General features: G+C 44.6%; 3 protein-coding genes across 3 annotated transcripts in view; all 3 read right to left on the bottom strand.

Moving 5' to 3' along the window:
- LOC121838441 (zinc finger protein OZF-like) overlaps window positions 1-619 on the bottom strand; it is a 6,136-nt gene extending 5,517 nt beyond the window's left edge. Inside the window, exon 1 of the mRNA XM_042294711.1 lies at window positions 547-619. Within this exon, the coding sequence (XP_042150645.1) occupies window positions 547-619 (73 nt within the window). The remainder of the gene's footprint in view (window positions 1-546) is intronic.
- A 42,378-nt stretch (window positions 620-42,997) lies between these two features.
- LOC115330465 (gastrula zinc finger protein XlCGF7.1) lies at window positions 42,998-48,153 on the bottom strand. The gene is given in 3 exon segments (XM_040221178.2): window positions 42,998-43,160; window positions 43,163-43,909; window positions 48,073-48,153. Coding segments are annotated over 3 exon segments (813 nt in total). The 5' UTR covers window positions 48,101-48,153; the 3' UTR covers window positions 42,998-43,122.
- Window positions 48,154-67,348: 19,195 nt separating this feature from the next.
- LOC120849070 (gastrula zinc finger protein XlCGF71.1-like) lies at window positions 67,349-71,809 on the bottom strand. Its single transcript, XM_040221180.1, has 2 exons — window positions 71,782-71,809; window positions 67,349-68,426 (listed from the first exon to the last, which is right to left on the bottom strand). The coding sequence occupies exons 1-2, from the start codon at window positions 71,807-71,809 to the stop codon at window positions 67,687-67,689; spliced, it is 768 nt and encodes a 255-aa protein (XP_040077114.1). The 3' UTR covers window positions 67,349-67,686.
- Window positions 71,810-72,089: the final 280 nt, after the last annotated feature.

Here is a 72,089-nt window from a genome sequence, read left to right as displayed (position 1 = left end):
AATTCTACAGGGGATGCTAAAAAACCACTACAATTGTGGGAAGAAATACAAAAACCATTTCTGTTCTTCAAAACTTAGTCACAAAACGTGACTACGATAGGATAAAGCTTGGCATCATTGCCAACGTCAATGCTTACATCAGTCACAACTAAAAACGGCACACTACTGAACTACTAACATCGCCAATCTCTTTTTCAGCACTTCCCTTCATTATCGCAACTGCCTTGGTTTGAGCACAAGCGTAGTTAGTAGCATCCCTTTGAATCGTGGGACATTTTCTAAAAGGTCACCGGCGCAATCAACCGCCGTGAACGGCCCGTTCTGTTCAACAAAAATGCCGTAAAAAGGCATTCTGCTCAGATAGTTTAGTGATCCATTGATCGGCTAAAGTACCCTCAAAGCTTCTCATTGGTTTCAACTAGTTTTGCAGAGTCCTCGTGCTTTTTCGTACTCGGATGACACAAAATGTCCCGGCTCAGTACGAACACAATGTTCGTACTGAGATGACACAGAGCATTGCCGCGGCACGAACTACAACATGCATACCTTTTGCCCTGATACATGGAAAGTCGGTCGAATAGCTGGGAATGAACACTTGAACATAGTTTTCCCCCACCATCTTGTTGTAAAGGTGGTTTTAAGGGATCATGCGAAAAAGTTCCGGCAAAACAATGCACGACTTGCGCGACAACCCAAATTGCCACTAGAAAGATTTCCTAAACAGAAAGGTATTTTAGATTTGGATAGGTGTTAGCAGCTATACCCTTTACAAAAAGTAGTAGCTTGCGCCCCCTAGCATAAAGTCAATGCATCAGTGTAGCCAACACCGAATTGCAAACTGGCAAGATGCAGCTTGAACAAAAAACAATTTACTATATATTTTTACACAGGATCAGAAATAATCGTAGAACTATTGTTGTCAATACGATAACCATAAGAAAGCGGGCACTTTACGATAAAATTGTAAAACTTGGCAGGTATGTCACCCCCACGGCTCGGTAAAATTTACAGAAAAGCATTGGCCTAAAAGGGGCAGAATCAGATTTTTTATGTTTTCAGGCTAAATGGCACAAGCTAATGCCCATTATAAATGGTACAGCCGTCAATGTCCATCTTTCCATCCATCCACATTTGTAACCAAACATGTAAACGTGGTATTCTTTTATAACTAAGTAAAGACAAAACTTCCTGGACCTAAGAGTACTTACGATTGGATCATACTTTGTGCATGTTTCAATGAGCAAGAATGAGCAGCATGTCTTGGAAGTTTTTCTTGATGGAGAATAAGAAAGGGTATGTCAAAAGAATGATACATCATATATCGATGAGTGTACCTAGATCAGGAGTCTCAAACACGCAACCCTCCACCCGCTGCGACGCAGCCCGCAGGGGAATCGGCTGGAAGCCCCCGTTCCCATGTACCGAGAGCTAAAAATGACAGGCCATGTTTCAATTCGTAGATTCACTTTCGCTCGAAACATAGTTCTGCAATTATAGTTTTAATATGCCTTGGTTTAATTTTTGCACTCCAGCATTTTACCATGTTAATCAACTATATGGCAATCTCTCTACGGTTCTCGCCTTCAGAAAATACCACCATTAAAATACAAGTAGTACAAGTTGGTCCTGAGGAAAGCAGAAACTGAAAAATGAATATATTTTATTTAAACATGCTAAGTTTCCTTAATTTCGGAGTGAATTGTTTTATTAAAAAATTCCAGCACGTTGACGGTGCGGTGTTATTCTAACTGGTTATCACAACAGGTAAGGGCCCAAAGTAGTCCTATAAACAAATCAAAGTTAAAGATGCCACTGGCAAAACTGTGAGTTTACAAAGAGCAGAAAGCGTAAAGTTCCTTCCTTATAAAAACTTTAAGCCCGGCACCCCCGCCCTTCCTTCCCCTTCTGCCTTACGTTGGCCTTCGACTCTTCGGGGGTGCGTTATCTGGCCCCCACACTCAAATGAATTTGAGACCCCTGACCTGGATCATATGAGGCACAAGACTAAACAGAGTTGTCCATCTGGCCTTTGTGCCAAAAATTATGAGTTATGTGTCCCAATGTGACAGTGCATTGGAAACCTGCCCTTTACATGAGAGACAATTAAGACAATTAACAAAGGTTAAGCAAATCAATTGAGGAATTTCTAATTATTTTGTAAATGAAAAATGAGTGGGTGCACCAGCTCATGTCGCTTTAACTGCCTGCGTGTCGTGGCTGTGAGTGTTCAAGCTGGTCAAAGGTTACCACCGGCTTCTATCACCGGGTTGATTGTTTGTCAAGCAACCTTGTGCCTTGATGTCATCTTCGTCTTTAAGGAGGTTTCTTGTTCATAGTGCCACTTCTTTTGCCATGTCTTTTTGCTCTGTTAGCCGTTCCAGCGGGCGATTTCTGGTTATGTTTTAGCAGCCGCAGTCTGCAAGTGCTCTTCAGCAATCACGCATCAAGATTATTGACTCTGTGCTTGGGTCTTGGGCACAGGGAAATCTAGTTTCAGGAGCAAGTGCTCCTTTTTGAATCCTCCTGACGCTGCCCGCCGAGACAGGCCTAGCCGCCTACAAACCTAATGAGCCATGATGGATTCCGCCGCATTCTTCCCCTGGCCCCAAAAACCACAAAACACCTGGCGCCACCAACTTCTAGGAAGTGCTCGGTTGTGCCTTTTTCTTTCCCCCTTCATCGTCCAGAGAATGAAGGTGGCAACGAGTACAATATATTTGAAAATGACATCACAAAACAACACAACCTTTTTGGGCGCACGAGTAAATATTTGAAGCATCACAGTATCACGAGGATCCAGGAGGCAGAACCACTTTAGGTATTAGGTATTCAGAGGTTCCAGCCCGAGTATTTCCGGCTATGTAGTCGCCATCCTTGCAGTCCTTGCAGAAACAGAAAGGGGTGATAGGTTCAGGCATTGTCTTGGTGATAATTTCAGCTCACAAGCAGACTTGGCCATATTTCTATATACAGTGAAACCCGTTTAGAACGAACCCACGTACAGCGAATTATTGACGATATCGAACTCGCGAAAAATTTAAATAAAAATGCATGTAAAAAGTATGCTTTATAACGAACAACATATTGGTTATATCGAACTTTTCACCCCAGGGAAGGCTTCCAAAAATGCGAAAACAATCGTCTTCTAGCCTGTCCCGTCCCCCCCCCCAAAAAAGAAGTAGGAAACACCAAAAATTCCAAAAGCTCAAGTTGCGAACAAAATTGAGGGAAGAGATGTGACTCAGAAGGGGAAAAAGCTAACAAAAAAAAAATACTCTGCACGCACGCACAGAAAGAAACAAAAACTTTCCATTCCAAAGCGTTTGACCACGAAGAGAAGCGACTCAGAAAGAGAGATAAAATAAAAAATAAAAAACTGCGCGGCATGCAAAAAAAAAACTTTTTAGCACGTTGTTACAAGGCGGAATGAAGAGATGAGAAAGAAAGAGTAGCTCTCGCCTTACAACGAACTAATCGTGAAATTTCGTTGTAAATGTTTTTTTTCTTCCTATATCGAACTACTTGCTATATCGAAGTGATCGTAGCGCTTCCTGCTGTTCGTTATAAACGGGTTTGACTGTAGTCGTCCTTCAAGAATAATGAAAAGCAACTGTGTGCTGTGAGGTTGTGCAACCTGTGAGCCACAAGGGTTTTGTTTTGCGACGTTTGTCTGCTTGCTCGCCACATCCTAAATACCAGACCACGTTGGCACGATAGTCTATGTCGTAAACCTCAGCGATCTCACCAAACCGCACTTGGCATTGTCCACAGTGAAGCGAATACCCCTTTCTGCCGGCTTTTTATATCTGCAGACCAGTCTTTAGATGACAAGGTGAGAGCAAAACAACAACAATTAGGTCAGGAGATAAATCTATAAAGTGGGCATCACTAGCCACACCAGTGGCACCACTAACTAGCACCTTCCAGGGCCTTCTTTTCCCCCTTCCCGTAAAGAGTCAACGAGGCTCACATGAAAGATGGGAATAGCTGCTTCGTTCCCTCAATAAAAGCCCCCAACTCGTCTCCCCGATCCTCCGTGCCTCTGGACAAAGTCTCAAGGTCGCCAGAAGATGATTGTAGGAGAGCTGCCCCTCCGTCCATCCCTCCCCTGTTCGCGCCACCAAGTTTCAAGACGTCACAGCCCAAGCGCCAAGGATTGGTTAGACCGGTTGTCTGTCACTTTGTCCTCACCCCTCTTGCATATATGTTTTTGCTTTCTCCGGCCAAACTCCAGCGACATTTTTTGAGAAAGAGCGGACATGAGGGTGGCGAATGAGTACCCCCTTAAAACTGCTGTAGAAAAAGGTTTTGCATTCACCAGAGTAAATGACGGGCTGTCTTCTTAGGTGTGCACGCTTGCACAGTTGTGTGGCAAAGCGCCTCACTTGTTTTAGCCACATTGATCTTGCCGATACCGACGCTTCTATCCAAGTATGACTCAACAGTTGCTGACGAGCGAATGCTCGTCAGCAACAGACACTCCACTTTTGCATTGAATATATGGCATCGAAGTTTGTCAGATCGCGACTTCTGCTAGAAAGAAAAGCAAAAATTTTCATAAATTCCTTAAATTCTCTGACACGGCCCGGCAAATTCAGGCAATTGAATAATTTGTTCTATCCAATTTTCACTAAGAATCATACCTGCCAACTCTTCTGAATTTTTCGTAAAATGTACGAATTGGGGCTAATTTTACGATTTTACGAATCTTGCTTCAAATCTTACGAAAAATATAATTTTAACTTTTTTTTTATTTTATTTTATTTTATTTTTTGTTGTTTTTGTAACTCCGTTGTTGGCGGTATCTTGCACCGCCACAAGAGGACGATAGGTACCTACCACAGCAGCGTCGTGGTTTTTACTATCCGTCTATCTGGTGGCCACGGATCGAAAACGAATCCAAAGCTCAAAGCCTTTGTTGGTGTGTACGGCAGTGCACGGGTGCACGTTGGTTCGGCGTGTTCAGACGTTGTTGGGCCTCGTTGCTTCGGCCAGTTTCAAGGCGAGAAGTACGGCGTCCGTGTTTGTTGCACGTGTAACGGTAGCATTCTCGTGGTCATTGTGGCTTCGCGGCGCAATGCCGAATTCCAAACCTCGAAAGAGATACTTTCAGGTGTTCCTGAAGTCCTACACGTTGAAATTTCCGTGCTTCGTGCCGCCCAAAAAGCGAGAGAAGTTTGGACTTCTGTAGCACGTGCACATGTGATGTAAGCGTTTCGCACGCTGGCCAGGCTGACATTAAGCTGCACATCGCTTCGCGTAACCCCCCCCCCCCTCCGCCGCCGCCGCCGCCGCCGCGGCTCCGGGACTTTTACGAATTTGAAAGTCCACAGGTTGGCAGGTATGCTAAGAATTGTTAACAAATTTAAAATCGCTCGCTGACAAGTGCATCACGCTTCTGCGTGATGCACTTTTGGTTTGCAAAATTAAACCTACAATGGTAGTAATTCATAGCAGGTGCATACCTCATTTTTTGGGACGCTGAGGTGTCACTGACTTACTGGATTTAAGACTTCAGTCGCGAGGGGGTCTCGCACGTTTCGCGCAGACAGGGTGAATAAGCAGATATTTCATTGAAACGACTCCGGAAGTCAGCCACCGCTTCTTCCTGCCAGTTATTTTGAGGAAATGTTTGTTTACTGGTTTATGACATTCAAAAAGGAATCAACTTTGAACTAATAAGAGACCAGCACTCACAGAACACTTTGGAACCTACAGGATACAGATGGTCGCTTTCACTGGAGTGCTTACTACACACGCGAGAAGTTGAATTTCGCTTTCCTCTTTTCAATTTGGTGAGACCTTCCTTTCTCAGTTTTATTTAGCCCGAATCATAATAAAAAATAAATCCTATTCGCTGTGGTAGATGCTGTAGTGGGGTAAAGCACTGGTTATTCTATTTTCATCATCCAACCTTTTGTACTGAAGTAGAGAACAGCACACCAACCATCCGAGCGCTTCGACACCTCAGTGCCAAAAGTGTTTGTAGCACAACTAGGTTGCCACAGTTTCAAGCTTTGGTAAAATGTCCTACTACAAATATCACTATACCAAATAAACACAATGCATAAAACAGGCTTTGCCCCGCGTTACCCAAACAGCACAGGAAGCGAGCTGATCAAAAGTCAAATTTGGGAGTTTTACGTGCCAAACCGACAGGCATCTAGCACGCCCCAGCGGAGGACTGAGGATTAATTTTGACCACGTGGGGACCTTTTGTCATGCAACCAAAAGCTCGGTTACCACGGCGCCTTCTCCGCAATAAGCCTCCGTCAGATTGCAGGCACGGCGGCCGGGATTTGAACCCGCCACATGGGGATCCGTAGGCCAGCGCTCTAGTCTCGGAGCCACCGAGGCAGCTAAGGAAGCGAGTTACTGAACCGAAGAATCCAAGATCTACGTGGTCTGTCCCGGTCTGTCCTACCTGTTACGTCACAAACGATGATGATGATAGCTACAGAAGCGCCCCATGTACTTCACGCATGCTGCCAATAGTAGTCCAACATTTAGCTTGCCCGAAATCAATTCACGGCTGCCATGAACCTCTCCTTAAATTCAAGTTTGCTGCTTGCCTCCCTCTCCTTGAACAAAAGCCCAATCACCTTGCACAGATTCATCTGCGATCTTAGCTTCCCGGTGGAGGATCTCCGAATAGTCACGGACCCCTAGGAGCCTGTGGAAAACTCTACAAGTGCTGCTCTAGAGTATGACCACCAGAAGCAGCAACGAAAGAAGCGGCACCAAGGACACGACTACAAAAGAGTTAAGGCCCGTTCACACTCTTGCAACCGAGAACGACCGATAGAGACCAGACCAGTTTTTAAGCCTCTTGCGATCTCTTGGGACAGCTCCGCTGCAGAGCACCCGGTCCTAAGAAGTCGCAAAAGGCTTAAAAACCCGTCTCATCTCTCTCGGTCGTACTCGGTTGCAAGAGTGTGAACGAGCCTTTACACAGAGCAGCGGCAGTCCAAGACAGGGTTATCTGCCAAACATTAACCACCTGACTCTGCAGGTAGGAAAAATTTCATTACCTAATTGGAGCACTCAACTCCCACTGCTGACTGTTGTTGCTGGTCGCTGATTGCACATTACAATTTCTGATTGAAGGGTCACTGAAATCTTGAGTAACAATAAAACCAACAACTTGTGCTTGCACTGCAAAAAACCTATACAGTGAAACCCGTTTAGAACGAACCCACGTACAGCGAATTATTGTAGATATCGAACTCACGGTAAATTTAAATACAAATCAATGTAAAAAGTACTTTTTATAACGAACAACATATTGGCTATATCAAACTTTTCCCCCCCGGCAATGCTTCCAAAAACGCGCCAACAATTGTCGTATAGCCTGTCCCTTCGCTCCACCTCCAAAAAAGTAGGAAAGGAAGAAATTTCCAAAAGATCAAGTGGCGAATAAAATTTAGCGAAGAGAAGCGAAGCGATTCAGAAGGGGAGAAAGCTTAAAAAATACAATTTGCATGCACGCACAGGAAAAAAAAACATCCTTGTCATCCCAAAGCAGTTGCCCACGAAGAGAAGCGACTCAGAAAAAAAGATAAGATAAAAAAAAAAAAAAAAACTTTGCACGCATGCAAAAAAAGCAACATTCCAGCGTGTCGTTACAAGGGGGAAGTGAAGAGAGGAGAAAGAAAGAGAAAAAGCTCTCGCCTTATTCGAACGCATCGGGGAAGTTCGTTGTAAATGTTTTTTTGCTATATCGAATTACTTGCTATATCGAACTGATCGTAGCGTTTCCTGCTGTTCGTAATAAACGGGTTTGACTGTAGAACAATAATGATGATGATTGGGGTTTTTTTGGCGCAAGAGCAACTTAGGCCATATTGTACCAAACAAAGGTTTTTCCAAGGGGCTTAAGGGTATAATCTATAAGAACTGCAAGCTACAGCTGGTGTAAAAGGCCAGTTTTATAGAGGAAACTTAAAACTCGATGGAATCGTACCAATGGTTGTTCACCAAGCAGAAAATATGAATGAAAGGGAAGGTGACCTCGAAAAAGTTCTGGGAAACATGATCGCCGCTTTTGGTTTAAAGACTTGCAATGCCACAGGATGTGCAAAACAGTCGTAGCTTTCTCACAGTTATCGCAAAGTTTGACATCCTCACCACAGAGCAGGTGCAAATGAGTCAAATGGGTATGACCGATTCTTAAGCGGCAAAGAAGAACTTTAGCCTGACGGTCTTTATGGAAGGAACTCTCCCACACCCCCAGTTGGGTCTTGATAACATGAAGAGGTAGTTCTCTTGTTTCATATCCCAATCCAACTGCCTTGACTTCTTAATTGAGTTCTGGATGATTGGTTTCACGTCTTGGTGTGGCAAGCCAAGAGGCAGTTTTGAGCACTCTTTTGCAGAGCCAGCCAGCAAGCAAGTCTGCTTTCTCATTGCCGGAAATACCCACGTGGCTCAGAACCCAGTAGAATTTGATCAGGTGTCCTTGCTGAAGTGCTCGGTTTAGCCGTACCCGAAGACATTGCACGAGAAGGTTCTTGCTGTCTGCTATGAACGAAACGGCCAGAAGAACGCTTTGGGAGTCGACAAACAGAATAGCTTTCATGATATTGTTCTCCAATAAGTACTCAACAGCCATTCAAATGCCGTACAGTTCAGCGGTAAAAATATTTGCAAAAGTGTAGAGTTGTCGTACTTTCCTGAAGGCAGTAGAATAAACCGCACATCCCACAAAAGTTTACTTGTTCGATCCATCAGTGTAAGAATGCGAGTAGTCCTCGTATTTCTGTTCCAAATCGGCAAACTCCTGCTGAAGAACAAGTGGAGAAATGGCTCTTTCTCTGTGCTTGGATAGTGACCAGTCACAAGAAATTGGCAGAATGTTCCAAGGCACAACTCCCTCATTGCTCCTCAGCAAAGCAGCCTCACTAAAGGGAAGGCGTAGCAATGTTGCCAAGCTTTGAACTCTGAAACTCAGGGGCGAACAATACTCAGCTCGTTTTCAAAGAGTCGGAAGGATGTAGAGGGTTGGAGGGCATCAAAAGAGGGTGGTGGTGGTGGCGGTGGTGGTGTTTACCTGACGTGAGGTTTTTCTCACTGACTGTGGAAAAGTTTCACGGGCTTGGGTTATTGCAGTTTTGATGAGAATGAATGCAGGGGAAAGGAGGGAAAACAGATGGTGATGAGAAATATAGGATGATGAAACACAAGCTAACAAATTGAAGTAAAATAGAGTCGGCAAGAAATCGGTCAAAAGTGAGAAAATGGGCACATCTAGAATGCGAGCATCACAAAATGTTCACAAAATTCCCACAGGAAACTTCACAAGAAAAACTATCACTGGCACACAAACACAAAAAGAGAAGTGGGCGGTCGTACTTTCTCACTCATCGCAGCCTTGCCAGAAGCCAACAGGCATCCAAGAAGCTGAACAGTCTTTCAGAGATGTGTGCATGTGGATGCTGGACCCTTGGGGAATAGCATATCCACGAGGGTGGGTGAAACACCGAGGCTCTTCAGTGAAGCTAGGACAGTTCTTTCTGTATTGTAGTGTACACATCATCAAAAGAGGGATGCTGAGGATAGCTGTATATCTTGTAAGCATAACAAAGACTAAAATATTGCCTTCGTCTTTCAGGGGACATTTGATGTGTATCAGCATACAGGCTAAGCTCAGGCGATGTTCGAAACGCACCCCATGGCGAGTCAGAGCCCGAGATGATGGACAGGGTCCAACATCTTTAGGGCAGACGGATGTGCCGGCACATAAACAATCGCGCCCTAGTCCAAGCGGGACCGCACCAAGAAGTTATAGAGTTGCAAAAAGGCACCATCTGTCAGACCCCCAGGTCGCATGCGACAACACTTTGAGAATGTTTGATGAACGTAGGCATTTATGTTTCAACTCTTTCAAGTGAGGTATAAAAATAAGCTTTTTATCAAATATTATTCCTAGAAACTTGTGGGCCTCCTTTACAGGTATAGCAACGTCATTCAAGTGCAGGACTGGATCTGGAGACAGGCCACGGCGAAGTGAGAAGGGAACACAGATTGTCTTTTCGGGGCAGAACCTAAAGCCATTTTGATCAGCCCACTTCCCATCTTATTGATTGTGAGCTGCAGTTGCCGATCACAGCTGGACAAGTTACAAGAGGAAAACAATATCTGCACATCGTCCACATACATCGAACAGGATACAGATGGTGGTATAACCTTAGCCAGACTATTAATCTTCACAGCACAGAGTGTAAGGCTCAATACTCCACCCTGAGAGACGCCATTTTCCTGGAGAAAAACCTCCGACAGGATGGAGCCCAAATGCACTTGGAAGGTCCAATCTGTCAAGGAACTTTGAATGCAGCAAAGCATGCGACCTCGGACACCATATGAGTTCAAGTCTCGAAGGATTCCATATCTCCAAGTCATGTCGTAAGCCTTTTGTAGGTCAAAGAAGACAGAGACACAGTGCTGGCGATAGACAAATGCTTCCCGTATAGAAGTTTTCAGGAAGACAAGGTGGTCTATCGTGGAATGACCCGATCGGAAGCCACACTGATTTCTATAAAACACACCCTTTGCCTCTAAAAAATGTAAAAGACGGCGATTAACATGTCTCTCGTAGGTTTTGCCCAAGCAGCTTGTCAATGCAATTGGGTGGTTGCTTGTCGGTAAAGAGGGATCTTTGCTAGGTTTCAGTAGAGGGATAATAAGTGCCTTTAATTTTCCGACGGTCAGGAAAACAAGCAGAATCCCACAGTAAATTAAAAAGGGTGAGTAAATTGTTTAAAGATTCAGGCGATAGTCTCCTTAGCATCTCGTATTGAATCCTATCTGGCCCAGCCGCAGATTCTTTTTTGACGCCAAGAACCAATTCAAGCTCACACCGTGTAAATGGCTTGTTATAAGGAACACTGAGCACCACAAAAAGAAATAGCTTGTTTTTCTGCTGTTGCTCTAATCCTCTTCAAGGATTCACTATAGTTGGCTGAGTCAGAGACTTCCTGGAAGTATTTACCAAGAATATCTGCTTGCACCTTAACGGATGTTGCCTGATGGAAAAAAAAGGTATCCTGAAAGACCGATAGTCTCCCCTGATTTTCATAAGACGATCCCACACTTCCTTTGATGAAACAAAAGTACTCAAAGATGTGACATATTTTTCCAAGAACTGCCTGTAGCTTGCCTTTGCGTTTAGCAAGCTTTGGCTCTTCTTTTCTTGAATTCAAGCAGATTCCGTGGAGTGGGATGTTGTCTAAAGATGCACCATGCCTTGTTTTGTGACTTGCGTGTTGTGGTGCAGTGATTCTTCCACCTTCTTAAGGAGTCGTCCAGAGGTCTGGGGAATACTGCGTGATGCGGCATCTATATAATCACTTCAGTAACGTACAGCGTGGCATCTTCAGGGCTCATGTTTGCAAGAACAGACGAATCAATAAAAGCCTCCAAACAAAAAAGAGACCAATCAGCCTTTTCCAATTTTCACCTTGGAAGTCGTGTCAGAATAGAAGGAATTGGCATCGTGCTTTCAAGGACAATAGGGAAACAATCACTCCCAAAGGGGTTATTTAAAACCTTTCACGAAAAGCATGGAAGTAACTGGTGATGCAATAGAAAGGTCGATAGATGTAAATGATTGGTGTGCAGCGCTAAAAAATGGTGGTTCTCTCCCATTAAGGGGGGACACTACCCAGAGAAAAAAAAATTCTGCAAAAAACATTGATTTTGAAAAATAACATATTTGCATCCATCTACATCCAGAGAGTATTCCCAGAAATTTTCACTAGTTTACACTGCATAGTTAATTTTTTATAAATTATTTTCTGTCTACCGAAGCTAAAGAAAAGGCGGGGGCTGGAGCACTTTGAATGCATTTTCCTCTGTTCCACTTTTTGGTATAAATTCTATTTTAGTCAATCTATCGTTTGATAATGGCAATACAGGAAAGGCTCGTTCTTCACTTTTCCTGACTGAAATTTAATAAGGAATGCGCCTATGGAGCTTGTTTGTCACTTTATGGATGTCTTTTATAAAAAATATTGACATTTTGTCGGAGACGCAGAAGACCAAAAACGTTGACCAATTTTGCAGAAGAGAAAATTGATAGAAATCAATTACTTTTTGCAAAAAAACTTTCCATAGGCACACCTCCTAGGCATTCTGCTACATATCTACTGAATAAAAATCTTGTATATTGCGATAGTTTTTCAACGATAGATTGACTAAACAATGTAGGGGTGTTGCTAATAAAAGCTGCTCTAATTTCCTTCCCACTTAACCGACAGACCTACAATTTTGTTATGCACCTTCTATCATGACCACCAGCCTACCCTGTAAATTTCATCAATTTTAAGCCAAGGGTTCAAAAGTTGACCCTCCCAGGGGGTGTCTCCCCTTAAAAGGACACAAAGCTGATGATTAAAAACGCTCTACGACACCTCCACGTGAATCCTGGTGAGCACTACCCAACAAAGGATGGTGGGCATTAAAATCGCCTAAAATTAAAAAAGGTTGAGGTAACTGTTTTACAAGTGACTCAAGTTCACTGATATGCAGTGGAGAGTCAGGTGGCAGATAAAGAGAAACTGCCGTAATCAAACGGTCAACAAGAAGGCGCACAGCTACAGTCTCTAAGGGCGTAGAAACGGGGACCTCCGAGCAAGCAACACCACTCTGCACCACAAGCGCCACTCCTCCCGACATATTAGGGGAGAGTCTATCTTTTCAAAAAAAACTTGGTGCTGATGTAAAATCTGTGTATGAGTGTTATTTAAATGTGTTTCTTGCAGACTGAGTGCAATGGGTCTCAACTCGTCCATAAAATAATTTACATCATCAATATTTCTGATTAGGCCACAGCAGTTCCAGAGCATAAAATGGAATTCGCTCATGGTTTAAAAAAAAAGTTAAAATGTGAATAAAGAAGAAACACTGGGAGACTCAAAAGTTCTAAAGCTTCCATATGTGGCAAAAATTAGTTTGCAATGTCATGTTGGGGGATAACAAGTTTTTTGTTTTTGTGTTTACTCTTAGCAGTCTGCCACTCCATGTCGTCTTGGTCAGACGCATGAGTGGAGACCTCCTCACACTCCTCCATGGCCTCAGTTTCCTGAGGCAAGGCTTCTTCTGAAGGTTTGTTCGGGTTTGGGGAACGAGGCGCCATGCCCCGCCCACGACCAGCCAAGGGGGCAGAGGAGGTGCTGGGCGAGGCGTCACCCAGGTCCACCCGTTCCTGCCCCTTAGGCACTGCAGGAGCGGCACGAAAGCCATGCCACTTCTCTGATGATGCTCTCTCCAGGGGAGTGTGGGCGAGAGTGTCGACCCTTCTCCCTCGAAAGAGACTGGAGAGGAGGGACGGTTGCGGCAGCTACCGGCCCATCCTGGGTCTGGGAAACGGCCTGAGAGGACAAGGGCTGTTGTTCCGTTGGAGTGCGAAGGTTCGCACTCTGGCTGGGAGGGTCCGTAGACCGCCCAGCCAGGATTGCATGCCCCGGCAGCTGAATTTTCAGCTGGGGTGTGGGGGACTGCTGCTGCTTCCCATAGTCCAGAAATGACGTTTGGGTCTGCCACTGCTACCATCAGTGGTGCAGGTCCCCGCTGCACCACCTGTGAGTAGCTGCCCTTGCGCAAAAATCTGAAGCGACGTCGTGCCTCTGGGTAGAAGAGGTTTTCCTCGACTTTAAGTGTGAGAATTTCCTTCTCCTCCTTCCACGTTCTGCAGGATCGAGAATATGCAGGGTGGGGTAACCACAGTTCACACAGTGTGCGTGGTTGGTGCAAGAGTTTGTGGGGTGGTCATTCTTGGCACATATTGTACAAGTGGCTTTTCCACGGCATTGCTGGAAACCATGGCCAAACCTCTGGCATTTGAAACACCTTCGAGGATTAGACAACGGAAAGACGATCCAATCAAATAAGAAATAGTGATTCATTATTTTCCCCTGATACCGATGACAATGATCTAATTGAAATTGTAAAACATTTAAAGACTAATAAAGCACCAGAGTTGGATCAAATTAAAGCTAGAGACATAAAATAGCACATCATTATAATGAAACCTGCATTACTACAGTTGTGCAATCGCATATTCTCTAGCGGCATCATCCCAAAAAAGTTTAAAACATCCGTCGTTTGGCCAATATACGGGGTGTCACAAAAAAAAAATTTACAAGGCTTTTTTTATTGCAAAAATAAACTAGGAATCGCCGAATGCTCATTCTCTGCCCAACGGTAGCTTTAGAGGTCACACCCAGATGCCAAAGTTTTAGCCCGGTTCGATACCTTATCCAAAAGTTAAGCGATTTTCTTAAAATTCCAATGTGCAATGGCGGCCGACGGAGTTTTCAAATACATGGCGCTCTATGGCACCAGAAACCGAAAACGGGCATAAATGCCCGTTTTCGATGGGAAATGGGCTCCATTTTCCCATTGAAATTTTCACAAAATTCCTCATAACTTTTGAATGAGGTATCGGACCGGGTTGAAACTTGGCGTCTGGTTGTGACCTCTAGTGCTACCTTTGGGAGGAGAATAAGCGTTTGGTGATGCCTAATTTATTTTTGCAGTAAAAAAATGCTGTAAATTTGTTTTGTGACACCCTGTACAAGAAAGGGGAAAAAAATAATGCCTAATTTATAGACCAGTATGCATCCTTTCGGTGGTAAATTATATAATGGAAAAATACATTAATAAGTACTTAAGCACTATATCGCAAAATATAGCCTATTAACTCGGACACAATATGGACTCAGGGAACATATAGGATCCAGTGACCCTCCAGAAGAATTTTTTGACTATGTAAATGAAAACATGGACACCGGAAATTATTTTCTAGCTACATTCACACAATTTACCAGGGCATTCGACACAATAAATAATAATATATTAATGGATAGACTATAAAGTACTTGGATTCGAGTGAAGACACATGATTTATTTCAAAGTTATCTTATTGATAGGTTTCAGATAGTATGTTTAGGCTCAAAAAATAGCAAGGAAATTAAGGTCAAACAAAGAGTACCACAAGGTAGTCTTGGTCCACTAATTTTTAATTTATATAGTAATGAGATAGCACAGGTTAGGTTAAAAACTAAGCTCTTTCAATTTGCAGATGACGCAGTAATCGTATATGCACAAAAAAAATTACGAAGTCGCAGCAATGACGATACAAGATGATATCTGTAACATACAATGGTGCCGTAAAAACCAAATAATCGTAAATGTTCCTAAAATGCAACTAATATGCTTTATAGATCCAAGAAAAAAATTCTAAATGAAATTAAAAAAAGAATGCATGATCAGAACTGCAAGAACTGCTCGTGTGTCCTGTTAAAATACGCTGATAATCTCAAAAACTTGGGTATGCATATAGACAAACATATTAAATGGGATATTCAAATAGACCAGGTTTGTAAAAAATTAAGGCTATTAATGGCACATATGTAGCATATCCAAGACCTAGCACCACGGTTCATACTTAAAATGATATACAATGCACTGGAGATATCCATACTTAAATATGGAATAACAGTTTATGGGAAACGTGCCAAATATTTACAACTAAAGCTAGAATCAATTGAAAAAAGATAGTTAGGAATATTGCTTACCAAAGCAAAGGAACTGATCTCTCGGACTATAAACATAAAGAACTAGGAATGTTTCATTTCAGATATTGAATGAAGTATGATAGTATTATAAAACATTTTTGCAACAAGAAACATAGCCTGGAGAATGTAAACAAAAGGACATTAAGACAGAATGAAAAATTTGTTGAACCATTTCTAAAGAATAAATAGGAAGAGGCCAGAAGGAAATATTAAGTACCTAAGCTTTATAATAAATTGCTGGATGAGCTACATAAAATAAAATCCCCCAGAATAAAAAAAACTAGCAAAAAGATGGATAATTAAAAAGGAAAAAAAGGACCCATAAGATGTAATAGGAATAGATAATGGAGTATCCCTGAAAATGCATAACATAAAAGGTTCTCTTTTCTCTTCATTTAGTACAATTACCTCGCAAGTTTCAAATTCTAGTATCATTTACGGTGTGTAAATGATACTAAAGTAAATAAAGATGGTTTTTGTATTGTATATATTTGTATTGAGCAGTCTAGATGCAGCCACTGTCCTGTTTATAAAAAAGGAGGGGGAAAAAAAAAGCTTACTTTGACTTGAGGACTGAATCAGTTCCATCTAAATCGCTGCCCAAGGTCAGGTTCGTAGGGAGTCTCGCAAGATCAAGAGGGACGCACGGGACCACTTGAGATGCTAGGAACCTGATGCAATGAGCAATGACAGTAATTAAGAACAAAGTGAGCACACAAGCTACTCAGACACCTACGAGAGTAATACACAAGAGACACCAAGGATTCGGTCATTTCAGGATAACTATGATGAATGGATGAGGAAAGGAAACGCCTCTGTGCCTAGTAATGGGCAGCCTGTGCTACCCAACTTGAGAGTATGAAGGTATATCAAAAGCCCACAAGGTGTTCCACTATTAATGCTAAATTTGTTTTGTATATTTGTTGAACCCCAGGGCCCTCGGATCATCTTATTCAGGAAAGCCGCCATGTTCCGTCTCCCACAAAAAGTTTCGAGTGTTGCTAAACGCGGGACATGCACCAGGAAAAACTATTTTTTTATTACCTTCCACAGTTTATAATGCTTTATCTCCTTTATATTAATATTTTGTTAGTTTGGTACAGCTTGTTTTTTATGTTCTAAATGCTCTGAACATGCAGCAAAAACAATCTGCTTGCACATAGGTGGGGTATGGCAATTGACTTAAAAGAGCCTAGTAAAAAACACCAATTAGCTCCTTTAAAACTGCTGCCTGTATTGAACAACAAAAATAATGTGTGCTAGAGCTATTCTATTTTAAAAATACTTGAAAACATTGAAAACACCGCTTTCATTTGGCTAACAAAGGTTTCTTAATGTTTTTATAAATATAAAATATATAGACCGACACGTGGGCTTGACGTCACGGAGCAGCGGTGATGCTGCGAACGCGCCGGAGTCGGGTGGTGTGGGCAAAAGGGCACGCGCTTTGCGTAGGCATCATAGCATTTCAGCATGCTGCAAAGCTGTGTAGCCATTAATTGCATGAAAGGTACAGCAAAAGTAGCGGAGTGAGTTTCCACAACTTCCCGGCTGACTCTGAAAGGTGCAGAAGGTGGATAACATCCAGAGATCAAAAATATTGGACACCTCGTGTAGACGACCGCTTGTGCGGAAAGCACTTCCTAGAAACTAAAGTGTGGCTTCCATTTCAATCTCCGTCCCGACGCTTGCTTATGTGCAGGGAAACCGTCGTCTGGTCGAGACCACCCAGATTTTGTTCCTACAGTGTTCGTGCACAAAGCTCCGGCCAAGCGCTTCTCGGTGCCTCGCTACCAGTGTTGCCGGCAGAGCGTTACTTTTTTCTGTAACGCAATAACATACTCGTTACTGTTCGAGACAGTAATGGGGAACATACTTACGCTACTTATTTCGGATGACGCGTACTAGTAGTTATATTACTCGTTACATATTCTTCCCAAGACCTGAAAAAAGTACTTTTTTTTTTCGTGCTTTCCCACTTTGTCTTACCTTTAGCCCAGACGCAGCCGATGCTACCAGCTGATGGAACCAATCGACAGCGTCAAAAACACACCATGATGGTGTCTCTACCTATATGGCTAGAACACATAAGCTGTCCTTATAGACCTTTCCAGCGGCAGTCTCGAACGAAACGATTTACAGCGGGCGTCCCTGGTTTTGAGAGGGTACATCAGTGTTGCCAGACTGCGCTGAGCTGTGGGTTTTCTAGTCAGTGGGCTGTGGCAGCCTGCGTAGGCGCAATTCCAGGCGCTGGTGGAGGCTGAAGTGCCGCATTTATTTATTATTTTTTATTTTGTGTTATATGGCGAATAGAATTTCTCAGGGTTTTTAAGAATGCATTCTACTATTTTTTGGGAACAAAAACAAAGAAATGAAAGCTGTTTTGGTGAGTCCGTGCGCGACAGAACAAATGCGACTGGAAAATTTGTTTGGTTTTATGTTGATCTTTTTACGGCACCGTACACTCAGCCGTGTCAATTTACAAAGGTCTTAGCCGTCGAAAATATTTGACCACACAGGATATCTGAACTGCATGAATATTCCCCGCCCAAATGAAATTCAACGAGTATCGTCAATCGAACAACATATACTGTACGTACCCCACGGTGCTGCGTTATCCGAACAGAACTTGAGAAAGGTCTCAAAAAACAAAGCATGTCCAATCTACAGTGTCGACGATCGACGATAGTCACTTCACGACAACCGGACGGAATCTGGTGTGTTTTGGGGAACATCTAGAAGAGAGCTGCTTTTTTGCACAGCTTCAAAGCAAATGAACGAACGTGTCTATTCCGTCCCCACACCCCGGACCCGACCCTATCGGCTAATTTTTTTCGAGAAGACCCGGAACATAGCCGGGAAGGCTTTTTGAAGATTATCTAAACGGAAATAATCCTCCAAGAACGTCGAACTGCCTGCGTCGTTCACTCTCTTCGTTCGGTTCCTGTGAAGGCCGAGCAGGCTACAAGCCCTGGTATATTCCCTGGTTCTCACAGTGGAAGACAACACACAAAGTGTAAGCATCCTAAACAGGCAAATAAAGTAAAAACTTCCAAGAAAAGCCGGCGTACTCCTAATGCCCAATGCAGGTGGGGAGTCACGCTGACCGGGTTTCCACAGCTCGGGCGGGTGCCCGATATTTCTGGCTGATAGGGGTCGCTCGACTCGCAAAATGGCGGCTGCCAGAATGCTCTTTTTGGAAAGGTCTATAGTAATGCTAAATTTGTTTCGTAAAGTCGTTGAACCGCGAAACTCTTGGATCCACCGATTTAGGAAAGCTGCCATGTTGCTCGTTCCATAAAACGTTGAGTGTTCCACCAGGGAAAACAACTTTTTTATTATTTAATATCATTGAATTAAACTTCCACAGCTTAAAATGCTTGATCTCCTTTATATAAGTCTAGTGCTACTTTCGACATAGCATGTTCCTTATGTTCTGGATGCTGTAAACATGTAGAAAATACATGTTCTTGCGGACATGTGGGGCATGGCAAAAGACTTAAAAGAGCGTAGTAAAATAAACAAATTTGCTCCTCTTAAACCACTGAGTGTAATGAACAAAAAAAATGCTGTGTCGTCAAGCTATTCTATTTTAAGATATTTCAAAACCGTGACAACACCATTTTCAAACGGCTAACAAATGTGTCTTAATGGTTCTATAAATATAAAAACAATGCATTCTAATCAAACCTAGACAATTGCAATCCATATATTTTAAAGCGTATACACCAACTCATGCTTACAAACAAACCGGAGCGCCCCTAGCGGACGCCACCGGCGCCGCGCATGCGCGGTGGACGGTGGGCAAGAAGCCCGCCGTTGCCCATAAACAAACCATTGCATTGCGTTGTTTTCGGCGTCGGTGGGAGTCCCCGTGCTCTTTTTCGCGTTGGAATTGTTGATTTTACGTCCTCCTAACAATGTCTGACTACTTGAGCGGCTTCAGCAAAATTAACGAGGCAAAACTTTGCGTGAATAATGTAACTTGCGGCGATTCATTTCACGTGGACGCCGCAGAATGGGCGCAAAAGCATGACTCCCACGTTGAGATTCTGCTTGCCTTTTTCAGTTGCGACGTCGCCCGGGCTGCAAAAGCATGGACCCTAGCTGAGATGGTAGACGTCGATACTGAAAACCGCAAGTAGAATCGGGCATTAAAAATCAGTGATGGCCACTGGTAACAATGATCAACATCTTGTATCTACTGTTTACACTTAGCCTACTTACCCCAACTAACCCTCAAAGGTGTTTTGAAGCCTGCACTTAGTTCTTATCGCAATTACTGGGTCAATGTTTGGTTTACAGGCTGTTGTTGTTTGAACGCGCTGACGACAAAACGCAGACAAGTTTGAAAGAGCAGACGACAGTTCAAACGCATGTGAAATGGAGTGCGGGCAAGAAGCACCGCGTCCCGCGTCCACAAACCTTTGGAATGTCACGTTGTCGACGTCTGTGTGAGTCTGCATACTCTTTTTCGCATTGGAATTGTCGAATCTACGTACCCATAGCAATGTCTTACCACTTTAATCGCCTGAGCGAAACTATCACGGCTCGTTACACCCCGCTAAACTTTGCGTGAATAATTTGACGTGCGGCGATTCATTCGCGTGAACGCCACAAAATGGACACCAAAACCACGATGAGAATCTTCTAGATATTTTCGGTCGCGACGTCGCTCGTGCTGCAAAAGTGTAGAAGGTAGCAGAGATGATCGACGTCGATACTGAAATTCGGAAGCGGAAACAGACCAAGCGTAACGAGTCGGTGATGGCCACTGGTACCAATGATCAACATCTTGTATCTACTCTTTACACCGAGCCTACTTTAGTCGTTTGAGGCCTGCAATTATTTCTTATTGCAATCACCGGCTCGAAGTTTGGTCTACGGGCCGCTTTTGTTTGAACGAGCAGAAGACAAAAAGCAGACAAGTTCGAAAGAGCAGACGAAAGTTTGAACGATCAGGCGGCCGTGTGAATTTGAAGACGCACTGAACCCGCGGGGGGCCCGGACAACTTGGCGGTTTTCTCTCGTTCATGTTGGAACAAAACAAATACATCTGGCGAGTTGCCCGCACAAGCAATCGTAGTTCGACAGCGTCTGGTTTACCCTTTTCACGGCTACTATCCACGTACTCCTGACGAACGGAGCGGGCAGAAACACATGAAAACTGATCTCAAACCTTTCTAGACTTTTCGCACAGCCCCCGTCGCAGCATTTTGACGAGAACGCAGATTTTTTGTCTGGTTTCTCCAAAAAGAACACAAGAATGCATGTCTCGCACGGCGACTTCTGCCCACCGCCCCAGACCGGAAGTGCGTTCGACGCGCCACCACCACGGCGTGACGTAGGAGAGTTGAGTTGGTGTATACATGTCAAATTTGGCTGTATATCACAATATTCACAAAAATACTTGTGTGCTTTTGTGAAAATGCTACACAGAAAAAAATGTTTGAATGTTACCATAGATGCACAGCGACACTCTTCCACAGTGGGAAAAATAATTTTGTCAATAATTTTTGTGAGAGATTGAAGCTACAGAAGACTGTGATGGAGCGGGGACGCAATGGCAACGATGACCATTCAAAGAACTGCGCACACAAAAGTGGCTCAGATTTATGCACTTCTGGGTTGTCTGTTTTTCAAAGTGTTTATTTCACTACTTTCGGGATCATACCCAGTTCTTATTATTTTTATATTAAAATATGAAGATTCAAAGAACATTAAACGCAATAAAACCTAAAATTAAATTTTTTGCTAAAGATTGGCATTTTTCGACCCCCACCTTCCCTTAACCTAACACTTTATGTCCCTGGAAAGGGACAAGAAGAAAAGCGATGTTGGGCACCTAGAAGCCTTTTTCACGGCTAAAACCCATAAGGAGGGTTCACCTTTAGGACCATTGCACGGAAAGAGGGGCATGGCAGCAGTTGGTGAGCCGACACCTCCTGAAGCAATTAACTACCCTGCAACATAGTGACCCATTTTTAATACGAAACTCAGAGGCGGTGGTTGAGTACTTGAATTCCGGTACCCACGAGAATGCGGCTGCATTCTCTATCAAAATAGATGATTAGTTTTACTCTGTTTCCCATGAGGGCCTCTTCGCATTGGTGCGTATCGACAGCTGTGTGGTCAAGTTCCAGAATACTAGCGGTGGGGGAGTTGATGGTTTCTTGGAACTGCTCAGGCTCTACTTTCAGTCGACTTTCATTCTGTTTGAAGGAGAGCATAATTCTAAAAAAGAAACAATCTGTATAAGCGCATGCGTAGCTCAACTGCATTGCAACATTTTTCTGGCGAAGATTGACCAAACCATAAGCGAGAATTTGGATGCGATCAGTGCCAGTAAGGTATTTTGATTTGTTGATGATTGCTGGCTGGTGACCAAAATGCCTGAGGGCACTTCGAATGATAGCATTGTCAATTCAGTATAGGATGTTTTCACGCGGTACTCTGGGCGACTAAAGTTTACGCACAAACACCAAGACGGCATACTCTTCCCGTTTCTCGACCTAAAATTGAAGATCACTGAGCACCATGTGTGTTGGCTCTATCACTGTTGCACTATGAAAGGACTCTTGCATCTTGATTCTTCTCAGTTGAAGAAAGTTAAGGGGGGCATCGCATCATCATGTCTGCAGGTGGCCCTAGAGAAGTCTTCCACCATCAGGGATGGACATGGTATTTGACCTTTTGTAGCATGTTCTGTAGCAGGTAAAATATTGCTTTGGAGCAGCCACTGATGCTTTTGGAGCAGATGCCAACATCTTTTAGCACATCACTTGGGAATGAAAAAGTGATTGCATCTCTAAACGAATTCCTTTATGATAGTGATCAAGAGTTCCTCTTTGATACTCGAGCATACTACTTTGCACCGTTTGTGATAAGAATAGAAAGGGTGTGAAAGGAACAGTCTTCTTAAATAAGGCTCTAGTCAGAGAAGGTTTCATTTACAATGAGTATTAAAAATGGTTGAAAAGATAATTACAATGCAATACCCCATTGGGATAGAACCTCTCTCCCTTTCCCATTGTACTGGGTAGTTTCCTTAGCCTGTAGATACGACTAAAATTCCAGCAAGAACCAGCATATCCCGCTAACACTTCTACCAATATAAATACGTCAGAATTCGATGAACCTACCACACTCAAGACTTCAATATCATAAACTGCAAAAACTACCACCCAAAAATATTATAAAAGTATACACCTGCACTTTAGCGGTGTAGAAAGCAGTTATGTCAAACTTTGCTGATCTTTCGCTCGACAGCTGCACAGAAATTACCGTGACTACCATATTTATTCAAATATATATAAACCCGTGTTTTTTTCACTCTTTCTTGCTCAATTGTTGTTTTTTTTATCACAGATAATTTTGAAGTTGGGACCAAAAAGGCTGACTTGTAATAATTCTCAGCATAATTTGCGCGCCTATCGCTCTAAGCCAGACGCTTCCCCAGGTCAGCCACTGCTCCCAAGCCTTCGGTGCAAGGCTGTGAAGCATGACACGTGCACGCCGGTGAGATGCAGTGAAGGTTGATGCAAACAACACAAGTGTCACGGTACTTTGCATCCACAGAACGAAGGTATGTGGCAGACATGATTATCAAGTGATCTCATCAGGAGTGCAAGACCTTGGTCGTCTTATCACTGTAGCCACGATTGGCAGTCTTATCTTTCAAAGTTTTCTCGATACTTTTAGTTCCTGACGTCAAAGAACAGTGTCTAGAAATTTAGACGACGTCGGCAATCAACCAGCCAGCGCATAAACCAGCCAGAGCGGTTGATGCCCAGCATCGACGACTCTGACCGGTTGATCCGCAGCATCAAAGCGCGACATCATGGCATTCGTCATCTCCTTGTTTGTGTTCTTTCATCGGCTAAACCAATGTTTTCAATCCTTCGACTGTGCTCTGACCCAAGACGAAACAAACTATATGGTGCGAGTTGAAACGCTGTGGAATTAATTATTGTACAATTTTCCTTTCCTTCTACTTTCTGATTAGGATATAATACTAAATATAATATTGAATAAAAAAAAAAGAATCTTGCTTTATGTTTATTTTGACACAGGTGTGGCGTAATCCTTAGCAAAAATGGCATTCTGGCACAAGATGTAGACTTTCCTTCATAGAGCAGTTTGTCACAGAACGTCCCTTAATCCACCATACTCTACACAAGAGCTTTAATAATAATAATATACTTTATCTTCTGTTAGTGTCCAAAAACAACCACAAAGGCCTACTTATTGGTACACTATAAACAAAATAAACATCACATCAAAGATGCATCTGCCTGTTGAGGCAAGAGCTAAAATTAAAAAAAAACACAATGCTCGAAACATAAATAAAATTTCACACTCTATAAATGCTTCACCATTTTTAAAAACGTATCTGCATAGATGTCGAGATCAGGAAAAGAACGCTCGTTATAAAGGTGCTGGATTCTAGACATTGGCAAGGCATGGTATGGTGTATTTGGGTAAAATTGCAAAAGAAATCTACGAGCACGAAAAGGTACATGAAAGTTCACAGATGATAAGAGTGAAATACTATCAACTCTACCACAGATGACTTTATGCAAAAACGACAAATCACGAATGGTACGCCAATTACTTAGCTCTCGTAAGTTAAGATATTTAAGTAGTGATTCGTAACTATAATAACAACAACGATTAAAATATCTATCGTACACAATTCGAACCAGACGCTCCTGAACTCTTTCAATTTCGTTGCAGTGATTCACAGAAAAGGAGTTCCACACCATGGAACTGAATTAAAATTCTTGATCGAACCAAGGAACAAAACAAATGAACCAAACATCTGTAACTTGAAAACTCCCGCGTCATACGTGAAATCAGCCCCAGTACACCTAGGGAAGTACCCACCATTGAAGTGACCTGTTCATTGAATGAAAGACAGCTATCAACGATAACGCCAAGGTCATGCATGGTGGTCACACGCTGAATTATTGTCGCATTCGGAGCGTATACTTAAAAACAATCGGGTCGCGCTTTCTAAACAAAGAAATAACTTTTGTTTTTTGTGTGTTAAGGAGCAATAGATTAGATGAGCACCACACTGACACACGGTCAATATCCTGTTTTAGTAATAAACAATCGTCTAAGCCACGCACCGAGAAATAAATCTTGATGTCGTCAGCGAACAGTAGAATTTTAGCACTCTTGACAGCGGAAACAATATAATTTATAAAAATTAGAAAAAGGAGAGGGCCCAAGTTTGAGCCCTGTCGAATGCCTGACGTTGAGATGAAATGATCCGATAAAATATTCGAAATCCGAACCGTGTTTGTATGCGAAGAAAGGTATGATTCAAACCAAGCAAGATACAAAGGACATAAACCATATAACCGCAGTTTCGACAATAGCAAAACATGATTCACCGTATCAAATGCCTTCGACATATGAAAGTACACAGTATCAACTTGCCCCTGGTCAAAAACGACTGCAGACGAGTAATTGAAGAATGTGCATAGGTTGGTCTCAACTGATCTCCCCTGAAGGAATCCATGCTGCGCAGGATTGATTTTTTGGCGGAAATAAAAAGAAAGTCGCCTTTGCACAACAATTTCAAAAACCTTCGAAAACCCACACAGTAGAGACGCAGGCCTGTAGTTGTTCACGAGGCAAGCATCTCCCGCCTTGAATATTGGATTGCATCTTTCCACTGCTTCAGGAAAATACCAGACTGAAACGATAAATTGAATATGTGCCGTAAAATAGGAGTCAGAATGTCTGCACAACCCTTGATAATCAAACACGGGACTCAGTCAGCACCCAAGGACCGTTTAGGTTTGAGGCCCCCAATCGCTTGCAAAACTTCGTCATCAGTTATAACGCAGAAAGGAAGGCTATCATGAGTGTCCATAGTCGAATCACTATGTTGTACCAAAGGTGAATGCAAGGAAAAACATGAACTGAAGTGGCCTGCAAAAATATCTGCAACCTTCCGACTTGAGGAATAGTAAACGGAATTGTCATGCAAAGTAATTCCTCTATTTTTTTTATTTTTTTTTCACGTAAATGCTTTTTTGTAAACTTCCAAAATTCTTCGGGCTCACGGGTCAGACTGCGTTCAACAGATTCCAAATGAATCGCTTTGTCACACGCGTACAGCTTCTTTACCAAGGCACGGTAAATAGTGAACTTATTATACGAAACCTCTAGTCCCGATTTCTTATACTGTTTATGAAATCGCTGCTTTTTTTGTACATACAATTTTAATTCGGAAGAAAACCAAGGAGGATATTTTGATGTGTGAACTTTTTTCGGAATGTCTAGGTCTAACGGATGACGAATAACCGAAGTAAGGTTTTGAACTGCTGACTGAACGCAAGGTTCTTGCACAATCGTCGTCCTGTCATAATGTGCAAGGTATCCATACAGACTCAGATAACCACCCTTGCGAAAATTGAAGACTGAAGACGTGTTCTTAGTATTAATAAGTGGGGACAACCGGCAAGAGGCATTAAATGGTGGGTGGAACTGATCAACACTCACTAATGGCTGAAGAGCCGACGAGACACAGTATGTAGGTGAGCTAGACAGGAAAAGGTCAAGCACATTTCCCGCATTATTTTTAAGGTTATTTAACTGGTGAAGACCATTGAAGTTTATAAAATCAAGTAAAAAGTAGCCTCTCCTCATCGTTTCTGAATTACCACCAGTGACGAGACCAAAAGCCCCAGTCTACACCCGGAATATTAAAATCACCCGATATATGCAATCTAAACTTACTAAAGTCAATTTTGGCCCGGATTTCGTTAAAATGGTTAATAAAAGACGTATGCTCGTACAATGGGGGAAATAACAATTTCCAATAAACAAATTAAAACCATCCTTTGTCTGCAGCTCCACCCAAGCACATTCATCATATAGCTCCAGGTCGTACCTTCTGTGTGAGTTTATGCAACCGGCAATCGTAACTAGCACTCCGCCTCCATGCTTCTGTCCGGTTTTCACGTAGTTTCTGTCACGCCGATGCACATTGTAGGTTGCCGGAAAGTATTCAGTATTGACAAGGCTATCATTTAGCCACGTCTCAGTTAAACATATAATATCAGGAGCACTGTGCAAAACAGTAACCATGAATTCATCAGACTTTGTACGGAGTCCGTGCGTGTTCTGGTAATAGATGTTAATCATGTTAGGGATGCGGGACGGCTGACATAATGGTACGATTTTCATGTAGCCTCCCAAAAAGATCATGGGAAATGCAGCCCTCTGGCCAGGCATCAGGCGTGTTTAGCACGTCAAACAGATCCGGCGACATACCAAGGTGGAAAGACGCATAACTCGGAAATCTAGGCTTTAGCTTTGTGTAGGTGATCTTCTTACCTCCTAGAAAAGGCTCGACGAGTGCCTCAATGTTCTCCACAGAGGTGTCGGGTGACAAGCAGAAAACAAACAGAGCCTTGTCATAGAGTGGTCAAAGCACAGACACTACGCTTGAGGACTTCGCCGTTCCCACCGAGACCTTGGTCCTATGCCGCGGCTTTATTATGGTAAAGCCATCACCAGATTCAGGGCCTTGGTACACCGGATTAGTACCTGTGACATCGACACCACTAGCGAAGTTTACGGGACCTGCGCATGCTTTCGGAACCAAATGGCTTGCTCACGGTTGTGGATCTGGTCCCTCTCGAAGTGGATGAACTGTTAGTCCACGCATCAGTAGCGGCGACGGTCTTCTGCAATGTTGAAGAGCAGGCGGCGGCTGACGCGTAGCTTCCATTAGGTCGCCTCCCCTCTTGCAGACGTTGCACGGACGGACTCAGGGCCGCGTTTTTATTCAGTTGAGAAATCTGGACGCGAAGGGCGCAATTTTTGGACTTCAAATCGTCCTGCAGTGCAACTTGCTGACGTAGAGTGACGACTTCAGAGCGAATGGCGTTGTTCGCTGCCATCAGGCACTTAGTTTCGGCCATTAAATCGTCCAGTTTTCTTGCCATTTGCTGAAGAATCTTGACGAGAGACGGTGTCATGCCCTGAAGGTCAAACTCACCATTTTCTGCACAGCCTTTGTTGCTGTCATCAGGAGCTGTAACCATAGCTGTCGCGCCTCCTCTGCCATGAGCTGCCACGGCGTCGTCGCTGTCGATACCACGTTTTGTGCAAGACGTGCACTTGTATGCGCTAATTCCATCTACCATGAGTAGATCATAGTCCGCTTCAACGACATTCACGCACTTACAGTGGAAACGCTTTTTACAGCTGCCAGAACAGCAGATAAACTGCTGTTCTGGCAGCAGTTTATCTGACCAAGGTTACAAAACTGCTGCTGTTCAGCAGCAGTTTTGTAACCCTGGTCGGAGGACACGGAAGTGTGTGCCTCCTGATAGCACTCAACTGGCAGTGAGAGGAAGAGCCTTGACTTATATAAACATCTCCCTCTCTCCCCCTGCCGGCAGGCCCTCAGCCAATCCCGAAGGAGAGTGGGCGGAAATGATGTGCGTAAGGCGTGAGGGAATGTCGGCAGGGTTGTGCGCAGTGGGGAGCCACTTGGCCCGAAGGTTTTTTTTTATTACAAGGCAAGACATGGCAAGGCACAGGGTCCAAGGAAGGGCACGGAAGTGGCCGCGGGTAATGGCCTGGCGAAGGGCCAGGTTGTCAGTGAAGATCAAAGTCGGGGTGGTGGCAATGAGGGCAGCCAGAGTCCAGGCGATGGCCTCTCGAAGGTAGATGTGGCCGTCCGGGAGAGTCAGGATGGCGAGGGCTGCTGAAGGGGTCACCACTCCGAAGCCACAGTTCGACGCATCAGCACACATGACCGATACAGGAGGGGTGGGGGTAAGGGGAAGGGTATGGGGCATGGTGTTCCATAGACGGTCGAAGGTGGAGATCCACTGGAGAGGGGGGGGGGGGTAGAGGAAAGGGCAGCCTCAAAGAGTGGTCGAAGGGCACTGTAGCCAGTTCTATATAAGGAAAAGTAAAATGCCCAAATGCCTGCAAGGCAACAGTACTGGGAGAGACTACACGGGTTGCGCAGGAGGGCAAGGGTACTAGACAAAGACTGGATGCGCTGAGGCGTGTGCGATATGGTAGATGCGGCGGTGTCAAGGGCGAATCCCAAGAAACGTATGTATTGCGAGGGCGTTAACACAGTGTCCTTGGGATTAAAAACAAAGCCGCAATCTAAGAGTTGTTGGACGAAAAGATCAGTGTGGCGCTGAAGGAACGAGGGATCTGGGTGTGCGAGTAGAAAGTTATCTATGTACGCCCACGCCCAGATCCCGTGTGAGCGAAGTGTTCGTGCAATGGCGGTTGCCAGTGCTTGCATTAAAAATGGTGTGGGCCGGAGGCCAAAAGGAAGACGTGTAAATGCGTAGTAGACTCCGTCCAAGCAGAAGGTAGTGAGGCGTTGGACGGATGGGTGAAGGGTAATGTGGTAAAAGGCCTCCGCCAGGTCCACCTTGGTAAAGTAAGCATGAGGTGGAAGGGGGACCTGGAGGAGGACTTTAGGGAGAGGGTCTAGTTGGAAGAGGGGGGCATGGAGGTGAAGGGTAAGGTGGCTGGCGTCTAGAATAAATCTAGATTCCGTGGAGGATTTAGGGGCCAGTTGTATGGGGCTCAAGAAGGGACCGCGACGAGTGACTCGAAGGAGTCCGGAAGCAAGCATTGAAGAAACTGCTTCTTGTAAGACCGGCAGTTGGTCTGTGGGAGGGGGTCGGTTGTTTACTACTGAACGAGCGTTACAGGACACTCTAAGGTTGCTGTAGTCGGCTGGGGGGTAGAATTGGAAGACCGGCGCGGTACGGTCCCAATCTACCAAGGGAGGAGGTGCACTAGAGCGGACGTGGTGCCACTGAGGGCTGGGAAGAAGGGGAAGGCGGGAATCTTCCTCAAGGGGTTCATCGTCCCCGTCTGAGGGCGCATCTGAACCTGGTTGATCCTGCAGCCATTTGAGGATGTGACCTGCCGCGAGTGCCCACGTATCCTCCTCCTCTTCCGTAGAAGAGGAGGAAGTGGACAAGGGAGAGTGAGCGGGAGATGTTTCAGAGGAGAGGGAAGGTGGGGATAGGGGAATGTCGGTGCACCGTAGAGCTTGCAGCAAAAGGTCAGGGGGTTTGACTACATCTTGAACGACTGCTACATCGTCCTGACCGTCAACAGAAATGACTACAGGCTGTGGGTCGTGCAAGACCAATTCTAAGGGATGCAAAAGTTCTTGGGTTAGAGTAGGAGGAACAGGTAGAGGGACCTCACTCACCACTGCTGAGGGTGGTGGGGAAGGAGGTAGTTCCGCGTAGTGTGCAGAGTCCCACAAGGGCAGGCGATGGAGAAGGTGGCTGGGTGGGGCATCCGCGGCACGACAAAGGGGCGGAAACAGGTCACTCTGGAGGGTCGGAGACGTCGCAGGTGCGGGGCACTGTGGCGCGTCCTCTGTTGCCGCAGGTAGTGGGACGGGACTGGCGGTCCGATGCTGGAGGGGCGGCTGGTGGTGGGGGGAGCGGTGCTCCCAAAAGGTAGGAGGCGCTGGGGTCTGCGTAGCCCTGGAGGGCAACTTGCCAGCCGGTGAGCGCGACGTGATACAGTAGCCTGACTCGGTCGAAGATCTTGAGCTTTGCTGATGGACGGAGGGGGGGATCGCTGTCCCATACCTGAAGAAAGAGCTCAAGGGTCTGTAGCTCCACGACGTCCCGGGTACCGAAGTAGCGGGACTGGCGGCTGGCCCTGTCGACATAGAGCAGAGCATTCCTGAAGTCTCGGCGGGTGGGGGGTCTCGGGTTGTGAACAAACGCTGTCCACGGCTTCCTGTCGCTGGGCGACTGGGACGGAGATGACGGGGGTAGTTGCGATGATCCCGACGGGGGGCGTCGTCGTTACTGTCGGAGCTGGGGTCGGAATCATCGGGGAGACGGGCACAGTAGCGGCCTAACGGCCGCTACCGTGCCCGTCTCCGATAGGGGAATCCCTGGAAGAACAAGTCTTCCTCGTCGTCCTCGTCTTCGCTGGTCTGGACGGGGACAGGCTGGGCAGGCGGGGGCATACGAGCACGTCGGGCCTGGGGGATCTCCGGGAAGGCAGCCCTAAGGGCGGTGGTGAGGGCGGTGACAAGCTCCGCTGACTGCGGTGGAGGGTTGGTGGGGGTGCGGGTGGCCAACGGGTTAGATGGTGGGGCAGGAATCGAGGAGAACGGTACCCGACACTGAGGGCCAGGCGGCGTAGTTGCTGGCTGAGGGCTTCCATTTATGGGTGCGCCGCCACGGGTAGGCGGTCTGGCTGAGTGCGATCTTAAGGATCTATCGGTCCGCTTCGGGGGCATTGGAAACGGTCGCACGGCAAGACTTGGGGTCTCGATGCAGCGGTAACCTTGGTCGGAGGACACGGAGGTGTGTGCCTCCTGACAGCTCTCAAAACGGAGCGGAGCAGCTACCACACGCATCCTTGCTGCCGCCCATTCCGATGACGAATGGGCGGCCGTTCAACCTGCCTTTGGGAGGCAGTTGAACGGCTTGGCACATTGGGCTTCCCAGCTTCAGTTTTGTTGGCGGAAATGAGGAAGATAAAGACGGGACTCCAACCATATAGGGAACGACCAAATAAGAGACCAGAAATAATCTCTTATATACACAAGATCTCTAATCATATGAAAAAGATAGCAGGGCGCTACCATTTGTGTTGTCTTTCGGACACCTAGTAAGACGTTGCAACTATGCACCACAGTGCCTGACAGAGGTGGGAGATTCAACAAATGTGCGGTACATCACAGGAATAAGTATATTCAGTGCTTCTGACCACCATTAACTACCATCGTAAACCGGAGACACGGAAAAATAAAAAAACGGACAAAACAACAACAAGTCTGCAGTTCAAGGTGAGTTGTTTTATACAGTGCAGAGTAGAAAATGAGTAGTGAGTGCCCGTGCTTAGTTTTCGTGATCGGCTCCGAAAATAATACCCCCAAGCTGTTGCGTGAAGAGCTGCCTCACAACAACAACAAGTTGAGACTTGTTGTTGTTTTGTCCGTTTTTTTATTTTTCCGTGTCTCCGGTTTACGATGGAAGTTCTTCACCAGGTCGCCTGTGCTTTTACCCTTTCACCATTAACTATTTTGCCACAGAGTCTATATATTTTTAATAAAGCCCAAAAACGCAACTGCTCGGAACCGAAACCTAAACCAGCGCACTGAGAGAGTGAGTGGCAGAAGTCACGTGGTACACCTGACCGTGCGCTTTGTTTTAACCCGTTTTTTTGTTGTTTTTCTTGGCAGAGCGCAGCAGACGACGTGTTGCGGGAACCGTTTGCCGTACGATTCCTTTGCAGTTATGTTTGTTCCGCTCGCTGTTCTGCAGTTCAAGGTGAGTTGTTTTATACAGTGCAGAGTAGAAAATGAGTAGTGAGTGCCCGTGCTTAGCTTTCGTGATCGGCTCCGAAAATAATACCCCCAAGCTGTTGCGTGAAGAGCTGCCTCACATGTTCTGCATCCAAAAGTGGCATTGTGCTGCAGAGTCTGCACAAGTTTCCAAAAGATCAACGGAATCAAAATAAATGGCTGGCTCCAATTCCTGTAAAACATTACAGGCGCTGGGGGTACGGGATGGCCGCCACTCACGTGTTGCAGCTAAAGGAGTCCGCGATAGTACATTGTTAAAATAAAGGCAATAACACTGCGTTCTTACTTTCTCTGGGAGTCACTGCTTCGTGCGTGAAAACGAATGCAACGGTTGCTGAGCCTTCACCAAAAGACATAACAGTATTATTGTAAATATGCATGTTTTTCGATTTGAGTCACTTGACATTAGCTTTGCATGAAAGTCTGCGTCCGATATTCACAACTTCTCGTTTTTAACCTTTAAAATGCCGGTTTCTGATGTTAGGACACACACGGATGTTTAGGGAGATGGGAAGAGTTAGGAATATGGGATGTGCAACGTCGAGCATGATAGTTCTGTCTAGTTTTATGCAGACACATGAAAACCGCAAAATAATGCTATTTATATAAAAAGCAATATTATGTTGTTTTGGCATAGACTACTTATGAGCCGAAAACAGGATTTTTAATTGCGATGAGTGCTTTAAAGAAATTGTCAGGGAATGTTTCAGCTACCTCGTACCACTGGAAAGGTCAAATGAAAATTACGTTATTAAGGATGTACCTCATCTTTTGTCACATGCGCAGTGGACTGCGTAAATTACTGGTCGATCTTCTGTTCTTGAGGCAGAAAATATTGAATACCACACTCGCAAAGGCTCACAAATGCACAATTACCGTGTTGTCCACTCTACACTTCGCCGTAACCGCTGGTTGTACTGCACTGTGCGATGGTAGCCGCACGACGTTCTTTTACAATCTATGGGCCATGGCCCCGTCGCGTTCTCGCGTGTGTGCAGACATTTACCGAATTTTTGCCGAACTTTCCTTCAAAAATTTTGAAATTCTTGCCGTGACCACGGAGAAGACAGTGAGCGCAACTCAAAGACGCCAGTTCTCGATCGGCGGTTTTCGGGCGGAAAGAAATTCTGTGCTGGGTAGTCGGGCTCTCATATGTCACGTACAACTAAAAACCTCGGCGAGCATAAATACCCTGTCAGTGTCCCTTTAAATGTTTAGTTGGAGTCTCGTCCTGTTTATTCCTCCCTTTGTCTATTTTTTGCGCGCTGCTATCAGTTTGTAATCGTTACCCCAACTCGTCTGCATCGCTACATTGCTCCATTACTCCTTTACCTGCGAGTCTTCTTTTAATTTTATTTGGTCCGTGTATTGCCGAGGACACTCAGGCGAAGAGCCGTTTTTACGACTTCAGATGACGCTACTCGTGCGAGAAAATTCTAGGAAAATTCGACGTGGAAGCAGTCTCACATAAAGCGACGGCCGTGAGCAGGGCCTTGCGGAACCTAACGATTCAGTCTTGGGAACAGTACCTGTTTCTTGAGTAGAGAAGCCTTTGAACGTGAAATCAACTTCACGTTTCACGGTCGCCGTTTCGTGCGATGCGGTTGTTGTTGCTGAAAAAAATGTCAAACAAGCGGTGGATCAAGGAACACGGCTGAAGCTGAAACGTTTGAATCGGGCGGCGTCTCGCGCCCTCTGCGTTACCTTACAAGCGTCTTTCTTTTTTTTTTTTTTTTTTTTTTTTTTTTTACTATATGGTTATATATTTGGCGTTTTTATAAAAATTATATTTAAAAACAGAAACTAAGGCAGTCCTCGAGCCCGGGGAACCGGCCATCACGGTGCCAAGTGTGGAATCAGTGCAATCAGGGGTAGGGGTGTCGCGAACCGGCCGCGGTTCGAGTTCGACCAGGTTCGACTTTTTCGAACTTTTAGTAAAAAATTCGACGAACCTTGTATTGAGGTTCGACTCATGTGCGCATGCGCGACAGGCTGGCCAGTTGGCTTCGGATTGGATGGTAATGGCTAAGAGATGAATTAAGTGCAGCGCTGATTGGCTATTTCAGTTAATACAGAACTAAAAAGTAAGTTATTAACTTCTTCAGTGATTAGAATTAGTTTCTTTTAATTACAGCTGTTCACAAAATAAAATAACCCTTTGCGTAAAAAAAACATTTTACAAACCTAGACATGCTTGTATCAAAGGCTGGCCACACTGTCCACAAAGTCGAACCGGTCGAATCTGGTGAAAAGTTCGAAGGTTCGTCGAACCGGTTCGACCCAGTCGAACCCCGAAAGTTCGACCAAAAAATCTGGTTCGACAAAAGTTTGCGACACCCCTAATCAGGGGTACCGTAAGTTGAAAAGCGAAACCAAAACAGCGGACGACAGACGCGCGTTGTATGGGGCTGCAGCCCGCCGAGGAAATTGAAGGGCGTTGCGGGGGCAGTGCGACATCAAGTCCAGCGTCAAAGGGACACTTTGCAGAAACCCTCCGCCTTAAGGAAGACCCTGCTTCCATCATGACGGCAGTAACAAAGACCAGGCAACACGGTGGGTTCACGCAATGCAGCGACTGGGGAAGGTAGGTTCTTTTGGAGGAATCGCCCTTTAAATGACTCAAAGAAGCAGGTACCTTTATTTAACACTGTAAAAGTGCAATTGCTTCAGATAGCGCATTTCTCTTGATCAGTGAACGATGTTTAGCTTCGGTATATTTCAGTCCCAATTCTGTGTTCCACAGCAGGTGTGTAAAAACAAGCAACGATTCTAAGGAAAAATAACAACCGAAAGGAATATAGTGTGTTCAAGGTACGCCAGAATTCCGGCGAAGCTTATATATCAGGGGTGGCCAAGCTGCGGCTCGCGAGCCGCATGCGGCTCTTCGCATGTTAAAGTGCGGCTCGCGGCTCCCTCCCCTACCCCCCCCCCCCTCCCTTCCCCGCCACCCTCCCGGTCACACGAGAACTAATGCAACGCGCGTTTTAAATCGCAAGGCGGGTTGCGGTTTGGTAGTCGTGTGCTACCTTGCGTACAAATGGACTGCTTTTGACTATGATAAGTTGAAAGAAGTTGAAAGAAGTTTCCTGGTTTTGTTTGCGGCTCTTAGGCAGGGTCAGCTTGGCCCCCCCTGTTATATATTGTTAATATGCCAGTCCTAACACTATATGAAAATGCATCTTTACGAGCCATTGAACACATTCAAAACGTAAAGAATAAAGTATATGAACCATGAAAGGTCTCTCTTTTCTTTTTTAGAGCGCAGCTCTTAGGGGCCCGTTTCCAGCCTGAGCGGCGTTGCCGTCGGCGTCGCCGTGGGCGTCGGCGTAACCGGGGAGGGTCACGTGACCCCCCCCCCTGAGGTCACGTGATCCCCAAGGTCACGTGACCCCCGGAAGTCACGTGACTTCTGGGGGTCATGTGACCCACCCAGGTCACGTGACACCCCTAGGTCACGTGACCCCCTAAGGTCACGTGACCCCCCTAAGGTCACGTGACCCCATTGACCCGAGGTCACGTGACCTCAAGGAGTCACTTATCCCTCAGTACGCTTCCATCTTCCTCCTCAAGAGCTGCGCTCTAACCGGCGTTACAGGGAATTGTAAACAGCTTCCATTTTTCTTTCCTTTCTATGCTCGGGAGTTATTATTACGCACTTGTTCTCAAAGATTTCGAGCATGCGGGTGACGTTTCGAACATAAAACAAGCATCTTAGCACAGAGCAGAAAGAAAGCAGCACTTATCGAAAATCTGACTACGTATTACGTGGCCTACAGTTTATTTCGACCATTTACCACAGGGAGCTCGTCTCCCTTGGTTTTCCAGATGTCATTCCTTGGTTTGACACGTACGTCCCCCATGCAGGAAAGCATCGACGAAGTGTTCGTACGGTTCGTACCAACAGTGTCCGACAGTGCACATAAATATATTTATGAAGCAGTTTTAGCACCATTTTTAAAGCACTGAATTCAAAAGAAAAACACTGTAACTGACCAATTATTTCATCTGCCTGACTGAGAAATGTTTCAAGCTACCTAGTACGTAGGATTTATTCGGGATATTTGCTTTTATAGCCGAGCGCAGTGAGAAAATGCACTCACTTTTCCCCACAGAAATGCATTACCGGAAGTCAATTTCGGACTGGTTGCCGTCTGCTTTTAATTTGAGACAGCACACTCGCGCCGGCTGGACCTTTAGCGTCCATTATCATAACTCGATTAACTCGATGATCAGAGCTCGGTCTGCTCGGTGTTCCGACGTCCCCACCCATTCTCGTGTCCTCCTCTGCCTCCGTTTCTTGGCACTACTTGGCACACAGGTCGAGAACGCTTTGGAGTCTCATGGACCTTGAGCGTGCAACCGTTACGAAATAACGCCGGAAGACATGGAGTGCGTGCTGGAGGCAGGGTGTTCGAAAGACACGCGCCAACGTTCTCGTTTTGTCAGCGATCCTACGTCTTCTTTGGCTTCAGCAAATCCAGGGTGGGCCCAACGCCTCTCAACTCGGCGCAATTTGCAAACAACCGGGACTCTGCATCTGACTGTACGTGCATCTGTTGTCATTTCCCAGATGCCCTGTAACCATGTACTAGCTGTCGTGTTCCTTAAGCTCAGAAAGTGGGCAAAAAACACTGCAACTTCTACAACGACATCCAATCTATAAATTCTGGAGAGGAGAGCCAGGAGCCACAACTACAGCCCAAGGAACAAGTGTCTGGTACAAAAAAATATTGTGGTAAAAAGAGTGAAAGATAGTGACGGCTGAAAAGAAGCAACTGTCGTTAAACTATGTGCAATCACAAACACGCCTGTGCTGAGGAGTATCAGCCCAATAAAATCAGTTCATAGTTCTAGACTCCCATATCTCTTTTCCATACCATTTGAGAATGCAGGTCAATGTCTTCACATGCATCAAACAACCTTACTGAAAATATGTCACCTCACATAGGCGCCGACTACGAGGGGCATGGGGGTCCTCCCCCCCCCCCCTCTCTCTCGAGCTCTTCGGAAAAGCAAGTACCATAGCCTCGGGAACCTCTGGGTGCACCTCATTAATCTCATCTGTGCGCCCTGGTGCCTGCACATATCGATAGTTTGCGCCCAGTGGATAAATAAAAATTTATCCACTCACCAGCTCTGGTCATTAAGTAACCAGAGCTGGTGAGTGGATAAATTTTTTTAACTAATCGCACAGTCATGTTCGAAGACCCTACATAGTGTTGGCAAATGCAATAAAGTCTAGTGCTGAAAATTCTTTCAAAAGCCATTGAAAGTAGTTGCAAATGACGACAGTGGCACATCTAGTGGACCTGCAGCCTACGCAGTAGACGACCTAATACGTTTTGTAAGCCCTATTTTGCTTTCCCAAACGTTGAAACAATTCATTACGGTCAGTGCGCTTGAACCACGGAATTCACTGATCACAACTGCAATGACAGCTAAATTATAGGGTCACAAAGGCAGACATTTGTTTAGGTATCATGCCGTCAGCATTTTTGGCCTACGTTATCCAGGGGATTACACAAGTTTGGGATGTTTCCTTGCAGTGTAAAAAAAAATTAAGCGCTTTAAACAACAGTTTAGAAGCTTTCTCTTGATGTTTTCGGCACAAAGCAATAATCTTGTCACAATATCTTGACTGAATGCAAATATTGTCGGTTGTCAGAAGCTGTACAGTGGCTCATGCCAGTAGCTTAATTAACGAAAGCCGAAGTAATGAGAAAAATGCGCCTGCAAACAGTTCGCAAGCATTACAGAAGCGGCATTTTTGGGGGGTCAATTTTAGGCAAAAATAAAAATAAATAGCAAGAAAATTGCAGGATAGAAAGTATGCAGGAAAAGACTGCCTCGGTGACGGCAATCGTTGGAGTGGTCTTGTAAAACAAAATAAACAGAAAAAGGAGCTCTGGCACTGCTAACTGGGCTTGCCCATTACACTGTATTTGTTTGTTTGTTTTTTTCGGTCGAGGCTCTGCTCCTGGCCGTGTTAGAACTTGAACGAACGAGCACGTAGCTTGCACAGCACTGTCAGCTTATGGGTGAAGGGAGTGGGGAAAGCAACTTTCGTTCGAGTTTTGAGCGACGGGCTAATCTTCTATGGGGGAGAATGGCTGTGTCCGGGTACACAAACGAGGGTCCGAGCAAGAGGGGACTCGCTCCTTTCAGTCTTCTTGAACTGTCGGGTACGATGCCCGATTTGTAAGTTGAGGAGGAAAGATAAACAGGAGAAAGTTAAACAATTGTTTCATGACCCCTTTAACTGCTACAGCGAGATCCTAGCATCAAGCAGGATGGCAAAGTGGGAACTTTCTAAAGAGCTACTCTGCCTGTGGCACATTTGATTCAGCTAAGGTTATGCAATGGCAGACGAAAAAGTTAACAACATTGAGGGAACTTGACTACAGACCTTTATTTCTGAGAAACAGTGAAACAAAAGTCTGATTACTTATTTATTATCCACAGATTTTGTTCACGCCAAACAACATAAAAGTAAAAAGAAAAAAAAATCATCGCAATAAAGATAGGCTTTGAAATAAATTACACTATGCAAAATAAACACACCTCTAGCCACAATTCAAAGGACCCTGTAACCAAAGAAAATTCATGGCCGAGTTAGTATTCACTGAGATTTGCTTCCCCGACCCTCCTCATTCTAATAAAAAAAATATAAGAATGTTAACCATCAGTGAAGCAAAGAAACGAAGTACTAGCCTGTGTTACACAAAAACAAGCAAAAGGAATTTTCCAGCATGCAAGGACACCTCAGGTCTGAAAATTCTGATGCAGACAGCCAGGCAACAGGTAGACAACTGCCAGGAACATGAAGACGGAACAAGAGAGTACTGGGAACACCTAACACAATGGAAAGTGACATCTCCAAGCATGTGTCATATAAATACATGATTGAGAAGATGCGAGAACAAGGAAAAAAGGCGAAAACACTTAAAGTATAAGCATGCTTGTCAGTTCCAAATTTTCCAAAACTTTCGTCAATGCAGCCCTGAAGGGGATTACACTGTTTTCGAAATGGGCACAGTGCTAATTTATAGCAAAACCTGCTGGGTTGTGTGAAGGATATTCAAATAGCAATGTCCCAACCGGTAGCAGGAAGTGTTGTGGTGAACACACACAAACTCAGCAATCAGTCCCCCACTGAGGAAACTGCTAGAATGAGGTCTTAGCACGGTACAGGACGTAAAAAGAAAAATCTTGGAAAAAGTTAAGTCATACTACTTAATGGGGGACACTACCCAGAAAAAGAAACTTCTGAAAAAAAGTAGATTTTGAAAAATGCCATGTTTACATCCACCAACACCTAGAGAGTATTCTCAGAATGTTTTATTTGTTTGCACTGCATAGTTATTTTTTTATAAATTATTTTCGGTCCATCGATGCTAAAGTAAAAGTAGAGATTCAAGCACTTTGAGCGTGTTTTTCTTCGTTCCAATTTTTAGCATAAATTTCACATTAGGAAAACTATTGTTAGGTGATTAGACAAAAGGAAAGGCTTATTTGTGTTTTTCACAACTGGAAATTAATGGGCATTACATATTGGGTATTACATTAGTTTCCTAACAATAGTTTTCCTAAACAATGTCAGCATGTTTCTAATAAAAACAACTATAATTTCTTTCACATTTCATGTACACAGATGAAAGTTTGCCTTGCATTTTGTCTCACCACTACCAGCATATGTACTGTAATTTTTATTCATAATAAGCCAAAGGTTCAAAAGTTGACCCTTTTCGGTAGTGTCCGCCCTTAAGGTACGTTCACACACTTGCGTTTGACTATGACCGAGACAAGACTGGCTTTTAAGCACTTGTGACTGCTTACGATTGGCTGCACAACAATGCAGAAAGTCGTAAGCTCTCACTAGAGCCTTAATAACCTGTTTTTAGCCTCTCTGGTCGTAAGCAGTCACAAGGGTGTGAACAAGCCGTTACATTAGTATCGAATTCCACAGCAGCTGAAAGAAACAATGTAAAAATTTAAACTGCCAACCATTTTTTTTAATAAGCAAGATTAAATTCTGATTGCACATTAACCTTTGTTACTTTTGTATCTTCCTCATAGATAGGAGTAGTATCAAGAGAAAACGTTAAAACATTTTTACAAACATATTAGCCCTTGTCTCAAGGAGAACACCTCGAGCTAATTCTAGGGGGCTTGGAACAAGAGCTAGAGCATGACCCAATGTACATGCAGTTGTAGAACACAAGAGTAGTTGCTCTGAAAAATATTAAACAATGTTTCCTAATCATTGACCCAGCCTCTAGATCACAGCTGGTGAAGAATCATTTACTACGCACCAATACATTTGTGTGATGACAAACGGTGGCGTTTGGACCAGAGGCTCCACACCAAGGCCAAATAGTTTGGCTCTGTGTGCACACCCTAGGTGGCTAACCAAGCTGGAATCCCGATTCAAGTTTCTGGGATATTGCTGGCATTTGTAAGGCCCACTTCGTTCAGGCATTACACAAATGCCTTTATGGCTTGTTAACCTCGTGTGTTAGCAGGTGCCCGATGAGGCAAGACCATTAAAACAATGACCTGGGATGCTGCTGGAATTTGTCAGGCTTATTGCGCATAAGGGCTTCAGTGTGGCATGCTTATATATTAATCTGAGCAAAGCCTTTGGGACCTATGCTGCGCTCGGTTATGTGTATACTTCCATTGGGTACAGATCCAAGAGGTGTCATACTCCGTTCGAGGCGGAGGAGGAAAGGAGAAAGGAGGAGGATTAGAGAAAGAGAGAGGGGAGTGATTGAGGAGGGAACTGGGGGAAGACCCCCGCAAAAACAAAAGAGGGGACTTTTGTCTCTCTTTGTCGCAAAAACAAAAGAGAGGACTTGCAGTCGGGGAGGTTCCCCGGCGATTTGTTGTGGGCACTTTGTAGTGGGTACTTTGTTGTGGCGTTCTAGCAGATTTAGTTTCTGGATGTTCAACTAAACGCCGGTCGCTTACTGTTACAGATAATTAATGAGGTTAATATTTTTAATACCCTCGACTAGCTCTACCTGCCGCAAAAGGCGAGGGGCTGCACCGGGAGGATCGTGGATGCCAGCTGGCAAAATAAGGACTGCTGCAACGCTGCAGACACACCTTAAGTGGCCGAGATGGATGTCGATGGACGGCCCCATCTGCTGCAATGATCCCTTCCTCAGAGTCCTTGATATCATCGCTAAGCACTACGCAATGCCTTAGAGCCCTCGGGGGATGCGATTTAAGATTTAACTAACAAAATCATTCTGTGTTGATTTCTGAAGTGATCGAACTGAGAACTTATTTTTACTCTTAGGAGCACAGGGGCAAGAAGCACGCACTCTTCACATTGGGCTTATTTCTTAGGTCTTCAACAACATACTAGGTAAATTGTTTTGATTTCGCATAGCTCATATTTTAACATTTTGAATTTGGATTGTTTTGTTATTTTATTTCACAATGTGAATTATAGTTTTTTTGGGGATTGGGTCGATCCTGGGTAAAAATTTGTTTCCCAAACTTATTTGAAAGGGACTGTTCCTATTCTGCTTCTAAATCGCCACGGTCTGCCGTGGCGATTATCTGTAACCATAAACGACCAGCGTTTAGTCAAACATGCAGAAAAAGAGTTTCTAAATATGCTAGAACGCTCTAAGCACGGGAAAAGAAGATATCACATTCCAATTTGTCTGCTTCCCCACAACAAACTGCCGGGGGACCTCCCCGACTGCAGGTCCCCCCCTATTTTTTCTCAACAAATTTTCGGGGGCAGTTCCTCTGTTTCCTTCTCCTCTCTCTCTCTCTCTCTCTAATCCTCCTCTCCATCCTTCTTTCTTCCTGTCTCATGTCCCTGTACTTTCTTCTTTCCTCCTCCTCGTTGAGCAGAGTACGACACCTCCAGGATCTGTACCCTTCGATTGAAATGACATCAAGTTCTGCATGAGTTAAATGATTACACATGGGGCAGGCTCAACTTTTGGGTCAACTGCAAGGCATTCCGCATGTGTGCATCTGGTTCTGGCACATAAACTTCTACACTGAGTAAAGCTTTTGGGCCATTGTTTGCAATTGTATGGTTTTTAAACACTGTGTTTGATAATGGTGGGAAAAGACTGGCATTATGAGGAAAGGCTTGTATTTAAATGGCTATGGAGATATGTGTCGTGTTTGTCCTCCTTGTCACCACTCTCCAGGGTTAAAATGTCTATATTCAACCAGCTCGCCTGCACCCTTGCTTTAGCTTTTCACCTGCGTGCGTTTAATTATGGCTTCTCAGATAGCAATTTCAAGCAAAGGCTTCAGGGTACTGCTTGCACTTAAATGGCTTTTCTCCAGTGTGTTTGATTATGCTTTCTCAGATAGGAATCCTAAACAAAGGCTTCGAGGCACTTCTTGCACTTAAACGGGTTTTCACCAATGAGCAAAGGATTAAAGCTTCATAGATGGGAATTTCAAGCAGACTTGGGGTCACTGCTTGCATTCAAATGACCTTATACCAGTGTGCCAATGATGCATTTGTAGATAGGAATTTTGAGCAAAGGCTTGGAGGCACTCCTTGCACTTAAATGGCCTTTCACCAGTTCGCATTCAATGACGGCTTTGGAGATGGGAATTTAAAGCAAAGGCTTTTGGGGCAATCACACAATTACATGGCTTTTCACCAGTGTGTTCCATTATAGCTTCTCACCAGTGTGCATTCGATTATGGCTTTGTAGAAGATAATTTTGAGCAAAGGCTTGGGGGCACAGCTTACACTTAAATGGCTTTTCACCAGTGTGAAAACGATTATGGCTTCGTAGATAGGAAATTCGAGCAAAGGCTCGGGGGCACTCCTTGCACTTAAATGGCTTTTCACCAGAATGCAAATGATTATGGCTTCGTAGATCGGAATTTCGAGCAAAGGCTCGGGGGCACTGCTTGCACTTAAATGGCTTCTCGCCAGTGTGCGTTCGATTATGATATATCAGATTGGAATTTTGAGCAAAGGCTCGGGGGCACAGTTTGCACTGAAATGGCTTTTCACCAGTGTGCATTCGAATATGCTCTCTCAAATAGGAATTTTGAGTAAAGGCTTGGGGGCACTGCTTGCATTTAAATGGCTTTTCACCAGTGTGTGTTCGATGATGGCTTCGCAGATGGGAATTTCGAGCAAAGGCTTGGGGGCACTCCATGCACTTAAATGGCTTTTTCCCAGTGTGCAACTGATTATGGCTTCGTAGATCGGAATTTCGGGCAAAGGCTAGGGGACACTGTTTGCACTTAAATGGCTTTTCACCTGTGTGCAATTGATTATGGTTTCGTAGATCAGAATTTCGAGCAAAGGCTCGGGGGCACTCCTTGCATTTAAATGGCTTTTTATCAGTGTGCGTTAGATTATGGCTTTGTAGATGGGAATTTTGAGCAAAGGCTTGGGGACACTGCTTGCACTTAAATGGCTTTTCACTAGTGTGCATTTGATTGTGCTTTCTCAGATAGGAATTTTGAGCAAAGGCTTCAGGGCACTGCTTGCACTTAAATGGCTTTACATCAATGTGTGTTCGATGATGCTTTCTCAGACAGCAACTTTGAGCAAAGGCTTGAGGGCACTGCTGGCACTTAAATGGCTTTTCACCAGTGTGCCTTCGATTATGGCTTTGCAGATGAGAATTTCGAGCAAAGGCTTGGGGACACTGCTTGCACTTAAATGGCTTTTCACCAGTGTGTGTTCGATGATGACAGGTCAGATGGGAATTATAAGCAAACTCTTGGGGACAAAGCTTACACTTAAATGGCTTTTCACTGTTGCGCTTTTGAGTGTTGCGAGGCACTTGGGCCTTAGAGCCAGACTTGAGAGGATGCTGGCACTTGGATTCTTCATCACCATGGGCAGCCAGGTGGTTCACAATTCCATGCTGATCTCTGGTAACATAGGTGCAGGAACAGCATCTGAACCAGATGTCCTCGGTGACTTTCAGTGGGCAGCTGGTCTCCCCCAACAATGTGGCTTCATCACCTAGAAGACCATACCGTAAACAATTAATTTTTTGCAGGCTCAATATTTCGCGATTTAGGTCAAAGCTGAAGTTTTGAAATAATTCACGGGTTCTCATTTTTGCAACATGGTGGGATTGTAACATAGATTCTAATGTATTAACATTTTTCCGGAATTGTTCACAGGGCGTATTCTTCGCAAATTGTAGGCGATTCGCTAAAATTAGGTCCTCACAAAAATTAAGATGTTTAGAGTATCTATTCACACACAAGGAAAGCCCAACTAAGATAGCCACTTAGTTCGGAAAAGAGTATACATTAATGCAGTTCGCTGCAGCTATAGTTAAATATTTTGCTGCACTCTGAAATTTGATTCACAGAACCACTCAAATGCAACTGGCACCATTCAAGGGGCAGTGCAACAATATTCAATTGGGATGTTTTTCCCTTTTTACGAGCTTACTGGCACTAGTGGGACTCAAGGATACTCGCACGCAACGCTACTGACCAAGAAACTCCTTTGTTGCGCTGTAATTTCGAGGACAAAACTGAGTGTAACTGGGCAGTAGCAGTATCGCCCAGTGACGATATTTGAATGCGGCTCATAGATTGGACCCGAGCATGGCGTGGACACTTGATTTGGGCTCATGATAACCAATATCTCGAGAAGCATTCGGGTAGTGTCCTGTGTCCAATCGCTGCAATGACGACAACAGCCGAACCATAACAATGTCTGGAACTCAGCATGTGTCCTGTGCCTTGCCAACCCCAGAGCATGGCGTGATCAACATTGGTGGCATATAATCGGCTCCAGATCATGTGGCCACTTGTTCTGGCTGCGAGTTGAGAGGGTGAACTCTGCTCGTTTTTCTTTATTTTTTTCTGCAACTTCGATTGCGTGTGGTCAAAAACGAACGGGCATTTCATAGGTCAGTAACGTCAGGGACCCGTTCTAAGCGGTATTTGCGCAAAATACAAAAACCATTGCATCACCCCTTTAAGGCAAGCCCCTAATCTTGAAAAACCAAAATCTTTAAAAAAACTCACTTTTTATTATTGTTATTTATAAATTATATTTTACATATCTTCCCACTTTGAAAAGTTTTTGCTTTTTCAAAAAAAAATTTCATTTTTCATCAAAAAATGTTTTTACTACAGTGCCTTTCAATTAAAAATCTGGATCTGAATACTTTTTTGGGGCTGGATACCTATTTATTCTGAAAGTATAACAAAACAATATCGCTGGAGGTTGTAATTATGTCGTTTTCTAAGTGGCAATAACTTTGATTATGGCAGTTCAGATGGAAAGTCTTCCATGAAGTTATCAGTAAAAGAATTTCAACATGTGGTGCAGTCATGTCCCGCTAATATGGATGCCCCGCTATATAGACAATTTTGGGGGACCAATTCCTCCCTATGCAACTCTGCCTCATGAATATTAACAGTCGGAGTACAGGCTAAGGACAGCTAGTTCTGGGAACAAACTTGGTAAATACATGCAAGTCTGTCTTATTATTATGCACACAAGAGGGTTCACTAATAAAAAAAGAGCTTAGTTAAGACCTTTGGGTTACAGAGTTCACCAAGTTTCCCTACTTTCGGCTGCTTTGGCAGTCCGAAGAATAAACACATAAAAGGCTAAATTTGAAGATACAGATAAAATCTGCACTATGTTTAGAGAGGAGACAAAAGAATTGAACATGTGATTCTAACGTATAAGGAGTTTAGTGCTGCCCTTCCCAAAGAAGTGACAGACGTATCGGAGCCTAATTTGGCTGGAGAAGCTGGCAGTTTGGATTACAGTAAAGTAGATCCAACGGAGAGGTTAGAATGCTGGTAAAAATTATCTGGGAAAAAGCGATTGAAGAACAGCTACCATAAAATACCAAGTGAGCGCTCATTACACTTACCCTGAAAACGGGAATAATCTTGAAATGGGTGCTTGTTCGGTTAAATCAGGCGCTCAGTGTATAATTCACAGTATTCCCAAGTTTGGAACATGTTAATAGTGGGCACTTGAAGAAAATAGGCACTTCATCGGTATTTTACAGTAAATAGCACAGCTGGGGGCTGCAAAAAAATTGGTACTCCCTTCCTAGTGGCTCTGCCCCAAGGTCTTTGTATCTGTCACCTCAGATATTGACCAACAAGTCACAGTCCTCCGTACCCGTCATTGGCACACAGAGAGCACACTTTTTGAATTGTCGAAACAGTTATTTTCTTAATCGAAAGTTTTCTGCATCGCAGGCTTCTTTTTCAATTTCAACTACCACATACTTCTTTCAGCTTCCTTCACTGCACTCTTAACTGACTTTGTCCTCTTCATTCTTTCCTAGCATTAGCCCAGTACCTGGTAAGAGCTCACTTCCTCTTGACTCCACATCTCTCGTGTAGTGGCGACGAGATGTTTTGGTGGCGGCACCTCGCATTTGTCCTCTTGTGAAGCAGCTGGTAGTATGCGAGTAGACGACACGCTATCTCAAAGGACGGAGTGAGTTAGCCTGCATCTATGCCGATTAAAAATGGCTTATTTATAAAAGAAATGTGTATGACATTTTTGTGATCTTTCTAAGGAATAACAATGCCTCGAAGTCGCTTGTTATTTTTAAAAAACTTCAAAATGTTCGAAAACAAGCCCAGAGCTTCACATTACAGCTTGCGTGGCATGCGTCAGGGCTCATCACAGCCTTTCCGATTCTTGTTTTTTCTGGATCTATGAAGGCTACTGTAGAAAAAGGCTTTGCATTCACCAGAGTAAATAATGTTCCGTCTTCTTCGCTGTGCATGCATGCACAGTTGTGTTGCAAAGTGCCGCACACTTGTATTCGCTACATTGAGGTTGCTGATACCGATACTTCTATCCAAGTGTAACTCGACAGTTGATGGCAAGCAAATGCTCGTCAGCAAGAGACACTTTGCTCCGCTTGCATCAAATGTGGCAAAGAAGTTTGTCACATCGTGACTTCTGCTTGAAAGAAAAGCAAAAATTTTCACAATCCTTAAATTCTCTGAAAAGGCCCAGCAAATTCAGGGGATTGATTAGTCTGTTCTATCCAATTTTCACTAATAATTGTTTACAAATCTAAAATCGCTCACTGAGAAGTGCATCACGCATTATGTGCATTTGGGTCCGCAAAATTAAATATACAAGGGTAGTAATTCATAGCAGGTGTATACGTCATTTTTTGGGACGCTGAAGTGTCACCCACTTACTAGATGTAAGACTTAGATCGCAAGGAGGTCTCGCACGTTTCGTGTCGACCAGGTGAGCAAGCAGGGATTTAACTGAAACGAGTCCGGAAGCCAGCAGCCACTTGTTCCTGCCAGTTATTTCGATGAAATGAGTGTTTACTGGTTAACGAAATTCTAAAAAATCAACTAGGAACTAATAAGAAATTAGCACTCACACAACACATTGAAACCAACAGGATACAAAGAGTCACTTTCGTTGGAGTGTTTTCCTATTTACAATGCCCATGACAGATTCCTTCCTCAGTTTTTTTTCGGAATCATAATAAAAGTATAGCCTATTCGCTGTGCTAGACGTTGAGGTGAGGTAAAGTGCTGGATAGCCTATTTTCATCATCCAGCTTCTTGTTTTGAGGTAAAGAACACCACACCACCAATCGAGCGCTCAGACACCTCAGCGCCAAGCGTTTGTTAGCACGACTACGCATGCCACGGTTTCAAACTTTGGTACAATGTCTTACTATAAATATCACTATACCAAATAAACACATGGCACAGGCTTTGCTGTGCATTACCCAAACAGCGCATGAAGCGAGCTGAAGAATCCAAGTTCCATGTGGTCTGTCCCAGACTGTCCTACCCAAACCATCACAAACGATGATGATAGCTAGAGAAGTGCACCCTGTAGTTGACGCACGCCGCCAATAGGAGCCCAACATTTAGCTTGCCCAAAGATAATTCGCCGCTCCTATGAACCTCCCCTCAAATTCAATTTCGTTGCTTGCCTCCCTCTCCTTGAAGAAAAATCCAATCACCCTGCACATTATGATCTGGGCTCTTAGCTCCCCTGGTGGAGGATCTCCGAACCAGCGCAGACCCCTAGGAGTCTGTGGACAGTCGTACAAGAAGCGCTGCTCTAGAGTATGACAGCCTGTAGTGTAGACACCGTCACTGTCCTCTGTTTATAAAAGAGATGGAAACAAACGAAAAACTCACCACGACTTGAGGACCAAATTGGTTCCATTCGAATCGCTGCCCAAAGTCAGGTTTCTAAGGAGTCTCGTAAGGTCAAGGGGGCGCACGGGACCACTTAGATCCTAGGAGCCAAATGCAATGAGCGATGACAGTAATTAAGAACAAAGTGAGCACACCCTCCAAGCACATGAAGTCGACGGCAGCAAGCGACCAAGGCGATGAGCGACATCTACAAATCCGAAAACCGAGCAATGCAACGAGGGACAGTAAGATGTCCCTGTCGTCGCCACTGACTCTCATCGCTGTCGCCGTTCTCGTTGCTCACTATACTCCGTTTCAAACATAGCGTGCAATGTAGTCAAAGCTAGCGCGCCGGTTTGCACAGCCGACCGCGACTACGTTCGCTCCACAAAATAGTGCGGCCCCTGAAAAAAACAAAAAGTAGAAAAGTGTACATCTTTGGAGCTAATAACTAATAGTGGCGTTATGATTTCGAGGGAACACCGATTCTTTTTCAATAAAAAGGAAAAGATAATGTAAACTACTCCAAATTATTTTCCGTTTTTGTTCGTGCGGCACTCGCACTCGCTTCGGGTTTTCGGGTTGTGCGGCTGCCCCTGCCTCGCCGGTTTCGTGAAGATGGCGTCTTACGCGGGAAGCTTTCTTTTCCTGCTCGGATATTTTCGAAGATTCGTTGTGTAAAGATCTCGCAGAAGTGCAAGCAGGTGATCGCCAACGTGTACGCGAGTTCAAGAACGTGTTTCCCGGAGACGTCGGTCCGTGAGGTCCTGGAGACGGTCAGTAACGACACCGGAGTGTCTGGCAAGGTGGCGTCCCCGAAGCGAAGACCTCGCAACGTGAAAGTTCCGAGCACGCGGACAGTGTTGTGAACTGCCACCTGTTATTTCTGGTGTTAAAATCGGCCTTATGGCTTCAAAGTGAAACAAGCCTCAAGAAGGAACTGTGTCGGTGATGAATCGTGCCTACGGCTCCGTCTGCTTGCGGGACCTTACTGCAGGCGGTGCCCGTGATTGCATTCCGAAGTGTCTGGGTTCTTCTGCCTGCGGGACCGTAACCATGGTCGGCTCCGTCTGCCTGAGGCAGCTTAACCTTGGTCGGCTAAGTAAACGACGCACATGCCCGTGCCTGTATTCCGAGGCCCCTGCTTTCCTCGAAAAGGAAACAACACTCGATCCTGATCTCGAGTGCCGTGTGTTGTGTACGCGTCTATTGTGAATCACTCCCGGTTCATGGGGGCGCCGGCACCAGAGCACCGAGATACTGCCGTCTGGATGACTTCTTCCATACACCGGCGAGTATTCTGACTCTGAAGGAAACTTCCATGAAGTCACATCACGTGAGGGAATGCCAAGCCGTCTGAACAATGGCAGTGCGGTCCCCTAATCACAATATTCGTTATATAAAGGACCGTCCACCACACTCTCAAGGTACTCTCTGATTTTCACGCTACCATGTAAATAAACGGCTTTAAATAGAGACGCCCTGGATCTCGACCGTTCTTCCGTTTTGACGAGGCCGGCGCAAGTTCGAGCGGAACACCAGCCCCTGGTCTACCTTCTTATAAATAAAAATCTACAAGAAAAGAGGAATTGAAATATGCACTTCCGCAATACGCACAATCTTGCACAAAAAATCGGTCGAGAAGACAAAAAAAAAAAAAAAAAACCTTTGCGCTTTAAGTGGATTCGAACCACCGCCACCGAGATGTCGGCAAGGCCGGCATCGCCAGAGCAGCGCCTTGTACCGCTCGTCCACGAAATCTCGCGGAGTAACACAATTTTGTGTGTTTTTTCATGCGCACTACTTCAGTAGCTTTCCCAGCGTTGCACGCGATGTTTGAAACGGAGTATATGTCACTTACATGCGATTTAACCTTTACAGTTAGAAGGTATCTCAACCAATCTGTTCCTTTTTGCATTACCAGTACGGTAAAAAGACTAACAGTTAAAGGAGTTAGGAATTGCACCTCCGTAGAGGGAGTCCCATTCCATTTACCTCAGCAAAGATTCGTCAACAACATTTGCCTTGTTTTTTTCAATGATATTTGTAAAATGAAATGTCGTAAAAATCGCCAAATATTACAGAAAAAAAATGTTAAGGACAAAAGAAAAAGTATACCCAAATTCTGCATCAAACCTGGGCAAGCTGCATATGAAGCAGATACCTTTCCACTATTGGCAATTTGTTTTATACGACACCTAGTAAGAGTTTCAGGTCGTGCTAGGGATGAGCTCATACCGCGGCGCCCCAAGCGGCTAACTTTAGAGCTGCATGGATGGGGACAACAAATAACAATGACTCAGCGCTCGGCTGATTTAACCGAACGCCGCGTCAGTGTTTGACTGCAGTTTGTGTTCTCCGGCAGCCCGAAGGGGAGGAGGGGCTCTTTTGTTACCACTCCAGCCTGCATGAACAATGCAACACGCACAGTGCATATGCCCGGCTCAGCACAAAAGCCCAAGTGGGTCAAGCTCGCATTTTCTGACGACTGCTTTCAAGCAAGATCCGGCACTAACAATAGAAGTCACTTCGTTTATTGTTTGTATTGTTAAGACGCGAACATGCCCACAAGGCCTCTATGTCTGCAGGCCTTGTGTTGGGTGAACAAGAAGTGTGGGAGGGACAGCAAACGGATCAGAGCAGCCCCTATAGTTCAATATCCTCGCCAAGAGCTACTTATCATCCGAGATCCCGAAGCATGCGTGCAAACGCTTCTCCAGCCGTTCCATTCGACTCTCTCCCCAGCTGTACGAGCGTAATTGCACTAACTCCTTCCCTCGCCGCGAGGTGGCAATGTCCTCCTAGTCATCACAGAGCGAGCCGTGCTTCACAACTATATTCATAAAAGGCTCAGGCCGGGTACGGGCCTTGCATTCAAGTCTATAAGGCGGGCCAAAGTGGGCCAAGTCAGCTGTTACTTTTATTTTTTGGCAGCATGTTCTTTGGAAGCGTGTTCGGGGGTTGGTAAAAGAACCACAGTGGGGAAGACACAGATGCTGAAGCATGAGCATGTGTGTGTATGTTTTTGTACAGTTTGGTGTGTGTGCAGCGAAGGCTTTCCCAGAGCACTAGCGGCACGGCGTTCCTTTTCGACACCGGCGGCGCTGCCATCACACCATTACTTCTCATCAACACGCACACAAATGTACCTACACAATGCGCACCCTGCCGGCGTAAACCATCTGTACATATGAGTGCGTGCATCCACAATATGGATGAAGAGGTTCCCCTGTGGGGTGCTTTTTCTGAACAATTTTTCACAGACCACCGCAAAAAGAAAAGCACAATTGTTTTATAAATTTTTTTGTTTCCGGTTGTCTTTTGTCCAAACCCGTCGGGACGTTTCCCTTCCTTTACACCTGTGACACATGGTTTTGTTTACTGCTGCTTGTAATTTTTCTTTTTCCGTTCTGTCCGTATTGGTTCGGTCATAGAAAAAGACGATCGGGGTGATTTTTCTTAATAAGCTGCCTAGGCTTGCAGACTGGACCAAATAATAATAGCAGCAAAAAACAAACAAACAAAATGCTTACAGCACTGACTATCGGGTACCGTAATCAACTTATGTATACTTGTGGCAAGCGAGCTGTCATGCCGCCCAATCTGTGACCTATTCATACTGGGCTAAAATAAAACGGCAGCTGGCCCGTGAAAGAATGCAAGATATGCAGCCCGTGCCCTACCCTGCACGAGACCAGTACGCCTACTCCAAACCCCGTGGGACTCATTAACCTGCACACAAGGGGAGGTCTCACCTTTTCGAGACCAGAGTTTGTGACAGTGCTTGTAACTCAAATAAGCACTTGACATTGCTGTTCCACACATTGGAAAGCACGGAGTGCTTAAAGAGTTGACAGCACTGATTTTGCCATACTTAGAGAAGTGCCCAGCAAGGATGACCTTGCAGCACAAAGTGGTAGGTCTCTATTGAAATATTTGTTTTTTGCCGCTTTAATCTGGCGGGTATACTCTTTAGGCAATCATAGTAGGAATCCCAAGCTAGTGGAGACGGGTTCTAATTAGCTTTTCTGAAAAGACACTTTTTCTTGTTCCCCAGAGACCTAATAACATTGTTGAACCAAGGATTACAGGTGTCACAGTGAGTATGAATCAATGGCACAAAACGCTCCATAAGACCATAAAATTTGTTCCTAAACAACAACCAGTTGCATTCGACCGTTCTTCTGGAGTGTTCGGCAAGAAATTGTACGTAATATGCAATTAGTTCTCGATTTATTTCTGCGTAGTCGGCCCTATTGAAATCATTAATCATTTTTGAGACTCAGGTTTTCACAGTTTTGGGCTGTGTTAGGGTGACTTGCAATAACTTATGGTCGCTGAAACCATTGCTATAGTCAATGGAGCAAACCAGATCGGGTGACGATGACAAAACAACATCCAGGATATCGTCTAGCCGAGTCGGGGAATCGACCACTTGTGTTAGGTTCGAAGTTAACCATAATTCGAGGAATTTCCGCGATTCACTAGGGCCCTTAGACGAGAGACTTGACCAGCGTATATCCGGAAAATTGAAATCACCAAACATTAAAAAGTAGGCATGAGGAAAGCGGTTTATTATCTCTAGCAAGGAAAAGTTCAGTCTAGTAGTGAAATTACCATCACTGCTGGGTGCTCTGTAATATGCTATAAGTACAAGTTTGCTATACGCCGAGCAAATACAAACGAGTTCACTGAAAAGAAACGAATGTTGTCGACGAAACTTCGCTGAACAAAATGGTATGGGACTTCCTTTCCGGAGGTGCATGGGGGACGGCGGGGCTTCGGTTGCCGGCTGGACGACACGAAGCGGCGTGCACGATGGGGCCAAATGGATTAATATAACTGTAATTAGCAGCCGCATACTGCCGCCGCGAACTGGCGTGAACGCAGGCAGGGGGTTGGGTTAACGAGCTCCCCAGTGATACACGCGCGTCGTTAAAACTCTCTTTCAAACTGTTTTTTTTTTGTGTGTGTGTGTGTGTGTGTGTGTGTGTGTGTGTGTGTGTGTGTGTGTGTGTGTGTGTGTGTGTGTGTGTGTGTGTGTGTGTGTGTGTGTGTGTGTGTGTGTGTGTGTGTGTGTGTGTGTGTGTGTGTGTGTGTGTGTGTGTGTGTGTGTGTGTGTGTGTGTGTGTGTGTGTGTGTGTGTGTAACAAGCATAGCTTGATTGTTTAGATTAGGTGCACTATTTGTGCATCCCGTATAAAGCCCAAAAGGGCTCCGGCATGCGCGTTCATTCTGGTAGGCGCGAGTGGAGTGCCGTCGGACGGCACCGTAGACACAGCCTTCATTTTAAAGCTATCGCCTCGCACCTAACGATTCACTGTTCAGTCTTGGGAACAACAGAATACACAGGAAGAATAAAACACGTATGAACACAGCCACAGTTTTTTCAATGAAAGAACTGTGTGCCTGCGTTCGTCCTTTACGCGTTTTATTCTTCTGTGTATTCTGTAATTTTTCAACACACCCTGCTACGTGTACTTGACAACAGTACCTGTTTGTTGAGTAGAGATGTCTTTAACGTGAGCGTGAAATCAACTTCACCTTCACGCGCTGCGGTTGTTACTGAAATGCTGAAAACCAGTGCTGTTAAGTTTTTTTGGGCGAAGTCGCCAGGACGCGACCTAAAAGTCGCCAGTTTTAGCGAAAAGTCGCTGAGTGGTGATGATGATGATGACCTTTTTTGGATTTTTTTTTGTTTTATATAAAACGTAATTTTTTTTTTATTTATTTCTTTTTTTTTTTTTTTGTGACGAGACAGGTGAATAGTCGCCAACACCTTGAGTGACTCAAGGCGTTGGCGAGAAGGTCCTGGTCCCTGAACAAAACAGCGGAAGGCTGTTCTGCTTCACCCTTAACGAACAAAACCCTCGCTTTAACTCGCGTTAAAGCGGGGGAATTGCTTCGGGGTCGGAGAACGTCACCTCACCCACAACCGGATGAATCAAAATTAATAAAAATGAATGACATCCAGAGCTGTCCCCTGGAAGCCACCGGAGAGCTATCCGACTGACATATTTCCCCCCCGTTCACGTAGCTTTAGTAACAATTTACATAACTGGAAAAAAAAAAAAGAAGTCCCCAAAAAAGTCGCTAAGACTCCAAAAACACAAAATTGTCGTTAGGACGACTGAAAGCACTCTAAATTTAGCGACTTTCTCGCTAAGTTCACACCACTGCTGAAAACCAGTGCTGAAAACGCTGAAAAGAATACTAAACGAGCAGTGGGTTAAGAAACACGGCTGAAGCCAAAGTTTTTTAATTGGGCGGCGGCTCGCGCCCTCTGGTCTCTGCGTTACCTAACGGGCGTCTGCTGTGAACCGGCGTGAACTGCTGCGTGACTTTTTGACATTTGGGTAATATATTGCGTTTTTATAAAAATGGTCATATTTAAAAACAGAAACTAAGGCATTTCTCGAGCCCGGGAAGCTGGTGATCCCGGTGGCAACGGTAGAATTAGTGCAATCAGGCGCATCGTAAGCTGCAAAGCGAAACCAAAACAGCGGACAAGAGACGCGCGTTGTGTGGAGCTGCAGCCCGCCGAGGAAACCGAAGATCGGTGTTGCGGGGCGGTGCGAAATCGAGAGCGCCGTAGAAGACAGGAAAATGAGGAAAAGAGAGAAAAAGCAAGACACCGGCAGGCAACTTGGGGTCTGACCCACCCGATAGTTGTGCCTTCTGGGAAGTGCTAATCTTTTTTTCTTGTTTTTGACGACTGTCGGCATTTTGACAGACGCGCAAGGCGCTTCATCCATCGACTTAGACGGACGACGTAGGCGCATTCCCCTTCCACTCCTCGTGGTTCTTTTTAGAGCCCAGCGCTAAAAATGCGTCTGTCAAAATGCCTGGTTCAGACAGTTGCGTTTGATTGCGTTTGACTGCGTTGCGGCTGCGAGAAACCAGGACATTCCTGCTGCTTATGTCGCGTGCCAAGATGATTCCTTGAGTTGGATTGCACGCTTCGTACGAAGCACAGATGTGCCGGTTACTCGCTTTCGGTTCTCGACGCAACGCAGTCAAACGCACTCAAACGCAAGTGTCTGAACCGGCCTTTAAGAGCGCGTTTTCGGCTTGAGCGGTGTCGCGTCGGTGTCGGCGTAGCCGCGCGCGTTGCATTATGGCAATAATGCAAACGGGCGTAACCGCGCGTTGCGACCCCGCTATATTTAGCGAAAACAATTCCCCGCTAAATTTACTGGAAAAATTTCCGCGCTAACTTTAGCGGGGAAAGTGTTCTGCCAAATTTGGTGAAGAAATCTTCCCGCTAAGTTTAGCGGGGAAATTGTTCTACTAAGTTTAGCGGGAAAAGTTTTCGCGAAATTTAGCGGGAAAATTTTAATGCTAAATAGAGTGCGAAATTTTCTGATAAATTTAGCGGGAAAATGATTCCGCGAAATTTAGCCGGAAATTTTCCTGCTAAATTATTCGGGGAGGGGGAGGGGGAGGGGGGGGGGCATACCCTCCCCATCCTCTTCCTCAAGAGCTGCGCTCTAATTCGGCATTACAGAAAATTGTAAGACTTCCATTTTTTTCCCCTCCCTGTTCGTTCTACATTTAATTGCTGCCAGAGAAATGTGCAGACAAAGTCTAGGAAGAGACGGGCGTCTTTGGCAGCTTTTGCCACTTTGTAGGCTGCCTATGTACCAAAGTGACAGAGAATAGGCAAAGTGGAATCTGCACATTGTTCCTGCTAGCATGCACTGCTGGAGTGGAGTCATCGTACGATCAAAAGAGCACACCAACATTCTTGTTTCTTAGTATTCTTTTGGAAGATATTTTCAGACTTTCTTTCCAGTTGTTTCCAGATGCTGCCTTAAAATAATTACGTGCCATCCTGATAGCTGAGGCTATTGATGTGCCTTATAGGAGGCGCTGGTTTAAAGGCTTTAATTGTATCTTGACAATGATGCACGGCGCTATCACGTGTCCAATGACACTATCGGCGTATGTGCTTTCTACTCATGGAGAATAGAAGGGTAGGAGAGGGCATGACGTCGACCGCGTAGCCTCCACAAGCCATGCTCCCTTGACGCCTCGCCTCTTTCTCATTTTCCTCCTTACACTCCTCACTTACCATGCCAATGTGACCTTATCACGTGACCGTAGCTAGCCACCGTCTTGCTATGGGGTACTAGAGTAGACCACAGTCTAGCCTTCGATCTGATACAACCTACCGGACGGAGCGCGCGCAAGCCTGCAAGGAGTCCTTCTACAATCAACCATCCATCTCACACGTGACATATCACGCGCACCAATCGCCAGAGAGATCTGCGGTCACGCTGGGCACAAAATCGTTTAAATTTTTTATGACTAGGCTTCACCAATATTGCAACGTGCCCCCTCCTAGTACTTCTAACCTCCTTGTTTCTACTAGACCTTCTTTTCCCTTCGGACCTCCATTCCCTTTTTTTTTTTTGCTTTTTGTTCCTTGGAAAGTTTTGTGAGAGCATAAGGTGATATTCAAAGTCAATTGCTTGAGTGCCAAGAGCCAGACATACGCCGACGATGTCTAAGAAGGAAAGCGCAACTCTCCTAGCCATGGTTACTTGAAAAAACAATTGGGTTGTGTGCAGGGCCGTACCCAGAAAAAAATTTCGGGGGGGGGGGGGGGGGGGTTTTCGGGCACAACGGTGGCCATTTTGAAAGTGTCTATTGTCTTATTTTCGCCTATGAATCATATGCATCGGTGGCATATAATGGAGAGTTACAGCAAACCAGAGAACCGGTCCCGGTTTGGTACCCGGTAGCCAACCGGCGCCACTGCGCGTGCGCAGAGGTGGAGATTAAAATCGGCTGGCTGCCAGTGCACCGAACAGTGCCGTACCCAGAAAAAAATTTCGGGGGGGGGGGGGGGGGGGGTCAGAACCCCCTATCCCCCCCCCTGGTTACGGCCCTGGTTGTGTGTATGTTTATACAGCCTAGAACTTGGTCTGCCTCCAAGGGCGACGAGTCTCCCAGCTGTAGATGAGCAGTTTAGCCAGTGCAGTACAACCGCTAGCCTGGGGTCTTTAACGTGCATCACACAGTAGTGATACACGACCGCACACCGAGATCGAAACGGGCAGGGGTGGGGATTGAACCCAGTCTCCTGGGTTCTGCAGCGCGAGCTTTCGCTCCACGTGCTCCGAGCTGATGCGCGCTAGCCCACTCGGCCACCGAGTGGCCTGTGTGCATTCCAAAGTGACAGAGTGTGTGCAAAATAGGAGTGGCACAATGAGTGCCGACTCATTTTCTGGACTACTGTACTCTGTCAGTGGAGCCATTGCAGATGATCAAAAAAAGACGCCGGCATTGTCGCTTTTCCGGCACTCTTTCAGAGCATCGATTTGCGCTGCTATGTTCTGGCTTGCTTTCCATCTATTCTTAAATGCCTGCCATAAATTAATTACGTGCTGAGAGACGTGTCTTTTTTCCCAAGGGGCGTTAAACAGATGTTGGGTTTGAGGTGGAAATAAGGGCAAAGCTACTTGTGTTCTGTTACACCTCCTTTTACAGATTGGGTTCTGGAAGGCAGTACCATGTGAAGCAAAGCAATTGGTTTGTACAGAGGCATTCCTGACGTCAATCACCAAAGCTCTTACGCTTTTGTCAACCAGTTTCTACCTTGTGCACATAAAAACTGGAAGCAAGATTCCTTCAAGTCTACTGATCATTGGAATAGAGCGAAAATCAGTGTCAGTGGTTACGTGCTTCCTTCGTCTGCACCCCGAGCGCGAATTCTCTGCCTTGTAAACAGCAAAAATGACGTTGGTGTGTGTTTCGGAAAGATTGGAGATCTCAACCAAAGTACGAGAGTTGGCTCCTGTCCACAAACAACGACGCCACAGCCGCAGGGTGTACTTGATGCGGGAAGATGTTTACACTGAAATTTGAGGGCATCAGCGCTGTCAAGCATCACGCATCAGCGCAGAAACATAAGCAGAAACACCTCGCCTCGAAAGAGTCGGCTGCGCTAACAAAGCTTTTTGCTCCAGCGACTTCCAGTGCAGAAGACTGCTGCAGAACTGGGCACCATATTCCACGGGATCAAGAACGACTAGTTAACGAAAAGACCCTCGCTTCCTCCTCTCCCACTTTCTACACTGTCCACCATTGCCTGTTTCCTGCTCCCCCATGATGAGGAGGATCTTCTGCCTAGTAGAATCTCAGGTCTGGTCGTCAGCCTTTAAGGCTGCTAGCTTTAGGCACTAATCAAACCAAATCAGAGCCAGAGTTATAATGTATGCTAGAGGTTCAACTGGCACTATAGTCTATGCGACTTCCGCGACGCAAATTGAAGCAAACAGCTACCAGCCTACATTTGCGATGTTCCTGTGCATTCCTATGGGAAAACGTGCGTGCATTTTGTCTCTTCGCCGGAAAAAAATGTGAAACACTTTGGTTATTTACTATGTACCGAATAGTATGGACCTTTATTAACAATGTTAAAGTGCAATTGCTTTAGTTACTGCATTGTTCTTGATCAGTGAACAATGTTTAAATTCGCTATATTTCAGGCCCAAACCTGTGTTTTACAGCAGTTGTGTCAGAACAAGCGTCGATTCTAAGAAAATAACAATCCAAAGGAATATAGCGAGTGTTCAAGCTACGCCAGAATTCCGGCAATGCTTATATATTGCTAATATGCCTGTCCTGTCACTACATGAAAATAACCTCGTCTTGCATCTTTACGAGCTGTTAAAAACATGAAAAACATAAAGAATAAAGTATGTGGGCTATGAAAGGTTTGTCTTTTTTTTCTTTCCATGCCCGGCAGTTTTTATTACACATTGTTCTCAAAGATTTCGAGCATGCAGGTGATGTTTCTAACATAGAACAAGCATCCACACAGGGAGCTACTGATCCAGTGCTACTGCATAGTTCTTACCGTCTGTCTTGGTTTTCTAGATGTCCTTCGTTTGTTTGGCACTGTCATAGGTTCATGGGGATGTCGTGATAAATAATGGGAATGAAACCGTTTGCTTTGAGAATTGTTTACACAAAGAAGAGATAAAAAACAATATTTACAGCAACGGTATTAGTAAAGGTTCTACAAAAATATTTATGCTAGCGGTATCAGCAGACATTACACATGCGGCTTCCACGGATATTAATGTCAACAAAAAAAATGTTTGTCATGTGTCAGGCCTTGGAAGTGTTCTATCATTTCGACGGTGATGATGGCTGAGCGGGTGACGGGTCCCCGAGCTCCCGGCTTTGTGGAACCAAAGAGAACTCGCGGACCCGTCGCCCGCTCAGCCATCATCACTGTCGAAATGATAGAACACTTCCAAGGCCTGACGCATGGCAAACATTTTTTCTGTTGACATTAAGATCCGTGGAAGCCGCGTGTGTCACGTCTACTGATAACGCTACTATAAATATTTTTGTAGAACCTTTACTACTACCGTTGCTGTAAATATTTTTCTTTATCTCTTCTTTGTGTAAACAATTCTCAAAGCAAACGGTCTCGTTCTCATTATTTATGACACGACGTCCCCACGAAACCTATGACAGGCACATATGTCACCCACGCTGGAAACCGTCGACGTCGTATTCGCACCAGCAGTGCATATAAATACATGTACAAACCCGTTTAAGCACCCTTTTTAATGCGATGAATTCGAAAAATGCCACAACTGACCAATTATTTCGTCCGCTTGACTGAGAAGTGTTCTAAGCTACCTAGTACGGAGGAATTATTATGGATATTTGCTCTTGTAGCCGAACCCAGGGAGAAAATGCACTCCCTTTTTCCCACAGAAATGCATTACCGGAATTCAATTTTTGACTGGTTGTCGTCTGCTTCAATTTGCGACAGCACACAAGCGCCAGTTGAACCTCTAGTGTCCATTATCATAACTCGATGATCAGAGCTCGGTGTTCTGACGTCCCAACCCATTCTCGTGTCTTCCTCTGTCTCCGTTTCTTGGCACACAGGTTCGGGAACGCTTTGGAGTCTAATGGACCTTGAGCGTGCACACAGTTGAATATTAGAAGACGAGAGCCCATAAGAGCACGAGCTCGTGGGACAGCACACCCGGGGAATCAGTCGTTCTGGGATAAATGGATGCGAGCGGTACGAAGCGGTTCTAGTCCTTTCCTTACACACACGTTGCCGAAGCACGCCGGACGACATGCAGCGCATGCTGGGGGCTGGGCGTTCCAAAGACAAACGCCGACATTCTCATTTCGTCAGCGTTCCTACATGTCTTTCTTGGCTTCCGCAAATCCAGGGTGGGCCCAACGCTTTCAACACGGCACAAACTGCAAACAACTAAAACTCTGCCATCAGACTTTGTACCTGCATCTGTTGTCATTTCCCAGATGCCCTGAAACCACATACTAGCTGCCGTGTTCCTGAAGCTAAGAAAGCGAACAAGAAACACTGCAACTTCTACGAGGACATCAAATCTATAAATTCTAGTTAGTAGAGCCACAAGCCACAGCTACAGCCCCAAGAAACAAGTGTCTGGTGCAACAAAATATTGTGGTAAAACAAGTGATAGTGGTGGCGGAAAAGAAACAACTGTTGTTAAACTATGTGCAATTACAAACACGCCTGTGCTGAGGAGTATCAGCCCAATAAAATCAGCACACAGTTCTCCTAGATTCCCAAGTCTCTTTTCAATACCATTAGAGAATGCAGCCCGATGTCTTCACATGCATTAAACAACCGTATTGAAAGCATGACGTCTCCTCATACGTAAACCTTGTGGAGGGCAGGAATTGGGCTATTGTCAGAACCGCCACCCGAAGCCGCCACTCTCTTAACTGCTACAGCGAGATCCCAGCACCAAATAGGATGGAAAAGTGGGAACTTTCTAAAGAGCTACTCTGCCCACGGCACATTTGGTTCAGCTAAGATATCCAATGGCAGATGAAAAAGATAATAACACAGCAGAAACTTGACTGTTGACCTTTATTTCTGAGAGACAAAGAAGCAAAAGTCTGAATACATATTTATCATCCCCAGATTTTCTTAAAACCAAACGACATAAAAGTGAAGAGAAAAACAAATCACTGCAATAAAGATAGGCTTTGAAATAAATTACACTACGCAAAAATAAATACACTTTGAGCGACAATTCAAAGGACCCTGTAACCAAAGCAAATTCATGACCGAGCTAGTATTCATTGAGTCTTGGCTTCACCAACCCTCCTTATTCTAATCAAAAATATAAAAATGTTAGCCATCAGTGAAGCAGAGAAACAAACTACTAACCTGTGTTACACAAAAACAAGCAAGAGGAATTTTTCAGCATACAAGGACCACCTAAGGTCTGAAAATTCTGATGCAGACAGCCAGGCAACATGAAAACAACTACCAGGAGCATGAAGACAGAGCAAGAGTGTACTGGGCACACCTAACACAATATAAAGTGACATCTTAAAGCAGGTGTCATATAAATACACGATTGCTAAGATGCCAGTACAAAGAAGGAAGGCAAAAACACTTACGAGTATGAGCATGCTAGTCAGTTTCAAATTTTCCACAACTTTCATCAATGCAGTCCCGAAAGGGATTAAACTGTATTCAGAATAGGAACAGTGCCAATTTATAGCAAAACATGCTGAGGAGCGCGAGGGATTCAACTTGCAACGTCCCAACCCGTAGCAGGAAGTGTTGCGACACACGTACACACACTCGAATATCAGTCCCGCACCGAGGCAACTGCTAGAATGAGGTCTTAGCGTGGTGGAGGACGTCAAAAGAAAAAATGACCGCATCTTCACGTGGTGAATGATGTTGATTGGGGCGAAGCTCTGGTGGTGTTTGTCTGCGTAGACGGTGAGCCGCAGCATGCCGAGCCTTTCGTTCATTTTCATCCATGTCAGAAAGAGAATGTGTGGTATGGAACGTGGTCATATAGGTAAGCATTTGAGCATTTGACTGCAGTGCCCTCTCATCTACAAACGTTGAGCCAATACATGCAAAGTTTAGCACAATTATATACACATTTGACCGTAGCGCCCTCTCCTGTATAGACGTAGAGCGGCTACATGCAACGTTTCATCCATGACACCCCAGCTCTTGAGTTACTACCACATCTCGGAGCCCCCTACTTGTCCTGCAGTCGGGGCCGAGTGGTTAAGGCGATGGACTAGAAATCCATTGGGGTCTCCCCGCACAGGTTCGATCCTGTCAACTGCGCAAACAATTCTTTTTTTTTTCTTTTTTTTTTTTTTCCTTACACAAGCACGTGAGCTCACGAGCACTATCACGAGCACAAGCACCAGCAAGATCAATGTGAGCATGGATGCCGGACCGACAAGGCTAGACCCTGAAAAGCTTCGCCCCTAAAATCTTGGAAAAAGTTACTTCACACTACCTCAGGCCAGTTCATTACCTTGCGTTTGACTACTACCAACTGAGACCGGTTTTTAAGCCTCTCCTGTCGTAAGGAGTCGCAAGGGTGTGAACGAGTCGTTACTTCAGTACCAAAATGTGTCTTTGTCATGTTATTAAATCTGAATATAAAATCGAGCACTGGGCCTGATGAGATACTGAACGCCTTCCTCCATAGATATGCCGAATCTATTTCACGCTTTTAAACAGTCATTTTTCGTGCTTCTTTTCGTTCAAGTGTGCTTCCGAATGACTGGCGAACAGCGTGTGTAGTGCCAATTCATAAGAAGGATGATCATTCTGTTGTAAGCAATTTTCGTCCTATTTCTATCACTAGCAACGCATGCAAACTTATGGAACATATGGTTAGTAGCTATATTCAAAATTTCTTGGAAGAGAGGAGTTTGCTGACTTCTTTTCAAGATGGTTTCCGGAGGTGGTACTCCACAATTACGCAACTAGTTACCACAGTCCATGACTTTGCTGCTACCCTAGACAAGTCTGAACAGGTCGATATTTTTTTTTAGATTTTTGCAAAGCATTCGATAAGGTCCCTCATGGTAAACTTCTTTTTAAACTAGAATGTCTTGGGCTACCACCAGAGATAGTTAACTGGATAGGATCCTATTTGTTCAATCGTAACCAGTTTGTTGAAGTTGGTGGCCAATTTTCCGGTACCCTCAATGTTTCCTCTGGTGTTCCCCTGGGTAGTGTAATAGGTCCCCTGCTATTTCTGGTCTATATAAATGATATTGTATCAACTGTGAGTACTAACGTTAATATCCGCTTATTTGCAGATGATTGTGTTTTGTTTAAAACCATATCCTCTGTTGATGACCAAAAAACGCTTAATTCTTCTCTTTCTCTAGTTGACGATTGGTGTAACGAATGGGAAATGCAACCGAATTCCGCGAAGACTGTTCACTTACGCATGACGAGGAAAATTAAACCTTTGAAATTCACATATCAAGTAAATAATGTTGCAGTAACCGAAGTAAGTGAATACAAATATCTTGGAGTAACCCTAACAAACGATCTACGATGGTCAAAGCATATCCAAAACATCAGTTCCTCGGCTTTTCGAAAATTAGGTTTCCTACGACGCAAGTTAAAAAATGCTCCAACCTCCGTTAAACTCCAAGGTTATAACTCCTTGGTAAGGTCAAAAATAGAATATGCTATATAATCTGGGATCCAAACACAAAAAAAGATGCATCAAAACTTGAGATGGTCCAAAGGAGAACAGTTTGTTTTATTTATGGAATGTACAAGAGACTTGACTCCCCATCCTCCTTAATAGCGGCAAACAATATCACGTCCCTGGAACAGCGTAGGAAAATTGCAAGACTGAAGTTCTTGTATCTACTTTATAACAAGCTGTGCGTCGACTCAAGTTTATATATAACCTCCTTATCTTCCAGAGCCACTAGGAACCACCATCAGTTTTCTCTTCAACCAATATTTGCTCGAACCAACATTTTTAAGTTTTCATATTTTCCACGCACCATATCAGATTGGAACGCCCTCCCTTACAATATATTCATAGCTCCTAATTTTAATAAAGCACTTGATGATCATCCTTTTTAGGTATTGCCATTGTGCTCTTGTGTTGTGAACCTTTTTGAACATATGTTGTACAAACATTTTTCCCCGTTGATTGTTAGTTATGAGAGTGTTAATTACTAAACATTATGAAAGCCATGTGTAATGATGGTTTACAAGTCTTTTGTACCCCACACCTGCAAGGGCCTATCAAAAGGCCTGCAGTATGTAATAAATAAATAAAATAAAATAAAATCCGCAGCAGCTGAAAGGAACAACAATGTAAAAGTTAAAACTGCCAATGTTTTTCTTTTTAATAGGCAAGATTGAATTCTGGTCACACATTAACTATGGCAAGTTTGTCTCTTCCTCATAGATGAGAGTAGTATCAATAGAAAACGATAAAGGCATTTTTACAAACATATTAGACCTTGCCTCGAAGAGCACACCTTGAGCAAAGGAGCCTGGAACAAGAGCTAGAGCATAACCTAGTGTAGATTCAGGTGCAGAACAAAGAGTAGCTGCTCTGAAAAACATCAATGTTTCCTACTCCTTGACCCAGCCTCTGGATCACAACTGGAGAAGAATCACCTAATACTCCCCAATACTTTAGTGTGATGACGAACGGTGGCGTTTAGGCAAGAGGCTCCACACCAAGGCCAAATAGTCTGGCTCTGTGTGCACAGTCTCCGTGGCCAACCAAGCTGGAATTCCGATTCAAGTTTCTCAGATATTGCTGGCATTTGAAAGGTCTACTTGCTTCAGGCTTTACATAATTGCCTTTAGGGTTTGTTAACCTTGTGTTAGGATGTGCCCGATGAGGCAAGACCGTTTACAAAATGGCCTGGGACGCTGCTGGTATTTGTGAGGCTTATTGCGCACAAGGGCTTCAGTGTGGCGAGCTTACCTATTCATCCAAGCCAAACCTTTGGGACCTACCTATGTTGCACACCGGTATATGTTTACTTTGCTTGAAAAGGCATAAAGTTCCGCAGGGGTAGGCTCGACTTGAAGGGATACTTCAACGAAATTTGAAATATTCCTGTCGTGTTCAAAAATAGGTTGAATATGATCCACAATATCCGTAAATGACAATCGCACGTTTGTATTTTGAGCCTGGTGGCTGTATTTATCGCTATAAACGGCCCACTCTAGCAAGCGCTCGGAGAAGGCCCAGCTTAGAGCACGTGACATCCGACGCAATCGTGACGTAAGTCGTCTCGGGACGAGCAAAGCTACGGCGAGGCTGACGTCGAGAGGATGGCCTAGTCGTTTCAGCCACCGAAGTGGCTGCTTTTGTACGAATTTTGAGTGACGGGTTAATCTTCTATAATCTTGTAGGGGGAAAATAGCGACTTCTGCGACACACAAAAGGCATTCTCGGGAACAGGGGAGTTGCTCCTTCCCCTCTTCTCTCGTCGTGGCCGTAGGCAAGACACTCACCGTCACTAGCTGTCAAGGTTCCTAGACGGGCATTACAAGCGAGGCGTTAGCGACATCCGCCAGGTGCTCTTTGCTAATCGTTAAATTTGTTTTAAAATTCCTTTTCAAGACTTTTTTAACAAGATACTGGTATGTTTGATGTGCTCCTTTGAACACATACAAACCAAAAAATGAGCGCTGAAACTTCGTTGTAGTATCTCTTTAAGGGTCAAATGCAAGGCATTCCCCTCGTATGCATCTGGTTCTGTTAGATAAACTCCTATTCTGAGCAAAGCTTTTGGTGCGTTGTTTGCATTTGCAAGGTTTTTAAGGAAGGACGAGTGCCTAACTTTTTTTAAATTTTTTGTCAATCGTGTTGAAATTTAGTGTACTGATATATTTCTCAGTGGTGATTTGGAACATGAAATTTGTTTTCAATAGCTTATATAGATCCTAAGTTATCAATAAACATAAAATTTTAATTAAGTCCTCCTTACAGGTCGTTAGCAACTAATTAGGACTTTGGGACTAATTATAAAATTATTGGATGACATATACTGCAACAAAAATAGCCTCACTACATAAAGCATGTCTTGGAGAATAAATACTATAAAATATTTTTGATGTATTCCGAAGAATTTTACGCAAACAACCCATAACGAGGGCCTACCGTAATATCCCGACTCGGCGCCCATCCCAGAGTCATTGCCCACCCCTACCTTCACCACGGATCGCGAGATAAGCGAACACCCATCCTCCCCGAATTTCGCGACCGCAAACACCAGGTCGGAAGACGGCCGTGACAATGAAAAATGAGATAGATAACAGAGTGAAGCTACCTTTGTTCACAACTAAAAGGTATTCCGAAAACCTCGTCGGCAGATTGCGAGGTCAGAGGGCGAGTTCCCTTCCAGGGAATGATCGTGAAAAGAGAAAGAAGGGGGATAATAGAACACACCCATCTTTTGTTCTCAAATAAAAAAAAGCCTCTTCCCTGCAAGCCCCAACCCCGGATCGCAGGATAAGCGAACACCTTTCCCCCGGAATTTCGTGACCGGAAATCCCAGGGTCGAAAGACGGTCGTAACAATGGAAAATGAGAAGTGCAGGTTGCAAGGTCCGAGACCACAAATCCTATCAGGAAACGTTTGTGAAAAGAAACAGAATGGGGACAAGGAAACTAATATTTTTTGTGTTTAGAAATAAAAGAAAGTCCATCTCTTCCCGGAAAGCCCTAACTGCAGATTGCGAGGTCAGCAAACAGTCGTTTTCCCAGAACGTCGCGACCGTAAACGTTTGTCAAAAACGTAACAAAAGCGGAGAGTACTACAACAAAACAGTCTTTTTTTCTCAAAAATTTTCAAGCCGCCTTCCCCATACCGGATACATTTGTCCTGCCTGTGCCCTGTTTAGGCTTCAGTTTCTCGATCCAATAGCTACTCACTGCATCAGTCAGTGGTGTTGCTGTCAGTCCGCACATCATGAGGAACAGCTATACAGTGCAGAAGCAAGAAGCCCTCAGCATTGTGTTTGATTCAGATAGCGATGTCTCACTCGACGGTTTTGAAGACGACAATGAGTAAATAAAGATTGCCCAAACGCCCCGTTTAAACGCTTACGGAACATCCCAACTTCTTCACACTACTGGCATGCTCTCTTCGGCTCGACCCTTGTGTAATCCATGCCGAGCTGCTGGAGCAGAACGTAGCTATTCATCCGTGTCGTACACACGCACGCAGCACGGCACGCTATTGCAAAAGAGGCAGCCCCCTCTGCTCCTCCTGAATGTGACACCCGACACTCCATGCTGAAACGAACGCGCTCCGCTCGCGTTTGTGCAGCATTTTTCTTTGCCCTTTATCTTTTTCTTTTCTTATGCTGTCGCGTGGTTTCAGCTTCCGAGCTCTGAATAGGCATATTTGCACGAACGGCATTAGGGCGCTTGTTCCGGTTTACGGTTGGCGGTCTTTGGGTCGCGGCCCTGCAGTAGTACAAAACATGTTCACACTCTTCGTTGCGAGTATGCAGGCAGCGGACTGGATTTTGTGTGCTAGATATCTGCAGAAAAATGGCTATTTTCTGGGGAATTTTTTTACTTTTTCCGTTTAGACACCATTTCATTGTCCACCCGACTTTTTTCACGAATTTCAAGTGGCAAGGGTGTGGTCGTTGAGTCGGGATATTACGGTAATAAAAAGTAACAAATTTATTGAAAACACAGGATCTAGTAAAGCTATCGAAAACTAATTACATATTTGAAATCACCACTGAGAATGACACCAGTATACTAAATTTCAGCACGATACATGAAAAATAAAAAAGTTAAAGGCCCTCGTTTTTCCTTATACACCGTTTTCGATAATGGCGGATCAGACTGGAATTATGAGAAAATGCTTGGTGGCACTGCTTGCACTTAAATGGCTTTTCACCAGTGTGCAAATGATTATGGCTTCGTAGATCGAAATTTCGAGCAAAGGCTCGGGGGCACTCCTTGCACTTAAATGGCTTTTCACCAGTGTGCGTTCGATTATGGCTTCGTAGATTGGAATTTTGAGCAAAGGCTAGGGGGCACTGCTTGCACTTAAATGGCTTTTCACCAGTGTGCAAAAGATTATGGATTTGTAGATCGGAATTTCGAGCAAAGGCTCGGGGGCACTGCTTGCACTTAAATGGCTTTTTACCAGTGTGCAAATGATTATGGCTTCGTAGATCAGAATTTCGAGCAAAGGCTTGGGGACACTGCGTGCATTTAAATGGCTTTTCACCAGTGTGTGTTCGATTATGACAGGTCAGAAGGGAATTATAAGCAAACTCTTGGGGGCAAAGCTTGCACTTAAATGGCTTTTCACTGTAGTGCTTTTGACTGTTGTCGAGCATTTGGGCCTTAGAGTAATACTTGGGTGGATGCTCGCACTTGGATTGTTCATCACCATGGGCAGCCAGGTGGCTCACAATTCCACGCTGATCTCTGGTGACATAGGTGCAGGAACAGCATCCAAACCAGATGTCCTCGGTGACTTTCAGAGGGCAGCTGGTCTCCCCCAACAATGTTGCTCCATCACCTAGAAGAAAAGACCATAAGTATTCACACACAAGGAAAGCCCAACTAAGATAGCCACTTAGTTTGGAAAAGAGTAGTCCTAATGCAGTTTTGCCGCAGCTGTAGTTAGATATTTTGCTGCACTTTGAAATTCAATTCACAGAAGCACTCATATGCAACTAGCATTATTAAGGGAAGCCTGTAACCTTGAAAAGTGGAAATCCTAAAAAAAATCAAACATTTTTAATTATTTTGGTTTATAAATTATACTTTACATATCCTTTTACTACAAAAAGTTTTCCGGCTTTCTAAAAGTTTTTTTTTTGTCACAAGAAAATGTTTTTACCACAGTACCTTTGGATTTATAGTCTGGATCTGAATACTTTTGGGGGGCTAGATAACTAATTATTCAAAAGGTAGAACAAAACTATCTCTAGAGATTGTTAGATATGTTGTTTTCTAATTGGCAATGACTCTGATTATGGCGGGTCAGATGGGAGTCTTCCATGAAGCTATCAGTAAAAGAATTTCAACATGTGGTGCAGTCATGTCTTGCTAATATGGACGCCCCACTATATGGACACAAATTGGGGGACCAATCCCTCCCTATGCAAATCTGCCTCATGAATATTAAAAGTCGGAGTGCAGGCTAAGGACAGCTAGTTTTGGGAACAAACTTGGTAAATACATGCAAGTCTGTCTTATTATTATGCACACAAGAGGGTTCACTAATAAAAAAAGAGCTTAGTTAAGACCTTTGGGTTACAGAGTTCACCAAGTTTCCCTACTTTCGGCTGCTTTGGCAGTCCGAAGAATAAACACATAAAAGGCTAAATTTGAAGATACAGATAAAATCTGCACTATGTTTAGAGAGGAGACAAAAGAATTGAACATGTGATTCTAACGTATAAGGAGTTTAGTGCTGCCCTTCCCAAAGAAGTGACAGACGTATCGGAGCCTAATTTGGCTGGAGAAGCTGGCAGTTTGGATTACAGTAAAGTAGATCCAACGGAGAGGTTAGAATGCTGGTAAAAATTATCTGGGAAAAAGCGATTGAAGAACAGCTACCATAAAATACCAAGTGAGCGCTCATTACACTTACCCTGAAAACGGGAATAATCTTGAAATGGGTGCTTGTTCGGTTAAATCAGGCGCTCAGTGTATAATTCACAGTATTCCCAAGTTTGGAACATGTTAATAGTGGGCACTTGAAGAAAATAGGCACTTCATCGGTATTTTACAGTAAATAGCACAGCTGGGGGCTGCAAAAAAATTGGTACTCCCTTCCTAGTGGCTCTGCCCCAAGGTCTTTGTATCTGTCACCTCAGATATTGACCAACAAGTCACAGTCCTCCGTACCCGTCATTGGCACACAGAGAGCACACTTTTTGAATTGTCGAAACAGTTATTTTCTTAATCGAAAGTTTTCTGCATCGCAGGCTTCTTTTTCAATTTCAACTACCACATACTTCTTTCAGCTTCCTTCACTGCACTCTTAACTGACTTTGTCCTCTTCATTCTTTCCTAGCATTAGCCCAGTACCTGGTAAGAGCTCACTTCCTCTTAACTCCACATCTCTCGTGTAGTAACGACGAGATGTTTTGGTGGCGGCACCTCGCATTTGTCCTCTTGTGAAGCAGCTGGTAGTATGCGAGTAGACGACACGCTATCTCAAAGGACGGAGTGAGTTAGCCTGCATCTATGCCGATTAAAAATGGCTTATTTATAAAAGAAATGTGTATGACATTTTTGTGATCTTTCTAAGGAATAACAATGCCTCGAAGTCGCTTGTTATTTTTAAAAAACTTCAAAATGTTCGAAAACAAGCCCAGAGCTTCACATTACAGCTTGCGTGGCATGCGTCAGGGCTCATCACAGCCTTTCCGATTCTTGTTTTTTCTGGATCTATGAAGGCTACTGTAGAAAAAGGCTTTGCATTCACCAGAGTAAATAATGTTCCGTCTTCTTCGCTGTGCATGCATGCACAGTTGTGTTGCAAAGTGCCGCACACTTGTATTCGCTACATTGAGGTTGCTGATACCGATACTTCTATCCAAGTGTAACTCGACAGTTGATGGCAAGCAAATGCTCGTCAGCAAGAGACACTTTGCTCCGCTTGCATCAAATGTGGCAAAGAAGTTTGTCACATCGTGACTTCTGCTTGAAAGAAAAGCAAAAATTTTCACAATCCTTAAATTCTCTGAAAAGGCCCAGCAAATTCAGGGGATTGATTAGTCTGTTCTATCCAATTTTCACTAATAATTGTTTACAAATCTAAAATCGCTCACTGAGAAGTGCATCACGCATTATGTGCATTTGGGTCCGCAAAATTAAATATACAAGGGTAGTAATTCATAGCAGGTGTATACGTCATTTTTTGGGACGCTGAAGTGTCACCCACTTACTAGATGTAAGACTTAGATCGCAAGGAGGTCTCGCACGTTTCGTGTCGACCAGGTGAGCAAGCAGGGATTTAACTGAAACGAGTCCGGAAGCCAGCAGCCACTTGTTCCTGCCAGTTATTTCGATGAAATGAGTGTTTACTGGTTAACGAAATTCTAAAAAATCAACTAGGAACTAATAAGAAATTAGCACTCACACAACACATTGAAACCAACAGGATACAAAGAGTCACTTTCGTTGGAGTGTTTTCCTATTTACAATGCCCATGACAGATTCCTTCCTCAGTTTTTTTTCGGAATCATAATAAAAGTATAGCCTATTCGCTGTGCTAGACGTTGAGGTGAGGTAAAGTGCTGGATAGCCTATTTTCATCATCCAGCTTCTTGTTTTGAGGTAAAGAACACCACACCACCAATCGAGCGCTCAGACACCTCAGCGCCAAGCGTTTGTTAGCACGACTACGCATGCCACGGTTTCAAACTTTGGTACAATGTCTTACTATAAATATCACTATACCAAATAAACACATGGCACAGGCTTTGCTGTGCATTACCCAAACAGCGCATGAAGCGAGCTGAAGAATCCAAGTTCCATGTGGTCTGTCCCAGACTGTCCTACCCAAACCATCACAAACGATGATGATAGCTAGAGAAGTGCACCCTGTAGTTGACGCACGCCGCCAATAGGAGCCCAACATTTAGCTTGCCCAAAGATAATTCGCCGCTCCTATGAACCTCCCCTCAAATTCAATTTCGTTGCTTGCCTCCCTCTCCTTGAAGAAAAATCCAATCACCCTGCACATTATGATCTGGGCTCTTAGCTCCCCTGGTGGAGGATCTCCGAACCAGCGCAGACCCCTAGGAGTCTGTGGACAGTCGTACAAGAAGCGCTGCTCTAGAGTATGACAGCCTGTAGTGTAGACACCGTCACTGTCCTCTGTTTATAAAAGAGATGGAAACAAACGAAAAACTCACCACGACTTGAGGACCAAATTGGTTCCATTCGAATCGCTGCCCAAAGTCAGGTTTCTAAGGAGTCTCGTAAGGTCAAGGGGGCGCACGGGACCACTTAGATCCTAGGAGCCAAATGCAATGAGCGATGACAGTAATTAAGAACAAAGTGAGCACACCCTCCAAGCACATGAAGTCGACGGCAGCAAGCGACCAAGGCGATGAGCGACATCTACAAATCCGAAAACCGAGCAATGCAACGAGGGACAGTAAGATGTCCCTGTCGTCGCCACTGACTCTCATCGCTGTCGCCGTTCTCGTTGCTCACTATG

The sequence above is a fragment of the Ixodes scapularis genome, unplaced genomic scaffold, assembly GCF_016920785.2.
Source record: "Ixodes scapularis isolate PalLabHiFi unplaced genomic scaffold, ASM1692078v2 PGA_scaffold6__148_contigs__length_123643588, whole genome shotgun sequence".
NCBI lineage: Eukaryota > Metazoa > Arthropoda > Arachnida > Ixodida > Ixodidae > Ixodes > Ixodes scapularis.
This window is presented reverse-complemented; position numbering and strand designations above follow the sequence as displayed.

Bases quoted from the DNA above. Each gene is read 5' to 3' on its own strand.
- LOC120849070 (XM_040221180.1), bottom strand. From the start codon at position 71,809: ATGGAACCAATTTGGTCCTCAAGTCGTG. The intron at 68,427-71,781 runs GTGAGTTTTTCG...CTTTTCTTCTAG, and splicing joins AATTTGGTCCTCAAGTCGTG to GTGATGGAGCAACATTGTTG.